Source organism: Lolium perenne, chromosome 5, assembly GCF_019359855.2.
Source record: "Lolium perenne isolate Kyuss_39 chromosome 5, Kyuss_2.0, whole genome shotgun sequence".
Taxonomy (NCBI): domain Eukaryota; kingdom Viridiplantae; phylum Streptophyta; class Magnoliopsida; order Poales; family Poaceae; genus Lolium; species Lolium perenne.
Window position 1 is genome coordinate 204,198,954 of NC_067248.2, and position 72,089 is coordinate 204,271,042.

The following is a 72,089-nucleotide window of genomic DNA, read 5'->3' on the forward strand; positions in this document are numbered from 1 at the left end:
TGAAGTAGGTTTTTGCGGATTGCCACTAGAGCAGTTAACTAGTACCTGATCCGTCAGATGAACTAGCCCCAAATACCATTATCCGTGTACAATATACAATAGTGTATCTAAAGATATGTGATGAATTTGGCAAATATATTGAATGATTAAAGTTGGAGATTTTCCATGACTCTGCAATTCAAGTAAAATCTCGGGGGCTACTGACATAGGCATCCCCAATGGGCCTGCCGAAGATGGTACCCGGGGTTTACTAAAGGCCCACGACCCGAAGAATAAGAAGATTCGGAAGCCCAAGATGCTGTTAAGGAAAGCTAGAGTTGTATTAGGAAACGATACTTGTAATCTTGCGGGACGGGTCAGAAACTCTCCCGGACTCTGTAAACTTGTGTATTACGAAACCCTCGGCTCCACCTCCTATATAAGGGGGAGTCGAGGGACAAAGAAAGGATCGAATTTACTGTCAACACAACCCTAGTTTCATATTCGTCGAGTACTTTTCGGCTGAAACCTTCGAGATCTACTTGTCCTCTACATCTAACTAAACCCTAGTCTACAATCCGTAGGCATTGATAAGTTAATACCTTGTCATCGTTGGCCTTTTGTCTTTAATGCAATTATTGAACATTTAAACTTGCATGAGATTGCTTTATCGGGGAGACAGTTGGGCGAGTCGTCGTGAAGAACCAACTTATGAGAAGTTAGATAGAGTTCTAGCTTCCATCTCGTGGGAACAAAAATTTCCCTTAGTCACTGTTCGTGCATTGACAAGGGCATATTTTGATCATATACCGATTCTTATTGATTCAGGGGTGAAAGCAAACTTGGGTAATAAGCCAAAATTCTCTTTTGAATTGCATTGGTTGCGACAAGAAGGTTTTTTTTATATGACTTAAAAAGAGTGGAAGTCGGTTTTGGTAGGTTTGAATCCGATGGATATTTGGTTAAATAAGCTAAGACACATACGAAGATTTCACAAAGGATGGGCAAAAAATCAAAGCGGAAAGTATAAAAAAGAAAAAGAGAGACTACTAGGTATTACTAGGTATTATTGATCATTTCGATGTGAAAGCGGAAACAAATATTTTGACTTTGGTAGAAAAAGAAGTCTTAAAAATGCAAATGATAATCTAAATAAATTAAGAAGAGAAGAGAAGTCTAAATGGGCTCAAAGAGCAAAAGTTAAACATATTCAATAAGAGGGGAACAATACGAGATATTTCCACTTGATTGCAAATGGGAAGCATCGAAAAAAGAAAATTCCTAGCTCGAACAACAAGAGGATACCATTGTTGGGGAAGATAATCTGAAGATCTATATTACTGAATTTTATAAGAAACTCTTTGGGGCACCGGCGCCAAGTAATGTTTCTTTACTAGAGGAGGATGTGCATGCTATCCCTCAGATCCCAGCTGTTGAAAATGAGATTTTGACAGCTCCCTTTTCTGAGGAAGAGGTATTTAAGGCAATCTCACATATGGAACATAATAAAGCTCCTGGGCTTGATGGTTTTCCAGCGAAGTTTTATCAAAAAAATTTGGATGGTAATAAAGGATGACTTGATGGCGCTTTTTTAATTAGTTCACTAGTGGGGATTTGCCTCTTTATAAACTGAATTTTGGCGTAATCACTTTATTACCCAAGAAAGAGGATGCGGTTCAAATACAACAATATAGACCAATTTTTTACTTAATGTGTGTTTCAAAATCTTTACTAAAGTGGGTACAAATCGTATAACGGGGATTGCCCCAAGAGTTATAAAACCAACACGTACATTCGGCTTTTATGCCAGATAGGAATATTCTAGAAGGGGTGGTCATTCTTAATGAAACCATTCATGAGTTGCAAACTAAGAGAATGGATGGGGTTTTATTTAAAATTGATTTTGAAAAGGCATACGATAAAGTAAAATGGTCTTTCTACAACAGACTTTAAGAATGGAGGGCTTTGCTCCGGAATGGTGTAGAGTAGTTAAACAATTTGTTGAAGGGGGTAGAGTCGGTGTAAAGTTAAATGATGATATTGGTCATTATTTTCAGACAAAAAAGGTTTGAGACAAGAGATCCCATGTCTCCTATGCTTTTTAATCTTGTTGATGAGGACTGTTTTCCCGATCTTTCACGATGCACCTTGATGATCCATAGGACCGATAGATCTTGAACTCCCTTAACAGATTCAAGGATACTCAAGCACATATGATTACTCTTAACAGACTCAAGAACTCTCACACCTTTATTGGATAACCGGACGAACGTCCGAGACGCCGTCACACACGCCGACCCCGTAGGGACGGAGATAACTTGAATTCAAGGTTCTACAAGATCTAAATCAAAACTAGACTAGCCCTAACCCTAGCCGTACCATCTCCTTATATGAGGGAGAGGTGGCCGGCCGGCCCCCTATTGGGCCTAACCTAGTTTGACTTGGACAGGCCCAAGTAAAACAGACACAACTTTAAAACCCTAGATGGCCCACCACATGACCTGGCTACATTATTTCCTAATAATAAGACTATGATAAAATACGGGTACAACCTTAGACTTAATCATCATATCAATGGATGTCCTAGTGTACCAGGCCTGGATATCCATATCATCATCCCCTTCTTCAAGAAGCGTTGTCCCCAACGTGTGAGGATCTGCTAGAAAAAGGGTGGCGTCAGATAAGAACATCTCCGAACTTCATCCTCAAGCCTCGCCAGTCTTCCACACCACATCCTCCCTCTCGACTAGCTTGACTTGTCATTGGCGCCATTTGGTCTTCGACGCCATCAACCTGATTAAGAACACAAGTATCCTTCCAAATGCAACTGAAGTGCACCATACATACCACCCAAAACAAAACAGAACAAATTCCTGTCCGCCTTGGATCCAAATAAGTTGACAACACCTTAGTATACATCCTTCCGACACACCAATGTCTACCTCCTTGAAGAGCAAAATTTCTTCCACTACACGACGAACAAACAGCAGCAGCACAAGTGGCACTGCAGGTCTGGACACCGATACTGCCGGAATGCACGCCTGGAACGGTCGGCCTGGGGCCCGGTCCAACCGTCCTGAGCACCGGTCCAACCGGCCAGGTACCCGGTCTGACCAGCCTGGGTGCCGGTACAACCGGCCTGGAACTCGGTCTGCCGTCCTGTTGGCCGGGTGAGCCTCCGCTGCTCCCTGGACCCACCCAGGTGGGCACCAGTGTTGGACCCGGTTTGTGCCGGCCAGCCCGGCCTGGTAGCCGGTCCAACCGGACAAAGCGCCGGAACCGCCGGTCTGGGGGCCGGTCTGCCGGCCGTGTGGCCGGACCGGTCCGGCTGTAGAGCCGGTCAACCAGTTCTGGTGCCGGCCGCCGGATGGAAACAACCTGTTCCTCGCGATTTTTCCTGCCGCGGCACAGAATTCCGAGGAAAACCTGTCGTGGCAGAGCTTCAGCAGCACTATTCCTTCCTCTCTCTTGCCGCCACCACCTCCGCATGAACGAAGGCCTCTTGAACTTGACTCTGCCGCCCACTTCCTCCTCCTTGATCTTCACCAACAGCATGTCGGCGACATACCCAATGGTAGCCACAACAATCGAGCAGAAACAACTAAGCAACAAACCAATCTGCACCGTGATCAACCTAGCAATCTGATACCACATGATGAGGAAACCGTTTTCCCGATCTTTCACGATGCACCTTGATGATCCATAGGACCGATAGATCTTGAACTCCCTTAACAGATTCAAGGATACTGTTGACGTCAGAAACCCACCGGCGGGCAGCGACGGGCAACACCGTAGAGCCGGGAACAACCTAGAGCTGCGGCTGGCTGAGGTCCCTCCGAGCGACGGCCCGCAAAGCCTTCTGGTCACATGTCCGATGCTGATGCAAGGGCGTGCCACCTGACCTATACCTGGTCAGGAAGGTGATGGAGATGCCTCGCTTAGTTTCCTGCATGGCATACACGTAAACATTAAATACGAGCCTCGATCGGCTCTCAGGTTATCCTGTGAATCGGCTCAGGGAGCCGATCCACCCATGATTCGTACGAGGTGCACGAATATATGGTGGTCCTGCTTGATCAAGATAAAGCTAATGAGATCTACAACGATTTAGGGTTTTCACCGCATAATCGGATCATCCTACTCAGGATTGGGCCTCGCGGCCACGCACGGTGATCGTAAGTTTCCATCCTAGACAAGGCCTAAAAACCAACACGAGGTTGATCCCCGGAACATCCTGTCTAGGACTAGCAAACGACACCCTACGTGCCGCTGGATCCTCCAGCCCCTTGTAAGGCCTAACTATTGCAGATATTAAACTAATCCTTGATGAACAAGGAGCAACCGTAACGGATCAGATCTACTAAATAATGATCAAGCGGGGTGCCGCCCCCACACCTAAGATAGGTGTGAGGGCGGCTAGACATGCAAGGGTTGCACTACGATAGCATGTTACGCGAAGAACTATGCTAACCCTAACACATCTATGATAACTACGTTGCTCGCCATCAAAAAGGCTTCAGTACGAGCAACGCATGAACAACGTGGAGCTTGTGCTGCCTAGATCGCAAGATGCGATCTAGGCAGCATGTTGCTTACCGGTAGAAACCCTCGAGACGAAGGAGTTGGCGATGCGCCGAGATTGATTTGTTGGTTGAACGTTGGTTGTTGTTTATTCCATAAACCCTAGATACATATTTATAGTCCGGGGGACTTTCTAACGTGGGAATAATCCCCACCGTGCACGAGACGAATTCTAACTTCTAATCTAAGATGCGATCTACTATAATACAGATACATGGGCAAAGTAGCCCAACTTTGCATATAAGGCCGATCCACGTATTTCTTCCGTATATAATCTTCAAGCCCATCTTGATCGTGGCCCACCTCTGACTTGGTCAAATTCTGGTGATAACACATGCCCCCCTGGTTTTGGAATTGGTAATTCCAAAATCACTCCGTTTTTTCCCCGTCGGGTCATGTCATGGCAGAGCAGAACCGTCGCAGCAGTCTTCATCATGATGCCCTGTCGTCTCAACTATTCCGCGTGATTTGACCGTTGTCTTTGGGCACCGCCTCCTCGGAAACTGCTGTGGCATTAAATTTTTTTACCATAGCCCCTTTATTTAACCGCTCTGAGCAGTTTGCCACTTCATCATCCTGCTCTGTTCTGGCCATCGGCACCCAAAAAACCCCCAATCTCCCATAGCCATGTCTTCCTCTTCCTCCTCTTCCTCGTCGGTCTTTTATGACTCCTCCCCCTCCCGCGAGCCGACGCCGGAGTGGGGCTCGTTGGCGGCGCACGACATTCTCTCCCCGACGACGTGGGACAAGGAGGAACACGATTCCTCCATCTGGTCTGAGGATGACAAATCCCTGACCGACGGAGAGGACGACCTTCAATTCCTCGTCGAAGGGGAAGAAGAGGCGGAGAGCGAGGACGACCGCTTCTCCTGGGACGATTTCACCTCTTCCGAGGAAGAGGCGGAGGAGGAGGAGGACGACGACGACTCCCTTGAAGGCTACCCACCAGCGAAGCGCCTCCGCACCTGGTGGGACGACGACAGCGAGGACGACGATGAGGAAGATGAAGCCCCCGTAGAAGGCTACGGAAGCTCCGATGAGGAGCCTCTCAGCAGCTGCGCCGGAGGCAGCGACGACGAAGGTAGCAACGGCCCCTAGATTAGGGATCAGTAGTAGTAGTTGGCTTTTGCCCTCTTCTCCCTTGAGCAATCGGCTCTTTCTTTGTAAGGAATCCCCCTATTAATGAAGAAAAATCCCTTAATTAATTTCGCTTCCTTGTCAACCTTGCCGATTGTCGAATGGGGCTGCCGTACAGGGAGCCGATAGCAGAACATCGGCTCACATTGCAATCCGAGGCCAAGCTGTTGCCTAAACACGCAGTCCAACAGGCCTCAACAGGCCTAATTCTCGTCCAAACCATCAGAATGAACTCCTCAGCAACCCCTAAGAGATTCGTCTCACACATCATGATTTCTGGTCTGAACCGATTCTGTTAATTTGCTAGTTTGGGCTTATTCCTCTAGAGTCGATATCAGCGTATCGGCTTTGTTATTCTGAAGTCGATGCCTGCGCATCGGCTGTGATTTTTTTTTTTTTTTACTGGCCGATTTTAAATCGGCCCTCACATCTTACTGCCCGTCATCCCACATGCTTGGGAAATATTTCTTGAGGTGTTGACCATTGACAGCTACTGGGAACTTTTCGCCGTCCAACTCTTCCAACATGTATGCATTACCCTTCAAGGCCTGGACAACTTTGTACGGACCATGCCAATTAGGAGACCATTTGCCATATGCCTTGTCCCTGGTTCCTAACGGCAACACAGCTTCCCATACTAGATCACCAACTTGAAACTCCTTTGGTCTAACCTTTTTATTGTAGGCACGAGCCACCCGGGCTTTGTTCTCCTTAATCTTCTCCAACGACCAAAGCCTAAGCTCTGTAGCGTCCTCAATAGTGTCACTCATCAAGGCTGCATATTCTTCCGCTGTCAGATCATTCTGAAACGTGACGCGTCTTGATCCAGCCGTAATTTCCCAAGGCAATACGGCTTCCTGTCCATAGACAAGCTGGTACGGCGAAGTCTTTATAGCTCCATGGCACGACATGCGGTAGGCCCATAATGCTTCTGACAACTTCTCATGCCAATCCCTAGGGTTCTCGTCAACTTTCCTCTTGATCAGCTTGATCAGACTCTGATTGGACGCCTCAGCCTGCCCATTAGCTTGAGCGTAGTACGGGGATGATCGGATCAGTTTAATCCCCATGTCATCGCAGAACTTCCTGAATTCTTTAGAAATAAAGACCGAACCTCCATCGGTCGTGATAGTTTGGGGAATCCCGAACCTATGAATGACGTGTTCTTTCACAAACTTGATCACATCTTCTGATTTCACCTTTTTCATAGGGACGGCTTCCACCCACTTGGTGAAGTAATCTGTGATAACCAAAATCCATTCATGTTTTTTGCTCGACGCCGGATGGATTTTGCCGATCATATCCATGCCCCACCCCCGAAACGGCCAAGGTTTAATGATAGGGTTCATCGCTGATGCTGGTACCATCTGAATCTTCCCGAACATCTGGCACGCTTGGCACCCCTTGTAATAATTGAAGCAATCTTCAAGCATGGTGGGCCAATAAAACCACGATCGCCCGATTAACCACTTCGTCTTATGAGCCGATTGATGAGTTCCACAGCGCCTTCATGCACCTCATGTAAGAGCCGATTAGACTCAGTTGGCCCCAGGCACTTAAGTAGTAACCCTTCCAACGTCCTGTAGAACATATCGTCTCCTATGAGAACATACTTCATGGCTTTGTACCTTATCCGTTTAGGTGCCCCCCGAGCCGAATCTTTTAAATAATTGAAGATTTCGGCTCTCCAATAATCCTGTTCCAGAATTGTACTCGAACCTACGATCCGTCAGATATATCTATATAGCCTGACGCCATTTGTGCGAGATTGTTGGCCTCGGTATTTTGGGATCTTGGGACCCAATTAAAGTTGATGTATCGAAACTGTGTCATCAACTCACGGCATTCCACCCAATATGGGAAAAGCGATTCACTTTCGCACTTATATTCATCCGTGAGCTGGTTAATCACCAACTTTGAGTCTCCAAAAAGCTCTACTGCTTCAGCTCCGGCTTCCAGTAGCAACTCCATTCCCTTACGTATTGCCTCATATTCTGCTACGTTGTTGGTGCAAGGGGTAGATAATCTGATGGAGAAGGAGTATTCTGCCCCCCGAGGCGACACGAGCAGAATGCCGATGCCACAACCATCGTCACAAACCGATCCATCGAAGAACATAGCCCATGCACGTATAGATAGTGCTGCTATATTGGTATTGATCCGTTCAGCGATAAGATCGGCCAACGCTTGTCCCTTGACTGCTTTCGCCGGATGATACCGGAGATCGAATTCTGACAACGCAAACATCCACTTACCAAGTCGGCCTTTCAAAACAGGGGCCGACAACATGTGCTTGACAACATCTGACTTGCATATGACGATGATCTCTGCCGTCAAAAGGATGTGATGAAGCTTGGTGCAGGTAAAGAACAGGCAGAGGCAAAGTTTCTCGACCTCAGGATATCTTGTCTCCGCGTCCAGCATCCTTCTGCTGAGGTAGAAAACGACCTTCTCAACGCCATCGTAGAGTTGCACCACTACCGAAGCGATGGACGTGTCAGCTACTGACAAGTAGATGTAGAACGGCCTGTCTTGCTGGGGCGGAACTAGCACAGGCGGCGTCGTCAGATACCGCTTAATCTCATCAAACGCCTGTTGCTGTTCTGCCCCCCAGTGGAACTCGTCGTCAGTTTTAGTTTTTACCAGCGCCATGAACGGCTCGATTCGTCCTGACAGATTAGAAATGAATCGTCGGACGAAGTAGATTTTGCCGATGAGACGTTGGAGCTCCTTCTTCGTGGTTGGCGGCTGCATGGTACGCACCGCCTCCTGACTTTTCAGGCCGATCTCAATTCCCCGTTCGTGAACCAGAAAACCTAGGAATTGACCAGCCGTCACGCCAAAAGCACACTTCTTCGGATTCATTCTCAGCCCGAATTTCCTAGTTCGGTCTAGGACGCGCCGTAGATCATCCAAGTGTCCCTCCATGGAGACAGATTTGACTACCACGTCGTCGATATAGATCTCCACCAACTTGCCGATCAGATCATGAAATATATAATTCATGGCTCGTTGGTACGTTGCACCAGCATTCTTCAGCCCAAAGGTCATGACCACATACTCAAACAAGCCTTCACCGCTTCGGTACTCTGAATGCGGTCTTGTGTATATCTTCCGGAGCCATGAAGATCTGGTTATAACCGGCGTTACCATCCATGAAGCTCAACACCTTGTGGCCAGCAGCGGCATTTATCAATGTTTCTGCCACAGGCATCGGATACTCGTCCTTTGGAGTGGCTCTATTAAGATCTCGGAAATCGATGGCCACACGCCATCGGCCGTCCTTCTTCTCTACAGGGACGATGCTGGAGATCCACTCAGCGTACCTGCATGGCCTGATGAACCCAGCGGCCAACATTTTCTCGATCTCTTTCTTGACTTCTTCCAGAATTTCGGCCCTCATCTGACGTGCTCGTTGTTGGAACGGCCGAAATCCTTTCTTCAGGGGGAGCCGATGCTCGATGATGCTCCTGTCCAACCCAGGCATCTCCGTGTAATCCCATGCAAAGCAATCTGGGTATTCCTTCAACAGAGCTATCATCTGTCCCCTGAGCTGTGGATCTAACTTCTTGCTGATAAAAGTCGGTCGCGGCTTATCCCCAGGACCAATGTCGACTTCTTCTAGCTCATCAGCCGATGTAAACCCATACCCTAGCTTTCCGTCACCTGTGAGGTCGACGCCACATACTGGGAGAGCAGGTGATACGGATACTACGGGCCGATTGCTAGCATCGGCTTCCACCTTGATCATCACCAGGATATTTTGGCGGTGTCGGGACCGATCGCATGGAGCAGCCTCCTCCTCATCTCTGCTATGAGAGCAGCTGCCCTCGTCTATACCCTCGTCAGGGTGGTGCCCCAGTTCCACCATGTTGATGTTGAACGAGTTTCTTGGCTGGCACCTCCCAGGGTAAGCGTCTTCAACCGTGTCAGCGGTGCATGACGGTGAATTAGGAACTTCTGGTGCCGCCAATGTGAATGACGACGGTGGACGGGATTGAAGTGGCACTTTTCCTTGGTAGGTCTCGAGAGCTGGTTCTGATAGGGAGTGCTGATGCTTCATGACCTCCTTGATCATCCGAACGGCGACATGCTCCAAAGTATTCACCAGGCTCTCAGAATGGCGATGTAACGAGTGGGTCACCATGCCGCTAATCTCCTGGCGCACGGCCCGGGTTCGTCCTTCTGACGGGACGGATAGGTCCACTCCATCGAGCGCGCCCTCCGGTGAAAACCCCTTCCACCTGATGCCATGTGAACGGGTTCTGTGGAAAGAGCCGATGAGGTCGGCTTCGAGGATGACTTTGATCTCGTCATACTTCTTCTTGAGCTCGTCCGTCAGATCCTCGTACGTGACTGGCGTGCCGTCCGCCATCTCAGATGTAGATGGCGATGTGGTTGATGTAGAAGTTTGTCCCACCGGGCGTGCCAGAATGTGTTGACGTCAGAAACCCACCGGCGGGCAGCGACGGGCAACACCGTAGAGCCGGGAACAACCTAGAGCTGCGGCTGGCTGAGGTCCCTCCGAGCGACGGCCCGCAAAGCCTTCTGGTCACACGTCCGATGCTGATGCAAGGGCGTGCCACCTGACCTATACCTGGTCAGGAAGGTGATGGAGATGCCTCGCTTAGTTTCCTGCATGGCATACACGTAAACATTAAATACGAGCCTCGATCGGCTCTTAGGTTATCCTGTGAATCGGCTCAGGGAGCCGATCCACCCATGATTCGTACGAGGTGCACGAATATATGGTGGTCCTGCTTGATCAAGATAAAGCTAATGAGATCTACAACGATTTAGGGTTTTCACCGCATAATCGGATCATCCTACTCAGGATTGGGCCTCGCGGCCACGCACGGTGATCGTAAGCCGATCCTAGACAAGGCCTAAAAACCAACACGAGGTTGATCCCCGGAACATCCTGTCTAGGACTAGCAAACGACACCCTACGTGCCGCTGGATCCTCCAGCCCCTTGTAAGGCCTAACTATTGCAGATATTAAACTAATCCTTGATGAACAAGGAGCAACCGTAACGGATCAGATCTACTAAATAATGATCAAGCGGGGTGCCGCCCCCACACCTAAGATAGGTGTGAGGGCGGCTAGACATGCAAGGGTTGCACTACGATAGCATGTTACGCGAAGAACTATGCTAACCCTAACACATCTATGATAACTACGTTGCTCGCCATCAAAAAGGCTTCAAAGACGAAACGCATGAACAACGTGGAGCTTGTGCTGCCTAGATCGCAAGATGCGATCTAGGCAGCATGTTGCTTACCGGTAGAAACCCTCGAGACGAAGGAGTTGGCGATGCGCCGAGATTGATTTGTTGGTTGAACGTTGGTTGTTGTTTATTCCATAAACCCTAGATACATATTTATAGTCCGGGGGACTTTCTAACGTGGGAATAATCCCCACCGTGCACGAGACGAATTCTAACTTCTAATCTAAGATGCGATCTACTATAATACAGATACAAGGGCAAACTAGCCCAACTTTGCATATAAGGCCGATCCACGTATTTCTTCCGTATATAATCTTCAAGCCCATCTTGATCGTGGCCCACCTCTGACTTGGTCAAATTCTGGTGATAACAGATACTCAAGCACATATGATTACTCTTGACAGACTCAAGAACTCTCACACCTTTATTGGATAACCGGACGGACGTCCGAGACGCCGTCACACATGCCGATCCCATAGGGACGGAGATAACTTGAACTCAAGGTTCTACATGATCTGAATCAAAACTAGACTAGCCCTAACCCTAGCCGTGCCATCTCCTTATATGAGGGAGAGGTGGCCGGCCGGCCCCCTATTGGGCCTAACCTAGTTTCACTTGGATATGCCCAAGTCAAATAGACACAACTTAAAAACCCTAGATAGCCCACCACATGACCTAGCTACATTATTTCCTAATAACAAGACTATGATAAAATACTGGTACAACCTTAGACTTAATCATCATATCAATGACTGTCCTAGTGTACCAGGCCTGGATATCCATATCATCCTCCCCTTCTTCAAGAAGCATTGTCCCCAACGCGTGAGGGTCTGCTAGAAAAAGGGTGGCATCAGATAAGAACATCGCCAAACTTCATCTTCAAGCCTCGCCAGTTTTCCACACCACATCCTCCCTCTCGACTAGCTTGACTTTTCATTGGCGCCATTTGGTCTTCGACGCCATCAACCTGATTGAGAACACAAGTATCCTTCCAAATGCAACTGAAGTGCACCATACATACCACCAAAAACAAAACAGAACAAAAACTGTTTGCCTTGGATCCAAATAAGTTGACAACACCTTAGTATGCATCCTTCCAACACACCAATGTCTACCTCCTTGAAGAGCAAAATTTCTTCCACTACACGACGAACAAACAACAGCAGCACAAGTGGCGCTGCAAGTCTAGACACCGATACTGCCGGACTGCACGCCTGGAACGGTCGGCCTGGGGCCCGGTCCAACCATCCTGAGCACCGGTCCAACCGGCCTGGTGCCCGGTCTGACCGGCCTGGGTGCCGGTACAACCAGCTTGGAACTCGGTCTGCCGGCCTCTTGGCTGGGTGAGCCTCCGCTGCTCCCTGGACACGCCCCGGTGGGCACCAGTGTTGGACCCTGTTTGTGCCGGCCAGCCCGGCCTGGTAGCCGGTCCAACCGGACAGAGCGCCGAAACCGCCGGTCTGGGGGCCGGTCTGCCGGCCGTGTGGCCGGACCGGTCCGGCTGTAGATCCGGTCAACCGTTTCTGGTGCTGGCCGCCGGACGGAAACAACATGTTCCTCGCGATTTTTCCTGCCGCGGCACAGAATTCCGACGAAAACCTATCGTGGCAGAGCTTCAGCAGCACTATTCCTTCCTCTCTCTTGCCGCCACCACCTCCGCATGAACGAAGGCCTCTTGAACTTGACTCTGCCGCCCACTTCCTCCTCCTTGATCTTCACCAACAGCATGGCGGCGACATACCCAATGGTAGCCACAACAATCGAGCAGAAACAACTGAGCAACAAACCAATTTGCACCGTGATCAACCTAGCAATCTGATACCACATGACGAGGAAACCGTTTTCCCGACCTTTCACGATGCACCTTGATGATCCATAGGACCGATAGATCTTGAACTCCCTTAACAAATTCAAGGATACTCAAGCACATATGATTACTCTTGACAGACTCAAGAACTCTCACACCTTTATTGGATAACCGGACGAACGTCGGAGACGTCGTCACACACGCCGATCCCATAAGGACGGAGATAACTTGAACTCAAGGTTCTACATGATCTGAATCAAAACTAGACTAGCCCTAACCCTAGCCGTGCCATCTCCTTATATGAGGGAGTGGTGGCCGGCCGGCCCCCTATTGGGCCTAAGCTAGTTTGACTTGGACAGGCCCAAGTCAAACAGACACAACTTAAAAAACCCTAGATGGCCCACAACATGACCTGGCTACATTATTTCCTAATAACAATACTATGATAAAATACTGGTACAACCTTAGACTTAATCATCATATCAATGGCTGTCCTAGTGTACCAAGCCTGGATATCCATATCACTTGTGGTTGATATGCTAGCCATCATAATTGAACGAGCAAAAGATGATGGTCAAGTTGGGGGGCCTTATTCCTCATCTTGCTGAGCGTGGCATCTCTATATTACAATATACCGATGATACAATCTTATTTTCGGAGCATGACCTAGTCAAAGCTGTTAATATGAAGTTAATTCTGTGTTTGTTTGAAGAGCTCTTAGGACTTAAAATTAATTTCCACAAAAGCGAGATTTTTTGTTTTGGTAAGGCAAAGGATGAGGTTGATCAGTATAAGAAGATATTTGGATGTGACGTTGGTTCCTTACCCTTTAGGTACTTAGGTATTCCTATCCATTTCAGAAAACTCAGAAATTCTGATTGGTATGCAGTGGAGACCTGGTTTGAAAGTAAATTGGGATGTTGGAAAGAAAAATTACTATCCTATGGGGATAGACTTGTCCTTATCAATTCGTTTTTAATAAACTTACCTATGTTTATGTTGTCGTTTCTAGAGATACCTGTTGGGGTAAGAAAAAGACTGGATTTCTATAGGTCTAGATTTTTTTGGCAGTCCGATGAAAACAAGAGAAAATATAGACTTACAAAATAGAATATTGTTTGCCGATCCAAGGATCAAGGGGGCTTAGGTATTGAGGTTCTCGAACTCAAAAATAGATGTTTACTGAGTAAGTGGCTTTATAAACTTCTTAATGAGGACGGGGTGTGACAAGAATTGCTACATAATAAATATCTAAGACACAAGACCTTGTCTAGGTGAAAGCTAAGCCTACGGATTCTCCCTTTTTGAAGGGATTGATGGAGGTTAAGGACGATTTCTTTTCTAGAGGTTTTCTCAAAATTGGTAATGGAGCGACTACTCGTTTTTTGGAAGATACTTGGTTAGGAAGATTACCGTTAGCCCACCAATATCCATCGTTATATAATATTGTGCATCACAAGAATGTAACGGTATCTCACGTGTTAGCCCAAACACCTCTGAATATCAGTTTCAGACGGCTGTTAGTGGGTAACAAATGGACTTTGTGGTTAGAGTTATGCCAAAAACTTATGATGGTTAATTTAAATGGAGAAAAAGATCGTTTTGTATGAAATTTAACAACCAATGGTTTGTTTACGGTGAAATCTATGTATGAGAATCTTATGAATAACCACACACCTTTTTTGAGAAAGTATCTATGGAAAGTTAAAGTTCCTCTTAAGATTAAAATATTTATGTGGTTTCTCAGTAATAAGGTTTTGCTTACCAAGGAAAATTTAGCTAAACGATGATGGAATGGGTGTACGGAATGTGTTTTTTGTGAAGAGCAGGAGACTGTTGAACACCTCTTCATAAATTTCCCTTTAGCTAAACTTCTTTGGCGCACGGTTAATTTCACGTATAATCTCCCACCTCCAATCAATATTATGAATATGTTTGGTAATTGGTTAAATGGAGTTGATAGACAATCTAAGGCTTTTATCCGTATTGGGGTCTCTGCCTTATGTTGGTCCATATGGAAGGTGAGGAATGATATTATTTTTAACAAAATACAATCTTTTCACTTTTTGCAGGTTATCCATATGGTGTCACATTGGGTTCAGCTGTGGGCTCTACTGTCACCGGAGGAGCAGCGGGATGTTATGGCTTCTGGATGCACATGGCTCCAAACGGTCGCTCGGGATATCTTGTGCCAGGCTGGCTGGCGGTATAATAGGCGGCTACGTTGATGTGTAGTCATACTTTGTTTTCTGTGTTTCGCTGGTTGATTTTTGTATCAATTCTGGGCGATGTGTGAGATGATTTGAACTATATATATATATATATACTCGTAACTTATTAATAAAAGGCCGTGTACATCATCATGATGCAGAAGCTGGGGTCTTAATCCCCATTTCAAAAAAAAAACTAGTTTAAAAATGGATGGCTTCTAGTAGTAGATCACTGGCTCCATGGGGCTAAAAATAAGTCTCCCGTGATGTAATACCTAGCGTTTACAACTTCATGATGTTTCAACAATATTAACACCCGAATGCTACCATGTTCTGACTTGGTTTCACTAATCAACCCAATGGCACATGAAGGTGACCCCTATTTGTCTGTATTTTGTTTTAACGAAGACAGGTAGATATAATGATAGGGCGACGTCTTCTCGACAGGCATAGGAAAACAAATGACATCACATGAAACTTCGATAGTTGACTGTTCTTCCCAGCGCAAGATTTAGACATGCCCCATTTTCTTTGCTCGGGAAAATGCTGAACCTAAGCACCGTGTGATTTAACATGTATACCTTTCTTGTCGCACCATTGTTTGGTAAACAACTAATCGTCACAACAAGAAATGACAGTAGCGGAGATGGCGAAATACGAGCTTTCATAGGTAGAAAACAATGTTTAAATAGCATGCTAGAAAACGAACATTGGCGTCCGACGAGGCAACAAAATATGATAAATTAATTATTAATAATCATCAGCATTAGCGAAGTCATCTTACAATTTTGAAGAGAAATCAGCAGATTGCAGTAGATCACGATGATAAACACGAAGCAACTTCTTCTTTCTAATAGAAAAACTTGGGCATTTGGGTCAATATGCTGGAAAAAATAGCACGCTAAGATTACGATATTTTCATGATACAGCATGTTATTTCGCAAACCGTGTCATAGTGAGAAACAAATACTAAAATTAAACACGTCCTCTCTAGATGTGCTATGGTACGTTGTTCTTTTTCCACGGTACGAATCGAAAATCATAGCAAAAAATACTCCAACATACTATTCACAACCGAGAAACCATCTTGGCTTCTAAGAAGAAAATTCCTCGGCAAAGTGAACACAACTAACCAAAATGCTGAACAAATTTACAAAATAAACTCTGCACCGGACTAATTCACCGGTCTAACCATTTTGAATAGCGCCCAAGTCATTTGACCGTACATCCTTCCGTCCTCATCAAAGGTGCATGCCCACTTCCTCCTAATTCAATGTGCCTATTGAGAGTGAGCAATCTGATGTGCAAGTATGCGAAGCCGGCGTTTGGAGAAAGAGAGACACCAATCTTGAAGATCGTCAGACAACTCCTTGCTCCCACATACCCTATAGAAGTTTGCACAAAAATGCCTCATGCACCATCGATGGTGCAAGCGAGCATGTCAAGGAATGTCAATCTCCACTAGGTTGAGAATTCCTTGATGACGATACGAGATGACACAAACTTCTCTCAAAGGCGCTATAACCTTGGTTCTCACTAGACTGAAGGATCACTTCTAGCTATCGTTGTTCTCAACCTTAACCAAAGCAAAATTGAAAGGTATTAAAGGTTGTTGGCATCATTTCCTTTTTGTGGAAACCAAGAGTATGCCCTTGAATTTTCCAGTCGAGAAGGTGCCATCACAATGTTCGAAAGCCCTCACACACTGCTCGAACGATCAAAATGCACGACAAAATAATTGGGTAATTGCAACGTTGTAAATTCTTGTTTTTTTTTTGACCGAAACACTCCTCCACATAAACCATGCCCGGGGTAGTAGCGGCCATCATTCGCAACAACCTAGGGAGTCGGTTGTATGCTTCCTTCCACTTAACGTACACCATCTCGAATGCGTCTTGTTTGGCCTTCCATGCTTTCCCATACTTGACCTAGTAGTGAAATTGGGCTTTCACAAGATGCATTACACTGTTAATGCTCATGGTTGGAAAGCTTGTAAGATATGAAATCGGAGGTAAGTTGTCGGTGGCCGTACTTCACATCCGTCCGATCAAGCTTTGTGCCTCAGCACATGTGAGTGGCTACAGCTAGATATGTGCGAAGCGTGCCTTCCGTTCAAAGGTCTTGGACGAGCACGATCCATGGACAACCATCATCTTCACATTTTGTTGTGTAACGCTTCTTAGCGCCCGAGTGAACCACTGTGTATGGGCAATATCTTAAATTCAAACAGCGCTTCCGAATTTCTATCCCGACGAAATCCCATTGTCCTTGGGATCCACGTCCCGGTGAGAAATAAGCCTAGCTCCAAGAACTATACCCTTGACCATCAACCACAGCTTCGTTCGGGAGACAAAGATCACGAGACAATGGTATCCGATGATTTTGACCCACCAGATTTTTGAACATTTTGGTTTCCCTGGCCAGTGGCCATGCCACGCTGGTAGACATTGTTGCGCATGTGTCTTCGACGCTACACCACCGTGCATAGCGCCTATCTATTGGGCGCTACCCAAAGGGGTTGATTCCAATGAAATAGTTTCGTCAAGAGTATATTTCGTAACCTTGGTACAACTTTGGAGCTTAGTTCTGTCCATTTTACCGAAAACTATTGGTAGATTCAAACCAATGGTCTCCCAGTTCTCCTAGTAGCTTAACCATCGGGACAGTCACTAGCCGTAGTTGTCTGGTGCACTTCATTTTACTCGTTTGGAAGCACCTGAGTTGCTTCCGAGGCGATCGATCTGGTGACGCGAGGTCTGCTTGGAGGCTAGAACATGTGGATGCAGGAGATGGGATGTCACAGGGCTGCCTTGCAATCATGCTTGCAGTGCTATAATCAAGGCCAGTCAAAAACCTGAGGATTATGTTAGCCATTCTTTCAAGAAACCAATGTATGTTGAAGCATACAAGCCTATAATATATCCAGTGCCTGAGCAACATGATTGGACAAAGACTGACACTCCAGACATTGTACCTCCTTTCTTAAAGATCAACAAAGGAAGAAAGCAAGAGAAGAGAAGAAAGGGCAAGTTTGAGGCGCCAAATCCCAAAAGTACTTCAAGGATGGGGACAATTACCTGCTCCAACTGTAAACTACAGGGACATAAGAACACAAGCTGCACCCAGCAGCTGAGGCCATACCTTCTTATCAGAAAGAATAAACATGTGGTAAGTACATTGTCAATTCCATTGTTGACTGAAATTTTCCCTCTTTATTTAGTAACCTGCATTTTGTGTAACAACAACCTAACAGAGGTGAGGATGCTCCTCCAAACTCTTCTACTGCTCCAAGTGCTCCTCCAAGCTCTTCTACTGCTCCAAGTGCTCCTCCAAGTGGTCCTACTGCCACAAGGGCTCCTACAAGGGCTCCTACTGCTAAAAGGGCTCCTCTAAGTGCTGCAAGCCGGGCATCATATGCTGCACCAAGGTCTGCTACTGCTGCTCCTACACCAAGTCCAAGAACTGCTTTTGTTCCTGCAAAAACTGCTGCTGCACCTGGTAGAAGACAGGTTATCCAACATACAAGAAGACAAAGACATGGTCCTATCTCAAGTGTGGTTACTCTGCTATAGAGGATGAGCAGGAAGGAGGTCCTTCCAACTGATTAGTTTGTGACTCCTGGTTTCTTTTGTCCATCTAGATGTACTGTAATGGATATGTAGTATGCTTCTGGACATGTAGTAAGGTTATGGTTGTTGAACATGTACTGGTGGTGCTTTTGGATTATGATATGTCATGTATTATGTAGTAACTGATACAAATATTATTATGACTATGTTTGCTGCTAACAGTTTGTGCATTTCCTTCTATAGTTGTTGTTAAAACTTTGTGCATTTTCCTTATCTATTTGTTGTGAAAACTATGTTCAATTTGCTGTCAAAAATATGTCCAATTTGTTGTCGAGACCATGTCAAATATACTGTCAAAACCATTTCCATTTATTATCAAAACTTACTGTCAAAACCATGTCCATTTACTATCAAAACCATGTCCATTTTACCATGACCATAAATGGGCGGCGCCGCCATCTAGGACCTGCCTCCGGCGACCATAAATGGGCGGCGCCACCGTGCTTATTCAGTTAACAAAACTGCCTAGACTTATCATATACAACAAATACAGAAAAATTATGTCATACAAACACATAATATAGATCACAGACATCAATTTTGATACATTACTTAATATAGATCCATTACATAATATAGATCCATACATACTAGTAATTATAGTTTAGTGACATAGGAATAATATGGATCCATTACATAGAGGCAACACAAAGGCTACTACAATACATATAGATCCATTACATAGATAACATTTCATTTTTCTTCACAAAGCTCAGCAATCTTCTTCAACTTGGCTCTATGGTTATGGGTAAGCTTCAGAAGATCTGCCACGTAGTACTCTACCTTCCTCTTTTCGTCCTTCACAGTGGCAACAGAGGCTTCCAGCATCTTATTTTCTCCATTCAATCATGCAACATGGCACTCCAAATTCTTCTTTTCTTCAAGTAAAGTAGCAATAGAGCACTCCATTTTTTCCTTTCTTCATTCATACTTGCAACTTCCTGCTTTGCCTTCTGCCTCCTTGCAGTTTCAAGCTCCAAGTCATTAGTGGTTACCTCCACAACATACTCCAAAACATTGCCCAGCTGCTTATGCAGCTCCAAGTCCCTCTTCTCTAAATCCCTCTTTGCCAAAACCAACCGGTAATTCTTAGTTGAATCCAATTCAACTGGCCATGGACCATCTACCCAATGAATCTTGTCACACATTGCATCATCCTAAACATTGATACAAAATATTTAAAGAAGTAGCTAAATATGTACCACTAATACCACTAAGCAAAGGCATTGTGATAGAGCAATGGCAAGTACCAGTAGGCAGCTATAGATCAATTAACATACCTTGCATCCACATCCCAGAAATTTTCTCCCAGTGTTCTCTCCTTCATAGCAAACATATTTGTATATGGGCATGCCATGTTTGCACCTAAAATCGGAGTCAAAGTTTGGCTCTAGGATGGTTGCTGGGATCTAAACAAAGGCATAGGAAGCAAAACGTTGCAAACCATCAACGAATTGAAGCTCCTCCGAACAAAAAACGCAAATCGGACAACTGAAACCCTAACCCTAACCCTGCACTTACCGACGGATGAGGACGGAGGTCGTGGCCATCAGCGAACTCGGACAGCAAGCTGTCGTCGCTGCTCTCTCCATCATCCCAGGATGGCATGGTGACGCGGCGGCGCGGAGATGCAGCGACGCGGCGGCGCGAGAGCGATAGACCAGAGCGACCGAGAGAGGGGAGTAACTGAACGACTGGTTCCGACCGGTCGCATGGCTAGGTATACACCCTAACGCGCGTTGACGGCTCGAGACGGCCGTCTGTCCTAGTCAGCACCTGACAGTGAGCCCTCTAGCGTTAAAACGTTATCAGAGGACTATCTGCGCTATCTGTAACGAGCAGTCCCACGAGTAGTATTTATGTGGGAAAAACTACCAGTGTCGGTGCTAGTCTGTGAAATGCGCCCCAAACGTGGTAGTTTTATGTAATTTACTCCAAATGTTCATTGTTGAAAAAGTAATTCTAAAAAATAAATGGAGTCATCGATTCAAATCAACATTTCCCCCTGTTCTCCTGCCAGCCTAGCCCCACGCGACGGTCGACTCGACGGTGGTCACCAGCCGCAGCCGTCTACCGCACTTCATGTTCACTCATTTGGAATCATCCGAGGCGAGGCGATCGATCCGGTGAGCAGAGGTCTACCCTGTACGCGGTCCGCCCACGCGACGCGGGTTGCCGCCGCACCGAGCAGAGCAGAGCACCAACAACCCTGCTGCTGAACCCGTGGCGCCCCAAGCTCGTTTCTGGGGCGACGAGCACCGCAGCAACGGCCGGATGCAAGACGCAAAAAAAGGCTTCATTTTGTACGTATATAAACCAGGATAAAGCGGAACGCAACAAGCGAGCACCGCGCCCGCCCGCGAGAGGCCACAGCCAAAGCGCGAGCTGGGAGAAGGGTAGAAACAGTAGGAGGAGAGGTGATCACCGGCGAGCAGGCGTGCGTACGACAAGCGGAGCCAGCCAGCCCACGGGAAGGGAAGGGACGGGTACGGGCGGACGGGGAGGGATAGCAAGCAAAGCCATTGCGTATCATATACAGGAAGGAGGACGCAACCACCATTGCTGCCCCCACCCAAAGCTACATACTTTTTCCCCACTCGGCTCCTTCTTCCTCCTCTGGCGCCTGTGCGCGGGGCGCGGCCATGTGGACGCCGTCGCGCGGGAGCAACGCGCGGCGGGCCGGCCACCGCCGCATCGCGGACTTCCTCGCCGACGACCAGACCACCAACACCGACACCTCCGACAACGAGTCCTACACCACCGCCTACGGCGACGAGTTCTTCGCCGCCGCCGCCGCCGCCGCAGGCGGCGGCGGCATGCTGCCGGCATTCCTCGCCGACCAGGGCGACCTGGTGGAGGTCATGCTGGAGCTGGACGAGGAGTCCATGGTGGTGCGCAGCGTCACGCCCACCACCGCCTCGCTCTACGGCGCCACCTCCGCCGCCTTCCCGCCGCGCACCCCCGAGCCGCCGAGCGGAGCGCTCGGCGCCGCGCTCAGCCGCTGCTCCTCCACGTCGTCCCGGATACGGAAGAAGTTCGCGTGGCTGCGGTCCCCGTCCCCCGCCCCCTCCCCCTCGCCCCGCGCGCCCACGCCCGCCGAGCTGCAGCGCGAGGCCGCCATGGCTGCCCGCGAGCGGCGCCGCATCCAGGCCCGCGTCAACCGGTCCCGCGCCGGCGCCAAGCGCGCGCTCAAGGGGCTCCGCTTCATCAGCCGCACCACGGGCTCCGTCGAGGCCGCCGAGCTCTGGCGCCGCGTCGAGGACCGCTTCAACGAGCTCGCCCGCGACGGGCTCCTCTCCCGCGACGACTTCGGCGACTGCATCGGTATCTACCTATCTACCCATTGCTGCTGCAACTAGCCACTCTGTACTCTGTTTCCTGGCTGCAATCGAATTCAGTATTATCCTCCTATCGACAATTAATCGCGACCTTCTTGGCCGCGCGTGTCTCAAACGATCAATCATCAGGAATGGTGGACTCCAAGGAGTTCGCGGAGGGCATCTTCGACGCGCTGGCGCGGCGGCGGCGCCAGAGCCTGGAGCGGATCACCAAGGAGGAGCTCTACGACTTCTGGCTGCAGATCTCAGACCAGAGCTTCGACGCGCGCCTGCAGATCTTCTTCGACATGTACGCGCTCTCAAACTGAATCCTATCCATCCTCTGTTGATTTTCTTTCACCGCCGATCACCAATGCGAATTCCCCCTGATTGCTGATGCGCTTCTTCTTCTTGTCCTTTTGGCCCCGAATTCAGGGTGGACACCAACGTGGACGGGAGGATCACGAGGGAGGAAGTACAGGAGGTGACATGTTCGCTTGCTTAAACACTTCATTTGCTACAACTAAAGTTTCCACACTCCTCCATTAACGTTAGTAGAAGCTTCCTGTGGGCGCACAGTCCAGACTACCGTTACTTCTTGGGAGTTGTAGTAGTAACAAATAATCACGGCTAGTGCTAGCTGTTACTTTCAGTTTCACGTGGTCTACTGCAGCAGCTGCTTCTGCTTCACTCCAAGTTAGTAAAAAAGGAAAATTACTGAGTGATGAATCTTTTCGATGGATGATGCAGCTGATCGTGCTGAGCGCGTCTGCGAACAAGCTCGCGAAGCTCAAGGAGCAGGCGGAGGAGTACGCGTCGCTGATCATGGAGGAGCTGGACCCGGAGAACCTCGGCTACATTGAGGTGCGTATTATCTTTTAATTAGAGTCTATACGTATACTGCTAGTAGCTAGTATTACTCTGTGTGGATGGTGACACGTGTGGCTGTCTTCTTGCCTCGGTGGAACGCCAGCTGTGGCAGCTGGAGACGCTCCTCCTCCAGCGCGACACGTACATGAACTACAGCCGGCCGCTGAGCACGGCGAGCGGCGCGCAGTGGAGCCAGAACCTCGGCGCCGGCGTAAGCAGCGGCGCCCTCCCGGCCGCCCGAGGAGGAGCAGAAGACGACGTCGAAAACGGAGAGACGACGACGTGGGGCGGCGGGATGCGCGCGCGGCGGCTCGGCCTTGGCCGCGGCGTGCGGAGGGCGGCGTCGCACGTGCGCGTGGCGGCGGAGGAGAACTGGCGGCGCGCGTGGGTGCTGGCGCTGTGGTTCGCGGCGATGGCGGCGCTGTTCGTGTGGAAGTTCGTGCAGTACCGGCGCACGGCGGGGTTCGAGGTGATGGGGTACTGCCTGCCCACGGCCAAGGGCGCCGCCGAGACGCTGAAGCTCAACATGGCGCTCGTGCTGCTCCCCGTCTGCCGCAACACGCTCACCTGGCTCCGGTCCTCGTGGGCGAGGTTCTTCGTGCCGTTCGACGACAACATCACCTTCCACAAGGTACGTCGCTTGCCGTCCGTCGTGGCAACGCGCTTATATGTTTGTTCCGTTCTGGTATGGCGCGAGTTACCGTGGTCAGTCAGAGTTGGTGGTTTGGCGGTCGCCGTCGGCGACGCGGCGCGGTGGTATATGGTGTGTCGTGTACCGCCGGCGGCGGAGCGTGGCGGGCAATGATTGGGCGTAATGTGGAGCACCGTCGCAGCTGGATGGATCATGTGTGCCATGGACACTCACCCATGTGGTAGCTCGACCCCTTCCATCACTCTACCCTGTGCCATGTAATCCTACTGGAGAGTGGACAGTGTGAGTAGAGGAAACGTGCTACGCACTTCGTCAGACAGTCAGTCCAAGCCGCGCGCAGTCAATCATTTTCCTCCAGGAAGAGGAAAATTCCAAAGCTGCAAAGCTGAAGCCCCACCAGCAGTAAACCCGGAGTCCTCCAAGAGAAAAGTCCACGGGCCGACAGACGCTCACTGTCACAGGCTCACAGTGCCTGCGCCACCTGCTTCACTCTCGTTGTACGAAAATAACGTTCCGTTTGCGTTTCTTGTATGTTGCAGATGATCGCGACGGCGATCGTGGTGGGCATCACGCTGCACGCGGGCAACCATCTGGCGTGCGACTTCCCGCGGGTGATCGCGTCAGGACCCGAAGAATACCGGCTCGTCGCCGGCGCGTTCGGCGCCGAGAAGCCCTCCTACGCGGGTCTCGTCTCCGGCGTGGAGGGGATGACGGGGATCGCGATGCTGCTGCTCATGACCGTCTCCTTCACCCTCGCCACCCACCCCTTCCGGAAGGGCGAGAAGGCGGCGTCCTCGGCGCCGTCGCGGCTGCCGGCGCCGCTCAACCGGCTGGCCGGGTTCAACGCCTTCTGGTACTCGCACCACCTGCTGGGCATCGTGTACGCGCTCCTCCTCGTCCACGGCTACTTCCTCTTCCTCGTCACCCGATGGTACGAGAAAACGGTACGTGTCTGCCTCGGTAACTTTTCTTGCTTGAGGTTCTTGATGGTAAGTTTTGTTGCTTGATGTGATCGATCGGGCCGTGTGGCGATCGCGATCGCGATCGAGGTCGACGGTTTTCCGGTTTGCCTGGCATGTCGACCGACGACGCGAATGGCGATGGGTGCTCGCGCTCTCGCCGCTGGTTGTGCCCGTGCGCGATCGCTTTATTTAGGGAAGGCCGTTTTCGAGGGGTTTGGTTGCTTCTCTGCCGCTGCTTTAAGTTGCCATCCAGGGGTGTCACGCTCCCTCATCTCACGCGAGCGCTCTCGCGCACACCCACATGAAAAGATCTCGTGCCGTTACTCCTGACAGTAACCGCGCGCCGGAAAAAAAGAAGAATGTTCAGAGAGCGTGGTGTTGAAATGAAAGGAGAAAATAGGGATCTTTTTTCACGGAGAGCCGAAGAATCCTGCATCCTGGTCCGTGTTTGCTGCAGCATGTGGCGGTGGCGGTAGCTGTACTAGACGGGAGTTATTGATCGATGTCGGTGGCGAGCCGTGCCCGTGCGTGACGACCCTGCCCTGCTGCCTCTGCTCTGTAGCTTCTTGGAATCTTGCCCGATCGGCATGGGTCAACATGTCCGGCTCGCCTCATAAATATAGGCCGCGTTCATCAAAGACTTTTGTAGGTAGGCAGAGGAAGATCGGGACCGTGCGTAGCGGCAGTGAAGGATGTCACGGACCACGTGGACGCGTACGCACTGACATGCGTCGGTACCAGTCTGACCTCTGACGCTCTCGAGGTGGCCGATCCACGACGAGTGGATCCAGCTGCGCTGCTCACCGCTGACTGCCGATGCCGAGCCATCCCCGGCCTGTCTGTGCCTCCCTGTACGAGTACTAGGCCGTGCGTTGCCAGCCCTGCCAATGTTGACGTCGCCGGGCATATTCCATCATCTTGCCGTACCAAGAGTCTTCGGGGTAGTCTGCGAAAATATCCCATACTACTACTATATGCACGCCTAAGATGGTACTGGTACTATTTGCAAGCATGTGTACCATTATGATGAACAAAGTCATTAGAAAACCCGATGAGATGGGGTTCTGTTGCTGATCATGGTCCTACGTTTGCTGGTGGATCTAGAGCTACGGTCGCTTTACAGCAGGGCGGTCTTCATTTGGAATCGGTGTGTCCAAACAGGCGACCCTAGCTGCATACACCTAAGACTGATCATCAGCATAGAGTGTTAGTGCCATGAATAGCCGCAAATTGCTTTACAGAAGGCAGCACTGTGGTCTGTACTACTACTCCCGCACAAAATAAAACTCCCATACGATATCCATTCATCACTGAATGGCATGGGCGGTAGAGACCCATCTCTAATAAATGGACAGGCAGACACCATCCTAAACCCCACCGACTTTACCCCGGTTTGCACGAGGGGGAGCGGTGGCAACCTCACAATCCAATGATCCTAGTCGTAATTACCATCGCCTCACATTATGATCCATCGGCGAGTGATCGATCATGAACTAGTATGCCTTAGCCTTTAAGCTTACGGCGACGAATTCCCCATGAAACCTCCCCTGCTCTCCGAAGCAAAGCACCAGCATACTATACAGTTTACACGTACTACCACGGCTGCCTTTATTTTTAAGGTTCTCCCTATCTGGAGTGCCGCATTGTCAAAGGCGCCATTACCTTTGACCCCAGATCACATGGCCTCCGGAGATAGTATATTGTTGCTCACCTACTGCCTTGGCTGCCGCTCGCGACGTGACGAACCGACCGGCCGGCCGCTGGGCGGTGCCGCTTTCCTCCGTCACACATTCGCCACGAACTCCTCACTCCCGTCCATGAACATGTGGATTCCTTCGACCTTTCTCCCATTGCCCATATGCCACTAATGTCGGCTGGGCTAGTGCACATTACCATCTCCTACCGAACTCTGAATTGACAAGGAGCACTGCTAATTCTGGAGCACTAGCAATGCTTACGGATTGTGCAGTTACTTTGCTTTGCAAATGGGGTCATGTGTGTTTTGTGATCAGTGACCCCCACTCGATCGAGAGCAATGTGAAGCCAAGAAACTGTGTCTCGTGTCCCTTTGTCAGTCACATGCCGTGCGGTTGCACAAATTATTGCCGTGCTAGCAGGGCCAAACCAATCGGGGGCTGAGTTGTAAAGGAGTGACGATGGTCATGGGGTGCTGGTGGTGGCAATGGCATCTAGGGATCGGATCCGATTGCTGAAAGGCAAAAGAGGACAGGAGAGAGAGGCCCTGCCTCGAATCGCGTGACAGTGAGACTTCCCGTGCAATCCATCCATCCATCCATCCGAGTGTGCGCGGCACGGAATTTCACTGCTCTTTTCGTTGGGCATTTCCTAGTGGGATTCTGCTGAGATGGGCGTTCAGAAGGAATGGGCGTTTTCTCATACATTTAGCTGTGATCTGCAGCTGCTTTTCGAAGATGTGCTTTTCTGAATTTTGATTCTTCTGCGAATAAATGTGCCAGTGGCAAGTTAGTCTAACTCTAAGGGGCAGGTAGGACTTCACTGTAGGTAAATACCATTTGCACGCTAGGAAGGTTCAGGTGTCAGAAACCACTGCTCGTTGCTGCATCAGCATAAGCTCCTCTATTATATTGGCGGGGATAAAACTGTTCTAGCATTAAAAACTCGCCTGTCACCCCGTTCCATACGCACCAAGGAATCTGACAGCTGCAAGCTCGAGTGGTTTCATTTCTTCTCAAGTATTCTGGTAAACACTGTCTATGCTAGTGTCTCGTTTGGAGCATTGCCATGTGCAAATTCCTTCTCAAAACAGTGTCATGTGGAAAACAGCGGTGCTGTATGTATGTAATCCGCCATGACTTCTGCACTACGCTCAATCATTGCAACGGCTGGCTCTTGTCTGGGCCGTTCAACTTGGAGTCGATTAACGTTTGTAGCCCGCTAACGTTGTGATCTCCTGGTCATTTCAGACGTGGATGTACATTTCTGTCCCGCTGGTGCTCTACGTCGGCGAGCGGATGCTGCGGGCCTTGCGGTCGAATGCCCATCCTGTCAAGATCCTAAAGGTAAGTAGGTAACATAGCTCATTTCCTGCTGTTTGTAGGGGCACAATTTTCTTAGATGCATCACTTTCAGACAAATATTAAATCAGAAGAAAGATGTAGCACTATACTAAAATTCACATAACTGTACCTGGTCTTTGGGTACCAAGTGCCCTCACACACTTAGCACTAGTATTAATGGATTGGTTGGTGTGGTAGGGCTAAAACAGTGCCATCAACAACTGAAAACAATTCTGAATTACTGATCCATTACGAGTTCCAAGTTCTCGGATCAATCATGTTGACTTGTACAGATCACATGGCCGAGTAACTTAGAGGATCATATATGTGGACAAGAGAAATGGTCAATGTCGTGTGGCCTTCTGGGATGCAAATGGCATTGCCACTACCAAAACATCTGCAGTAGAATATAGCCTCTACTCGAGCATCTCTGTCCCTCGGAAATTGCATGTCCCTTTCTAGTGACTTCCTTATTTTAGAAGTCCATGATTTGGGGTTGATTGTTGATTAGTTTATTCTCTGGGTGCTTCTCTACCCGTTTTAACATCATTACTTTTCTGTTAAAATCTATAGGTTTAATCATTGTTACTACTTACTAGCATGAATAATAACACGGTGATTCTTTATTGTCTTAGATGACCTGCTTCATTATTTTTTTCTATATCGTCTTTAGGAATATAAGTGAAGTTGTGAAATGTATATAGGACATTATGAGCACACAGTATTTACCCATTTACCAGCATATGTTTACAGGCATGAAACTAGATAATCAAGTGCATATTCTTATATAAATTTGATTCACTCAGGTGTGTCTTCTACCTGGAAGTGTACTGACAATAACAATGTCAAAGCCCTACGGATTTCGATATAGGAGTGGACAATATATCTTCCTCCAGTGTCCGATGATCTCTCCATTTGAATGGTGTGTGTAGCTGTCTTTGCTTCTCCTCTATTTACTCTAGTTTCAGTTTCTAGTTCCTACTCTGTTTCTGCCTCTGCTCTGTTTTTTTTTTTTTGATGGAGTAGCAGTGAATTCACCTTCTTCTGCTCTGTTTTCTTCCTCAGGCATCCTTTCTCCATCACTTCAGCTCCTGGAGATGACTACCTTACTGTTCACATCCGCACCATGGGAGACTGGACGCAAGAACTAAAGCGTACATTTGTTGAGAACTACTTCTCACCGCATGTTAACAGAAGAGCTTCGTTTGGCGAGTTAGGTGCGGCAGAACCAAGAAGGTCAACCAATCTCCCCCTTTCCACGGATGCTTTTTTTTTCGATAAAAAAAAATTGCTTTTCACTGATGCTTTTATATACATGATAGACATAAAACTGATTTTGCTTTTCATCATGTGCTTCACAGCTTACCAAAATTGCTCGTAGATGGTCCATACGGTGCCCCTGCACAGGATTTCAGAAACTACGATGTTCTGCTGCTTGTTGGCCTTGGAATCGGAGCAACACCGTTCATAAGCATTCTGAGGGATCTACTTAACAATATTAAGCTAGCTGATGAGTTGATGGTATTGCTTCGACATATGTTGTTCCCAGTTTGACAGTTTCCTGAGATGCTTCTTCCTCCTACAGCTCACATGATTTTCTCTATATATTAGGACTTGGCAATGGAGACTACTCAAACAAGTAGGTCAGAGGACAGCGCCAACAGCTTCAGCGTCTCAACAGCTAGTAGCAACAGGAAGAGAGCATACAGAACAAGCCGTGCACATTTTTACTGGGTTACTCGTGAGCCATTGTCATTTGAATGGTTCAAAGGAGTGATGAATGAGGTTGCTGAAATGGACAAGAAGGTAGGGGTTTATGGTGCCATAGTGCCATCCTTACATGCCTTCTTTTTAGTGATAGCCCAGCAATCTTTTGTACTTTAATGATGAAATACTCGTCATGCAATTTTAACCAGGGTGTCATCGAGTTACACAATTATCTGACGAGCGTGTACGAGGAGCGCGATGCGCGGACAACTCTGTTATCGATGGTGCAAGCTCTGAACCATGCTAAACATGGTGTCGATATCGTCTCGGGCACCAGGGTAAGCAAACTTATTTTCTTTCAGTTGATGGATCACAATAACCAGCATCTAGGAACTTCTTTATTAGTAAATCAAAGGTTTATTTTGCTCTTGGAAAGAACCAATACACAAATTGCCTGACAGTTAATTTGGGTTTTCATGTCTGCTTTCCTGTAAACTGAACATCTGATGTGCACTTCACAGGTGAGGACACACTTTGCCAGACCAAACTGGAGGGAAGTGTTCACCAAAATTGCTGCTAAGCACCCGAGCGCAACAGTTGGTATGATCTTCACTCAGGCAGTATATTCATTTACATCAGTTGATGTCAGCAATATTCCTGAAACCAAGTGATGTCCATTAATCAACACTACGTAACCACTTTGCTCACCAAGAACGGTTCTGATTCATGCAGGAGTATTCTATTGTGGAGCACCGACGCTGGCCAAAGAACTGAAGAACCTATCGCACGAGATGAGCCATAAGACGACGACTCGCTTCCATTTCCATAAGGAGTACTTCTGATAGAAAGAACACTAAACCTTCTAATCTGCATAGCCTTAGGTAACGGTAAACAAGAAGGAATTTTTTGCACAGAAGCAAAGCAAACTGACCTCTCTCTTCCTGATCTGGAACTGTACATAGTATAAAGAAGAACAGCCTGCTAGGAAACTTAGTTAGCAGTAGTACCATTTATATATTAACAAAAAAAAAGTAAAGGAGGGCTACATCCAAGAAAGAGGGAAAGAGGCAGGGTAAACAGTTGGTAAATCCCAGATACTGATATACTTGTACACAGTATAGTTTAGGTAGTTTAAGTATGAAATGCTAAAGCATGTATACATGGGCCGGAGGCTGCCATTCTGAATGTAAATCGTTCAGGCATTCCATTCTGCTTATCGGCTGTTAATAAACTCCAGTGTGGCGGTATACTGATACTTCCTTCTATACGAATGCGCTCTACTGCTGTATGGTGAAGTATGACAAAATTAAAAGAAATGAAGGAGCAGTAAATTTGGGAGAAATTACACAACCTTGTGAATCAGTGCTTCTTCATTGTGCCCTGCAGTTATTGGTGCGCCCGCTGTGCTTGCCGCACCATCTTGCGGTTGCGGTGGTGGCGTAGACAGCGCGCGATCACAATGAAGACTCCCCATGTTCGCCGTGTTGGTAGCGGCGGCGCCTAGCCGGACCGGCTTGATGCACGGGCGTGTTTTTGTTCTTTTTTTAGGGGCATGCTTCGATGCGTGGCCGTGGTGATGGGAAAACCTATACACTGACTAGGTCGGTGGCTACCGGCCACCGCACACCCCCTGGTCGGGTATGGGCCAGGCATAGTTCGCTGTTTTCTGTTTCTTTTTTTCGTTTTTTATTTTCTTCCTTTTTCTTTTCTGTTTTCTTTCTTATTTTGTTTTTCTTTCTTCTTTTTGTTCAAACTAAAAAAAATCAAATTTCAAAAATATTCAAATTCGAAAATTGTTCAAATTTGAAATTTGTGCAAATTCGTAAATCGTTCAATTTTAAAATTTGTTCAAATTCGAAAAATCGTTCAATTTTCGAAATTTGTTCAAATTCGAAAAATCGTTCAATTTTCGAAATTTGTTCAAATTTGTAAATCGTTCAATTTCAAAATTTGTTCAAATTCGAAAAATCGTTCAATTTTTGAAATTTGTTCAAATTCGAAAATCGTTTAATTCGAATTTTGTTCAAATTTGAAACTGTTCAGATTTAAAACAGAGAAAAAATGAGAAAAGAAAAAAAGAAAAACAAACTTGGGCCGGCCCGTCCGCACCGAATCCACAGCAAACAGTCTCGGCAAATCGTGGGTTGGCCCAACAAAGATCTGGGGGTGGTCGGTGGCTGCTATACACCGACCTGGTCGGTGTAAAGCCGCTCCCCGTGGTGATGACTGATGAGATTTGTTTGCCCAATTTTTTTTCGTGTGTGTTGGCCCACGCGGTAGAGGTATATTGGGCTCTCCTAAACTGACACGTTGGCCACCTTTTGGGCTACAATTTTGCTATAAAAAAATGTCTCTCCGGTCGTCTCGCCCAGGTGTGCTCCTTTGCACCTGGCTAGGCTCGCTTACAGGACGCTCATACGACACCGTGTGTCAACCTGTTGGATATGTGGTTTAGAGGAGAATAAAGAAAAACGTTGTATTGTCGTATATGTAATGTTCATAATAAGTTTTATGCCATGCTATAAGTGTATTAAGCAGAAACATTAGTACAAGTGTGGTATATAACAAAACCTCGTCACTAGTAAAATAGTCTATTGATTAATAGATGATCAAGGTTTCTTGATCATGGACAACAACATCAGTTAATAATGGAGTCATGTCGTTGGATGAACAACGTGATGGACTCACACCCATGTAAAGTATTGCAGTGTGATCCAGTCACAAAGTCCAGCATTACGATACTAGGAAGAATATTGTAACCTAATCCTTAGACCGTGAGGTCATATCTAATCACCATCATCGGCAACTGCTTTGACAACATCAACCGCCACACAGTAACAGGGTGTCCATAAAGGTGTTGCTCAGGTATTCCAAAGGGATGGGTTGATGCGTATGTGTCAAGAGGAGGATTTGTCCACCCGCATGACGGATAGATACTCTGGGACCACTTGCTGATATTATATCTACAAAAATTGCAAGCGTGTGACTAGATCACGAGGATATGATATCTACAAGAACAAGTTAAAGTGTTTGTTGGTAACGAGACCGAACTAGGTATAGAGGATACCAAAGATCAAGTCATAGACAAACTAGGTATCGTATGACAAAGGAAATAGGACTCGACATTGAGGTTCAAGCGATAAAGATAATTCGTGGAAAGTGTAGGGACCGTTAGATAATCTAGGCCCACTCAGTGATATTGTATCTACGAAACTTGCAAGCGTGTGACTAGATCACGAGGATCTGATATCACAAGAACAAGTTAATGTGTTTGTCTATAATGAGATCGAACTAGGTATAGATAATACCAAAGATAAAATATCGGACAAACAAGGTATCGTATGACAAAAGGAATAGGACTCGACGTTGAGGTTCAAGCCTTTCTACTTTCTTAATCAATGAGCCATCCATTCTTCGTAGACCCAACTGAGTGACTTATGTAACCCTGCGCTCTTGCAGTGCTTTGGTTACTCGGGCGAGCTTACAATTTAGAGTTTCTTGTATTATCTAGACTTGTTATCATTGTCAGCCCGAATAAGAAGATCCATATATGTTCTATACCACAAAAAAATTATAATGTTTTTTTTGTCTTGCAACTTGATGTGTATATTTTTGTATTGAGAAGCTAGCCTCTTGTATTTGAAGTAGCATGCGACAGAACGTGTGAGTGTTGGGGATGTTGAGGACATGCACACTCCATCCACAACATGGAGCTCCTCCGCGACTATGATCTAGGTGTGACTAGCATCCATTTGATGTGCTGTGCATTATCATAAATAGCAGGATTCAGTTTATCCTTGGATGTGAACTTTATAATATCAAGAAAGATATACCTTTATGGTCATGCTTTGAAGTATATGGTCATCTTATCTAAATGTTGCATTTCATGTATTTAGTATTTTTGCAGAATACATTTTTACGGGTTTAAACAAAAAATGCCTACAATCTGGGTAAAAGATAGTTTGAATGAATACAATAATTAATTCCATATATATTATTTTGGGAACGAGTCAAATCCGTATATGATGTATTGTTGCTATCTCATTTTTAAATTATTAGCTGCTTATAACTGATAGTAATTCTCAGTTCTGTGCTGATCGAAATATCAATCATAAAGTTTTCTTATTCATTCAATGAGGTTACTAATGGTCACAAAAACTACATCCATTGTGGAGATGACATCCATTTGGGCTGGTCCGTACAGAATCTGAATTTCGTTATGTCAGTTTGCAGGTATTCTACTTAAATGATATCTTTCTTAACCACAAATGCCAATGAGGCAATTTAACCGGTTCTAATCTTGGTGATTGAGTCCCAGATAATAAGGAGAATGATCCGTTAATTGTTGCCACATAAGCTATCGCAAGATTTACTTATCCTTCTTAATTTAAGTATAAGAAGCTATTATTATTTTACTCACAGTTTCTACTTTGAGCATAATTCTTTACTGCCGGATCCTTTTCAGATTACATGATGCTGACCTTTGAAGGATCATCTTTGGTGAACTTTGAAACAAATCATCTTACACCATAGCCATCACTGGTTCTTAGCCTTCAGAGTTTTCTGAAAATTGGTAACCCTGATAACCTGCAAAGAATATAAATTTCAGTTTTTATTTACGACATTGAAGCAACTCCTATTGCAGTAAGGCATACCAAATTAATTGTTTGAATATTGCACATGCAAAGATGCATTTGCAAAGCTATGTGAGTCATTGGCATGGCCATCCGATGATGCTTGCCTGGATTTCTAATTACTGAACTGTTGCATTTTCTCAAAACAAGGTCTAAAGCATATGTTTGTTGAAACTATTGTAAAGTTAGGAACATTTTTGCCATTGATTTTACTTTACCCGATGAACTTTACTACCTCCGCATCCTTCTCTATCCCTGACCTGTTTTCTTTTGATGTATGCCCAAGAGTATGAAATCTAAGACCCAACATAATCATCTGTATCCACTGCAAACTTCAGGGGCAACAACTTCTTCTCGGAGGGAGAACACAGAATCACAGTCATCCACTCCGAGAGTAACAACTCACTGGACCCCATCAATGACCAACACGCGATACAGTTACCTTGTCCTAGAGGAAGAGGAAAGGATGGACAATCATATGCATCGAGTTGCAATATAATCCACAATTAACAGCTTATGTGTGGTCAATGAGAAATTTGAAATTTGTATTATGTTATCTCAAATTATACTACCGTAGTAGTATAAGGAGGTACTGTAAAGTTTTGGCAACATAACATTTTTGTTGTAAAGATATGTTTGTACTCGATTAAATTATCCACCTATTTGTTGGTGACGTAAGTTGTTTCATTATATGTCTACTAGGAAAATAATTCTTAGGTATGTGAACATGGCGCATTTGCTTTTTTCGTTTTATGATCACTTGCATAAGTGTTTCAGTGAATGATCGAACATGCTACTAGCATAAGTTCCTTAGATATTTCCACCAATTTTACGTCAAAATGGACAAGCACCTACAAATGATTTAAAAATCTCTTTTACTATTGGCCTACACATGGGGATTATCTAAATTTATTTTTTCATGTTTCATACATCTATATTTTGGTGGGAATCATACAAGCTATCATTATATTGTGGTAATGGATGGGCGCAACAACGTGCGCTATCATGATCAAGTATATTTATATACAAAGTAAACTTCTCTAATCCATTCAAGCTTTTGCTATTCAAGTCATAAATTATAAGTACGCGGATCATAGGTAGTGATCCTTGACGAAAATTTCTATAGTAGTCCTTGTTTATTATTGTTCGTTTTCTAGTATGATTACTCCTTGTTAATTAGTTGAATTCTACAATATGAAGAACATTCTGTTTAGAGGATTGATGAAATTGTAGTAGGCCTTTATGTAGTTAACAATAGGTATCTGATTATAGAGTAATGTTGATCCTTATTATTTTTATTAGATGGACAACAAGTGCGAGGTGTGAGGGAACCGCGATGGACCATGTGGAAAAAGGAAGACCAAGAGGAACTCTTTGTTCATCTGTTTGTGTAACAACTTCAAAGAGAACTTGGTAAATTTGTTTTCTTACAATCATGTCAATCACACTTTCATTGTTCAATTTTAAAGGAGTATTGATATTATCTTTTCCTGATTTTCTTAACCTTTTTACATAGAATGTGCCTTGTTTCGCAAGGGACAAGTTTCATGCAAAAAACAGAGAATAAGCATGTTATGTTTGCGGTAACTGAAGAAAGGGAGTTGTATGTGTTGAATGTGAACCATAGAAACTACAAGACACGGATATTTCGGAGCTACCTAAAACACAATCTTGATTGACTACAATATGAAGCATGGAGACAAAATTAAGTTGACCTTGAACACAAAAGACCAATATATCTATCTGCATCTGGTTAATAGTAAAGGCTTTCCATAAAATGAGAGTTGATAGTACATTAATCGATTTGTTTTTGTTATTTTTCCTCATTTAATTTGGATTACTCTTCACTATTTTTCTCAATTTTCACATTATTTTTTCCTATAACTTGTTCAAAACATTTTATGAACATAGCTCCGTCATTTTTTTACACCAAATTAGGTCTGGTGCTAACCAACAACCAGATTTGTAACATTAATCGCCATGTTCTGCATCAGGGAATTGGGCTAGGTGTAGTTTTCATTCACTACATGACTAAATCAGATGTTGAACAAAAGAGCATGGTATTTATTTACTTTTCCTTTTTAAGAAGATTCCTTTAGTTGAGGCCTTCCATCTTATTAATTTTGCCGAGCACTAAATAAATTTTGGATCTTAGTTTTATTCCTTGTTGTATGGATTGGTCTTTCTATCTATTATTTGCTGAGTCAACTGCTCTAGTCAATACCCAATAAAAAAATTCTTACACACTGATACGTCTCAAACGTGTCTATAATTTTTCATGCTCCATGCTTGTTTTACACCAATTCATATATATTTTTCTCATATTTCGTTGCACTTTTATACATTTTCCAGCACTAACCTATTAACAAGATGCCACGGTGCCAGTTCCCTATTTTCTGTTGTTTTTGTATTTCTGAAAAGTTGTATAGGAAATATTCTCGAAATTGGACGAAACAAAAGCCGAAGTCAATATTTTACCGTAATGAAGACGAAGTCCGAAAGGGAGACGAAGAGGAGCCACATGGGTCCAAATCACCCCTTGGTGCAGCCAGGCCTGGGCTCGCGCCAAGGCATGGTGTGGCCCACCCATGTGGCCACCGACATTGCCCCTCCGCCTATTTAATCACGATCTCGAGAAAACCCTGAATACCTGAGCCTCCATCCACGAAAAGTTCTGTCGAGGCCGCCATTGCAGAACCCATCTTGGGGGGTTCTGAAGCTCTTCCCGGCACCCTGCCGGAGTGGGCAATCATCACTGGAGGCATCTATATCGCCATCCACGCCTCCGAAGTGATGCGTGAGTAGTTCATCCCTGGACTATGGGTTCATAGCAGTAGCTGGATGGTTGTCTTCTCCAATTTGTATCTCATGTATAGATCTTGTGGGCTGCCCTACATGATCAAGATCATCTTTATGCAATCCTACATGTTGTGTTTGCTGGGATCCGATGCATATTGTATACTATGTTGAGATTGATTATATATTCATGTCATATGTTATTTGTGATCTTGCATGCTCTCCATTGCTAGTAGATACTCTGGCCAAGTAGATGTTTGTGACTCCAAGAGGAGGTATTTATGTTCGATAGTTAGGTTCATGCCTCTAGTAATCTGGGAGAGTGACAACAACTTCTAAGATTGTAGATGTGTTGTTGCTACTAGGGAGAAAGCAGCAATATTTTATTGAAGGGTAATTCTATTATTCACTTTACACACATTGCTTAATGCGATAATATGTTGCTTGCAACTTAATACTGGAAGGGGTTCGGACAATAACCGGAAGGTGGATTATTAGTCATAGACGCAGTTGGATTACGGTCTATGTATTATGTTGTAATGCCCAAACGAATCTCATAGTAATCATCTTGTCAAGTATGGTTGATATTCTGTCAATTGCCCAGCTGTAATTTGTTCAGCCAACATACTATTTATCTTTATGGAGAGACACCTCTAGTGAACTGTGGACGCCGGACCTTTCCTTTACACTGATAAATTCAACCACTGCAATCATGTTCTTTTACTTACTACAATGCTTTGTTCTCTTTAAGTACTGCAAACATCTCTTTCCACTCGATATGTCTAATCCTTTATGTTCAACAAACCGGTGAAATTGACAACCTCAATGTAAGTTGGGGCAAAGTGCTTTGGTTGTGTTGTGTGCAGGTTCCACGTTGTTGCTGACGCCGGTAGTGCATCCTGCCACTAGTCAGCTAGCAACACCTTCAGAAGTCACGCCTTTATTCTACTGGTCGATTAAACCTTGGTTTCGTACTGAGGGAAAACTTGTTGATGTGCTCATCACACCTTCCTCTTGGAGTTTCCCAACCGCTTCCACAATAACCGGCACCAAGATTGTCTGGCGTCATCACCGGAGCACCATCAAGATTTCCTGGCGCCGTTGCCGGGGAGAAAGAAGATTTCTGCAAGGGGAGTCTCTCATCTCCAATCTCTTTACTTTGTTATTGTTTTTCTTGGGTTACTTTTTTTTTGTTTGCTTTATCATATCAAAAACATAAAAATAGTTTCGTTTATAGTTGTCTTTATATCAAAAACACAAAAAAATTAGTTTCTTACATAGTTGTTATTTTGTTTCTAGTTTATTATGTTATTCCCTAAGTACGATCGGAAGGACCTATCTTTAGGTAGTGATTCTATAATTGGGAACGATGACATTGACATTTTTCCAATCATGTTAGTAAGCATAAAGATATTTGATACGTCCAAAACGTATCTACTTTCCCGAACACTTTTGCTATTGTTTTGCCTCTAATTTGTGTATTTTGGATGCAACTAACACGGACTAACGCTGTTTTCAGCAGAACTGCTCTGGTGTCTCGTTTTTGTGCAGAAATCCAACTTTCGGGAAAATCCTCGGAATTTATGCAGAAGGCCCTATTTTCCCAGGAAACTAACGGAGCCAGAAGGACAATTGAGGTGGAGGCCCGAGGGCCCCACACCATAGGGCGGCGCGGCCCAGGGGGGCCCGCGCGGCCCTGTGGTGTGGCCCCCTCGGCCGGCCTCCGACGCCCTCCTTCGGACTACTTATTCGCCTCGACCTAAAAACACCCGAGAAGAAGTCGAAGTCGCCGGGGAAACCCTCCGGAACGCCGCCACATCGCGAAACTCCGTCGCGGGAGCCGAAGTCTCCGTTACGGCACTCCGCCGGGACGGGGAATTGGAGGAGATCATCACCGCCATCACCGCCAACGCCTCTACATCAACCAGCCATGTTTCCCCCATCCATGTGTGAGTAATTCCCCCGCTGTAGGCCGAAGGGGATGGTAGGGATTGGATGAGATTGGTCATGTAATAGCATAAGATTGTTAGGGCATAGTGCCTAGTGTCCGTTATTGGTACTTTGATGATATTGTTGCAACTTGTTATGCTTAATGCTTGTCACTAGGGCCCGAGTGCCATGATCTCAGATCTGAACATGTTATTGTTTCATGAAGATAATCATTGTTTATGGTCTTACCTATAAGTTGTATACACATGTCCGTCCGGAACCAATGGCCCCGAAGTGACAAGAATTGGGACAACCGGAGGGGATGGTAGCGATGTGAGGATCACATGTGTTCACGGAGTGTTAATGCTTTGCTCCGGTACTTTATTAAAAGGAGTACCTTAATATCCAGTAGTTTCCCTTGAGGCCCGGCTGCCACCGGCTGGTAGGACAAAAGATGTTGTGCAAGTTTCTCATTGCGAGCACGCACGACTATATATGGAACACATGCCTATTGATTGCTTTGTACTTGGACACCGTTTTATTATTATCTGCAAATGCCCTGTTATGATTGTTACATGAGTTTCTCTCATCCATGCAACGCCCGTCATCCGTCCCCGTGCCTACAGTATTTTAATCCTGCTGTTTACTAAAATCACTACTGCTGTCTCTGTTACTCGTCGTTGTTATTTCACTATCAGCTATCGCTATAAAATCATTACTGATAAACTCTTGCGAGCAAGTCTGTTTCCAGGTGCAACTGAATTGACAACTCCGTTGTTAAGGCTTCCAAGTGTTCTTTGTCTCCCCTTGTGTCGAATCAATAAATTGGGTTTTACTTCCCTCGAAGACTGTTGCGATCCCCTATACTTGTGGGTCATCAAGACTATTTTTACGGCGCCGTTGCCGGGGAGCATAGCTTTATTTGGAAGTTCACTTGGATTAATATTGTTCGCTGCAAATTCTCCATCATGGGTAAACCTCGCGATACTAAGATCGCCATATTACCATCCACTACAAGAAAAGGTACAATTTTGAATACCTCTGCTGCTCTTGATTCACCATCTGTGATTGATAAACTTGTTTCACCGTCACATGCTTCGCATGTGGGTACATCTGCTGAATCTGAACACTCTCATAATATTGATAATGTTTCTGCTGTGCTTGATGATAGTGGTTCATTGGGATCCTTTCTAGATGCTACAATTGCTAGGTCTAGACAAATTGAAAATCTTGAAACTCCTAATGCTACTACACCTGTTAGTTCACACTGAACTTGGTTATTTTAGTGATGATCTGAGGAAGATTATGTGGAGCTTAATGATGATTTTATTGAAAAATGCAATGCTACTATTGATGCAAGAAAAATTAAAAAGTTGCTTAAAGAACATGCTGTTAGATATAAACTGTCTCCTGATCCTAAATTTGCCACATCTCCTATAAACATTAGGGATAAAGATTATGATTTTTCTCTTGATCTATCTCATATAGCTATTGTTGAGAAAACACCCTTTTGTGGTACTGAAAAAGAAAGTGCTGTTGAACACATGACTGAGCTATCTACTCTTAGTAGCTTGTTTTCTGATGATGTTAAGATGCGTACTTACTTTGTTGCTAAAATATTTCCATTCTCATTAAAGGATGACGCTAAAACTTGGTATAATAATTTGCCACCTAATTCTATTAAAAGTCCGAAAGAATTGCTTGATGTTTTCTTCCGCAAATACTTTCCTGCTAGTGCTCAACATATTGCTTTGCAGAGAATTTATAATTTTAATCAGGAAGATGAAGAGAAATTGCACGAGGCTTGGTCGAGATTCTGCTCTCTTATTAGAGCTCGGCTTTGAGCATGATCTGGAAAAGCATGATTTACTTGATATATTTTATAGTGGACTAACCATTGAGTCTAGGGCATACCTGGATAGTTGTGCTGGTTGTGTTTTCAGGAAAAGAACTCCGGATGACGCTGAAGAATTATTGGCTAAAATAAGCCGGAATCATGATGAATGGACTACGCTGAACCAACTCCAACTCCAATATTGAAGAAGAGGGGTTTAATTAAATTGAATGATGAAGATATGAGGGAAGCCAAGAAGTCTCTCAAGGAGAAAGGTATTAAATCTGAAGATGTGAAGAATTTACCTCCTATAGAAGATATATGTGAGATAATTCCCCCTTCATCCATGATTGAGGTAAACTCCCTTCAACGCTTTACTAGGGAAGATATTCCGTATTCGAAACCTCCTGCACAATGCTTAGATGAATTTGATAATTATATTGTTAAGCAAGAAAATTTTAATATGAGAGTAGAGAATCATTTAATGGAAAATTCTCAAGCTATTAGTGAATTGCATGATATTGTGGAGAGAACCTCCAATGATGTTAAGATGCTTGTTAAACATTTTCAAATGATTCAAACTCAAATTGATCAACTCACTAAAGTGCAAAATGACTTGTTAGGGAATAATTCTAAAGAGAAACATGCTTATGAAGTAACAACTAGAGGCGGTGTCTCTACCCAGGATCCTCTATATCCTGAAGGGCATCCCAAAAGAATTGAACAAGATTCTCAACGCATTGAACCTAGTGCTCATTCTAGGAAGAAAAAGAAGAAGAAACATAAAAATGTTGTAGAATCCTCTGAACCTGCTAATGATCCTAATAGTATTTCTATTTCTGATGCTGAAACCGAAAGTGGTAATGAACATGATAATGATAATGATAATGATAAGAATAATACTCCGATAAAGAAGAGGTTGAAGAAGAACCTGAAAAGCATGCTAAAAATAAAAAGTATACTAAAGAAGATTTTATTGCTGAGAAACATGGTAATGAAAGAGAACCTTGGGTGCAAAAGCAAATGCCTTTTCCTGCTAAGAAACTAAAATCAAAGGAAGAAGAACACTATAATAAATTTTGCGATTGGATGAAACCTTTATTCTTGCAAATCCCTTTGACTGATGCGATTAAATTGCCTCCTTATTCAAAGTATATGAAAGATATTGTTACTAACAAAAGGAAAATCCCCAATGAGGAAATTTCCACTATGCTTGCTAATTACTCTTTCAATGGCAAAATTCCAAAGAAGTTGGGCGACCTGGTATACCTACTATTCCTTGTTCTATCAAGAATAATTATGTTAAAACTGCTCTATGTGACTTGGGAGCCGGTGTTAGTGTTATGCCTTTTTCTCTTTATAAGAGACTTTACTTAGATAAGTTAATACCTACTGATATATCTTTGCAAATGGCTGATAAATCTACTGCTATTCCTGTTGGTATATGTGAGAATGTTCCTGTTCAAGTTACTACTAACTGCTTGATATTAACTGATTTTGTTGTGTTGGAAATGCCGGAAGATGATAATATGTCTATTATTCTTGGGAGACCTTTTCTTAACACCGCAGGGGCTGTTATTGATTGCAATAAAGGAAAGGTTACTTTCAATGTTGATGATAGGGAGCATACCGTTTATTTTCCCAAGAGGATTGAGAAAGCGTGTGGAGTTAATACTATTTCTAATGTGAGAACTATCAAAGTGGGAACTATTGATTGTCCTATATATGAGCCTAAGGAAGAATATCAAACTCTCGTGATTGGATCCATATCAATACAATTCAAGGTAACATGATTGATTTGAGGTTTATTTCTTCTTATGCTATGTAAAATTTAGTTGGTGACAAGACTTGATCAACCTTGCTAACGAATACCTTTTATATGCATAGGGGAGGTAAACAACATATCTTTCTTCCTCCACTTGCTCTAGTTGCTGTAGCACTTTTAATTTGCAAAGTTCTTGAGTTATTCGAAGATTTCAAAAAAATTTCCTGGCCAGTAATAATAAACTAAATACCCAGAAATGTGCGTTTTTCAAAGTTTTCAAAAATTCACAAAAATTATACCGTTGGTCCTATTTTTCCACGAGACACCTGGGAGCACCGAGAGGATGACCTGTGGGGCACCGAGAGGCGCTGCAGACCACAGGCCGGCGCGGCCAAGGAGGTGGCCGCGCCACCATGTGGTGTGGGTCCCCCTCTGCCCCACTTTGCCATCTCTTCCTCCCAGACTCTTCTCTCTCCCAAAAAAATCGACACCAAGTTCCTCTCACTCGCGTTTTTGCTCCAGAGCTCCAGATTTTTCGATCTCTTTGCTCAGCCCAGATTTCTGTCTGAAATTTAGCACATTTGCTCTTCGGTATGTGACTCCTCCACCCATCCAAGTAGAATTTCGTTTGGTTGAGTACATCTTGAATACTTTGCTGCTGTAGGTAACATGTTTAGTGAGCTTGCATGCTTGTTCTAAGTGGTAGAAACTAGTTTTGATGCATGATTAGTACTCTAGCAAGTTCCTATGGTAGTTTCCCTCAATTATATGTCACCAAACCAAATTTTTATGTCATTTGTTGAAAATTTCAGAGAAGCTATGAAGAAGTTTAGCTTTGGGGAGTTGTTCAAGAAGGGGACAACCAGCACCGGGAGGCCTTCTAGGGCCGCCACCCGGATTAGGCAATCATACAATGAAGACATCCTCGCGCCTAGTTTCGCGCCTGAAGAGGACAACGGTCCCCCTAATGCTTCTACTTTTCCATGTTATGATTTTCTAAGGAATGCAGGGATACTGGAGGATTTCTTAACCCTTGTCAACAGGGCAGGGTTAACCACTTATATGGGCGATGAAAGGGAGCAATACTACTTGCTCACCAAAATCTTCGTCGAGAGTTTCCAGTTCAACAACAAACACTATGAGCCAACAGTTGCGTTCAGGATTTATGGTAATACTGTGACTATGCCATTGAAGGATTTTTGTTGTGCCCTGGATATTGCCCTGTAGGTACAGCAAGTAGGATTGATGACAACCCCGGGACTTGCTGGAGCTCTACCGTGGAATCACCGATGATGATTGTCGCACCATTCAGCGGGGCAAGATAAGAAACATTCAACTCCCCGCCATTAAATATTTTGCATACTACATTGCTACTAGCATTCTTGGTAGGGAGAACACTAGTAATATCTCTAGCTACCATCTTGCTTTCCTGAATATTGCACTTACTGGTCATACATCTTATCACCTTGGTGCTCTTATTGCTCGCCGCCTGACTACCAGGGGGCCTATTTTTGGAGGAACTATTGCGCTGCGTGTTTTAACTTTTCTTAATCTTCCTATTGATCCTAATGATGTGCCATTGGCCCCTAGGAGACTTGATATTACTGCTATGAAGAGTCATCATTTTGTTACTACTGACTCTACTTTAGATAGTATGGTGTATAGAATGTTGTTTTCTGACGGGGAGGAGAAGGAAATCCCTCTTCCCCAACCTGGTTTGTTGAGTATTGACAGGCAGTCATGGTCGTGCACTAAGGAGGAGGTGGATGAACATTTGAAGATAAAAGACTTCCACCAGCAACATGACTCCGAGGACGTCGGGACCTCCTACGACCACACCGTCACATATCCGGGTGCTTCTTCTAGCACATACCCGGAATACGACCCATCTTCATATTACGGAGACACTACCTCATGGGATCGATGGGATTAAACTCCACTTAGGCCAAAAGCCTAAGCTTGGGGGGAGGTATACCGGCATCACTAATTCTTTGCATATTATGGTTGCTGGATACTTGCACATACTTGTTTTGTTCGTTTGAGTGGTTTTCTAATGAGAGGAAGATGATATTTGGGGAAATGCTGCCTGAAAACAGATTCTGGAACGTTACTGTAAAAATCGTCAAAAATAGCCAGAGCGTCATTTTGAGCTGCCAATTTTTGTGCAGGTTCCCCAGGTTGTTATCTAACTTTCATTAGTTGAACACTTTTCGATCTGAGCAACGTAAGATTTTTGTTAAAATCGATTTCTGTACTGCTGTCAGGTTTTGGCAGATTTCTGCCATCTCGCTTTTCTGTGTTTCTTTTAGTTTGCTATTTCTTGTTTTTGTTTTGTTTCCTTCCCAAAACACAAAAAGACCAAAAATATTTCTGTTATTTCTCTTCACCATTTGTTTGCTTTAGTTTCTTGCATTTGTTTCACTTTATTTGCTATTGCTAGTTTGCTATAAGAAAACCCAAAAAGATTTTGCTTTGTTTGTTTGTTTCCTCTTGTTTTTATTTGCAATTTGAAAACACCAAAAATATTTGCTGTTCTTCTCTGGTTTGTAAAGTTCTTTATGAGTTCAATGGTCTTCGGTGGCTGGAGCGTGGTTTTCATTTCATATTATCCAAGCTGCACAAGTGAAAAGGCAATAATGACGATCTACGACAACCTGATTGTGGTGAGAGGCTGGTATGAACTCTATTTGTTTTCATTTTTGTACATATACTCATCCATGTGAGCATTCTTAGTTGGTTCATGTGAGGTATATGTTATTTGAGAAAGTCTAGTAGTTTATGATCTCTCATGTTTAGCTCCAATTTATTAATATGAGTAGCATGTCATGGATGTTTGTTTGCATTGTTTTATTCATAAGTAAGTATGGCATTGTGGTATCCTCCTTTGAATAATTCATTTATATCGACTTGGCACATGCTCACGCATGCATATGACTGAACAAAAAGTCAATTAAGCATCGATGATTTATATTGCTTCAGAGTTCTTGTATCACTTTTATGCCTCCGTTAATTTATTTTGCCGCAAGCATGATTATGACGATTCGCTCTCTTGATTTGTCGCTCCCTAGTCTTTTGCTAGCCTTCACTTGTACTGAGCGGGAACGCTGCTCGTGCTTCCAAACACATGAAAACCAAGTTATTCCAAAGTGTCCACCATAAATACCTATGCATGGCATTTCAAACCATTCCAAGTAAATTCTCGTGCGCTACCTTTAAAACCTTCAAAATGCTTCTCAATTTGTGTTTATGTTTCATAGCTCATGAGGAAGTATGTGGTGTTTTGCTTTCAACCTTGTCATTTACTTTTGACGGACTCTCATATGGACTAGTGGCACATCCGCTTATCCAATAACTTTGCAAAAAGAGCTGGCAATGGGATTCCCAGTCTCAAATTAATTAACTTAAATAGACACTCCTCCATGGTTTGTGATTGTTGGACGGCACCCGAAGGATTCGGTTAGCCATGGCTTGTGTAAGCAAAGGTTAGGGGGAGTGTCATCATCATAATAAAAATAAAATAAAAAGGCACTCCTTCATGGTATGAGATTGTTGGCAGGCACCCGAGGATTCGGTTAGCCATGGTTTGTGAAAGAAAGGGTGGAAGGAGTGCCAAATAAATATGAAATAATTCATGGGAGCCACTCTTGAAAGTCCGGTTGGCGAGGTAGTTAGTGTACCCATTACCATTCGTTGACAACAACAAACACCTCTCAAAATAATTTTACTCCTGTCTTTATAAAAATGAAAAGCTCTAGCGCATGTTAATCACTGCTTCCCTCTGCGAAGGGTCAATCTTTTACTTTTATGTTGTGTCTCCATTATTTCTTTGAGCACTATCTTGAGAGCACAACTGTCATTCTTAGTATAATATGCTTGTCTCAAAATATGATTGATTGTGGTATAACTTTGATGCATTTATCTTTTGACAATCACTACTTCTAGTCTTTCTATGAACTCCAGAGGTGCCCGGGCATTTATGTTTTGCCAATCAAATACAGGCAAGCGAGATACCACTTTATCATACTCTCTTATGAACATTGCAATCTTGCTTATATACATGATTCATGATGCTTCTTATTAATTGTTGGTACCTCTCCATGATTGACATAGCTGTTAGATGATCTTATTTGCATGTATCTCATTATGAACTGCTTAAGTATTAGCTATTGCATGAGAATATATACATCATATGAGCAAATGTGTTCGTGAAAGTTCTTTTATCGCTCAGTTGTTAACTGAATTGCTTGAGGACAAGCAATAAGCTAAGCTTGGGGGAGTTGATACGTCCAAAACGTATCTACTTTCCCGAACACTTTTGCTATTGTTTTGCCTCTAATTTGTGTATTTTGGATGCAACTAACACGGACTAACGCTGTTTTCAAGAATCGCTCTGGTGTCTCGTTTTTGTGCAGAAATCCAACTTTCGGGAAAATCCTCGGAATTTATGCAGAAGGCCCTATTTTCCCAGGAAACTAACGGAGCCGAAGGACAATTGAGGTGGAGGCCCGAGGGCCCCACACCATAGGCGGCGCGGCCCGGGGGGGCCTGCGCGGCCCCGTGGTGTGGCCCCTCGGCCGGCCTCCGACGCCCTCCTTCGGACTACTTATTCGCCTCGACCTAAAAACACCAGAAAAGAAGTCGAAGTCGCCAGAAACCCTCCAGAACGCCGCCACATCGCGAAACTCCGTCGCGGGAGCCAGAAGTCTCCGTTCTGGCACTCCGCCGGGACGGGGAATTGGAGGAGATCATCACCGCCATCACCGCCAACGCCTCTACATCAACCAGCCATGTTTCCATCCATGTGTGAGTAATTCCCCCGCTGTAGGCCGAAGGGGATGGTAGGGATTGGATGAGATTGGTCATGTAATAGCATAAGATTGTTAGGGCATAGTGCCTAGTGTCCGTTATTGGTACTTTGATGATATTGTTGCAACTTGTTATGCTTAATGCTTGTCACTAGGGCCCGAGTGCCATGATCTCAGATCTGAACATGTTATTGTTTCATGAAGATAATCATTGTTTATGGTCTTACCTATAAGTTGTATACACATGTCGCTGTCCGGAACCAATGGCCCCGAAGTGACAAGAATTGGGACAACCGGAGGGGATGGTAGCGATGTGAGGATCACATGTGTTCACGGAGTGTTAATGCTTTGCTCTGGTACTTTATTAAAAGGAGTACCTTAATATCCAGTAGTTTCCCTTGAGGCCCGGCTGCCACCGGCTGGTAGGACAAAAGATGTTGTGCAAGTTTCTCATTGCGAGCACGCACGACTATATATGGAACACATGCCTATTGATTGCTTTGTACTTGGACACCGTTTTATTATTATCTGCAAATGCCCTGTTATGATTGTTACATGAGTTTCTCTCATCCATGCAACGCCCGTCATCCGTCCCCGTGCCTACAGTATTTTAATCCTGCTGTTTACTAAAATCACTACTGCTGTCTCGTTACTTTCTTTGTTATTTCACTATCTATCGCTATAAAACTGTTACTACTGATAAACTCTTGCGAGCAAGTCTGTTTCCAGGTGCAACTGAATTGACAACTCCGTTGTTAAGGCTTCCAAGTGTTCTTTGTCTCCCCTTGTGTCGAATCAATAAATTGGGTTTTACTTCCCTCGAAGACTGTTGCGATCCCCTATACTTGTGGGTCATCAATATTAAGGATAAATCCCTGGTAGAACTTGCTCCTAATTATGAAACTCCTACAACTTGTTTAGTTCAAATGTTAAAGGCTAGATTTGTTAGCCTTAATCCTATAATGTAGAAAATGTTTCTTAAACCCCATGAAATTGATGATGATGAAAAGAAATACTTTATCATATAAACTTTGCTTAAAGAATTTAAAGATGTTGTGACAGAAGCTAGGAAAGTCTTCGATCGGTTTCAGATTCTTGGCTCATGTGTAGGTATCTATGGTACACTTGAAAAAATAGACAAAACTAATAATATGAGAGAAAATGAGATACCAATACCTTTCAAACTATTAGCAATGCATTAAGTTTGGGAAAATAATTTTGATTGAATTGTTCCTGAAAATCCATTTGATGAAAGTAGTGAACCTAAAAGTGTAGAGAAATGGTCTTCTAAGAATCATATTGATAAAATATAAATACTTGTTGAAAAGACTTCTCGCATTAATCTTAATGCTTCTTCACTTGATAATACTTGATGCTCGCTCTTTTCCTGCCTAGGTGAAAGGCGTTAAAGAAAAGCACTCTTGGGAGATAACCCATGTTTTATTTACTGTATTTTTTCTTCTTATGTTGAGTCTTGGAAGTTATTACCTCTGTAATGGCCTCTTCTTATCATTTTTATTTCGTTTTAGTGCCAAGAATAACCTCTAATAGGAAGAAATTAAGATTTGGGGAAGTTGCTGTCCTCAAAACAGATTTTGTGTTGTTACCATAAAAATTCGTAAAAATAGCCAGATCGGAATTTTGAGCTGTCATTTTTTACATATTCCCCAGGTTATTATATAACTTTCATTAGTTGACCACTTTTCGAGATGAGCAACAGAAGATAATCGATCTTTACCGGCTGTTCTATTTTGACAGATTTCTACACTATTTGCATTCGCCTCTTAAATCTCTTTATGTTTTGAGTTCTTTTGATCAAAGAGCTTTTTGAAGAGTTTCTATAGTAGCTAATTCTTTAATAGATATTTGATATATGTTAGAACTGAAACCAAGTGAATTTGTTTATTTTGATTATACTAATGCCGCTAATAAAGAATTGTGTGAAGTTTTGTATGAAGAAAGTTTTCAAGTGTAGGGAGAGAAGAATAATGTGATGAGATGAAGAATGGAAAAAAGCTCAAGCTTGGGATGCCCCTGAACCCCAAGAAATATACAAGAGGTACAAGCGTCAAAGCTTGGGGATGCCCAATGCATCTCCTCTTCATCAACAAAGCAACATGTTATCTTTCTATGTGCTATATTTTTATTGCTTCATTCGCTATGTGTTGTTCTTGGAGCGTTTTTTTGTTTTGTTTTGTTTGTTGTAGCATATGTTGGATCGTGACACATTTGTTTTGGAGAAAGACCCGCTCCGTTTTAATTGCATAGAACGCTCTAGTTTTTGCTGTTATTGTTCTGTGAGTGTTCTAGTTTTCTAGTAGTGCGTTTAGCTCTTGTTCTTTCACTTGAATTTTGTTCAGAGCTCGTTAGTGATACGCGTACAGCACGCGTCCGTTGGGAACCCCAAGAGGAAGGTGTGATGCGTACAGCGGCAAGTTTTCCCTCAGTAAGAAACCAAGGTTTATCGAACCAGTAGGAGCCAAGAAGCACGTTGAAGGTTGATGGCGGCGGAGTGTAGTGCGGCGCAACACCAGGGATTCCGGCGCCAACGTGGAACCTGCACAACACAACCAAATTACTTTGCCCCAACGTGACAGTGAGGTTGTCAATCTCACTGGCTTGCTGTAACAAAGGATTAGATGTATAGTGTGGATGATGATTTTTTGCAGAAAACAGTAGAACAAGTATTGTAGTAGATTGTATTTGATGTAAAAAAATGGACCAGGGTCCACAGTTCACTAGAGGCGTCTCTCCGATAAGAATAAGCATGTTGGGTGAACAAATTACAGTTGGGCAATTGACAAATAAAGAGGGCATGACCATGCACATACATGATATGATGAGTAGTGTGAGATTTAATTGGGCATTACGACAAAGTACATAGACCGCTATCCAGCATGCATCTATGCCTAAAAAGTCCACCTTCAGGTTATCATCCGAACCCCTTCCAGTATTAAGTTGCAAACAACAGACAATTGCATTAAGTATGGTGCGTAATGTAATCAACAACTACATCCTTAGACATAGCATCGATGTTTTATCCCTAGTGGCAACAGCACATCCACAACCTTAGAACTTTCTGTCACTGTCCCATATTCAATGGAGACATGAACCCACTATCGAGCATAAATACTCCCTCTTGGAGTTACAAGCAAAAACTTGGCCAGAGCCTCTACTAGTAACGGAGAGCATGCAAGATCATAAACAACACATAGATAATAGATTGATAATCAACATAGCATAGTATTCTCTATTCATCGGATCCCAACAAACACAACATATAGCATTACAGATAGATGATCTTGATCATGTTAGGTAGCTCACAAGATCCAACAATGAAGCACAATTAGGAGAAGACGACCATCTAGCTACTGCTATGGACCCATAGTCCAGGGTGAACTACTCACTCATCACTCCGGAGGCGACCATGGCGGTGAAGAGTCCTCCGGGAGATGATTCCCCTCTCCGGCAGGGTGCCGGAGGCGATCTCCTGAATCCCCCGAGATGGGATTGGCGGCGGCGGCGTCTCTGGAAGGTTTTCCGTATCGTGGCTCTCGGTACTGGAGTTATTATCGACGAAGGCTTCTTATAGTCGGAGAGGTAGGTTTAGGGGCGACGCGAGGGGCCCACACACTAGGCCGGCGCGGCCAGGGCCTAGGCCGCGCCGCCCTAGCATCTGGCCGCCTCGTCGTCCCACTTCGTATCTCCCCCGGTGTTCTGGAAGCTTCGTGGAAAAATAAGATCCTGGGCGTTGATTTCGTCCAATTCCGAGAATATTTCCTTACTAGGATTTCTGAAACCAAAAACATCAGAAAACATCAACTGGCTCTTCGGCATCTTGTTAATAGGTTAGTGCCGGAAAATGCATAAATATGACATAAAGTATGCATAAAACATGTAGGTATCATCAATAAAGTGGCATGGAACATAAGAAATTATCGATACGTTGGAGACGTATCAGCATCCCCAAGCTTAGTTCCTGCTCGTCCCGAGTAGGTAAACGACAACAAAGATAATTTCTGGAGTGACATGCCATCATAATCTTGATCAATACTATTGTAAGCACATGTAATGAATGCAGCGATCAAAGCAATGGTAAATGACATGAGTAAACAAATGAATCATATAGCAAAGACTTTTCATGAATAGTACTTTCAAGACAAGCATCAATAAGTCTTGCATAAGAGTTAACTCATAAAGCAATAATTCAAAGTAAAGGCATTGAAGCAACACAAAGGAAGATTAAGTTTCAGCGGTTGCTTTCAACTTATAACATGTATATCTCATGGATGTCAATGTAAAGTAATATAACAAGTGCAATATGCAAGTATGTAGGAATCAATGCACAGTTCACACAAGTGTTTGTTTCTTGAGATGGGAGAGAAATAGGTGAACTGACTCAACATAAAAGTAAAAGAAAGGCCCTTCGCAGAGGGAAGCATTGATTGCTATATTTGTGCTAGAGCTTTGATTTTGAAAACATATAGAGAGCATAAAAGTAAAATTTTGAGAGGTGTTTGTTGTTGTCAACGAATGGTAGTGGGCACTCTAACCCCCTTGCCAGACAAACCTTCAAAGAGCGGCTCCCATTTTATTTTATTTTTGGGTGGCACTCCTTCCAACCTTTTCTTTCACAAACCATGGCTAACTGAATCCTCGGGTGCCTGCCAACAATCTCATACCATGAAGGAGTGCCTTTTTATTTTAGTTTTATTTAGATGACACTCCTCCCCACCTTTGCTTTCTCAAGCCATGGCTAACCGAATCCTTCGGGTGCCGTCCAACAATCACATACCATGGAGGAGTATCTTTTTTTTGTAACATTATGAAGGTTAATTAATTTGGGACTGGGAATCCCATTGCCAGCTCTTTTTGCGAAATTATTGGATAAGCGGATGAAGCCACTAGTCCATTGGTGAAAGTTGCCCAACAAGATTGAAAGATAAACACCACATACTTCCTCATGAGCTATAAAACATTGACACAAATCATAGGTAATAATTTTTGAATTTTTTAAAGATAGCACTCAAGCAATTTACTTTGGAATGGCGGAGAAATACCATGTAGTAGGTAGGTATGGTGGACACAAGTGGCATAGTGGTTGGCTCAAGGATTTTGGATGCATGAGAAGTATTCCCTCTCGATACAAGGTTTAGGCTAGCAAGGCTATTTGAAACAAACACAAGTATGAAGCGGTACAGCAAAACTTACATAAAAGACATATTGTAAACATTATAAGACTCTACACCGTCTTCCTTGTTGTTCGACCCTTACTAGAAATTATCTAGACCTTAGAGAGACCAATTATGCAAACCAAATTTTAGCAAGCTCTATGTATTTCTTCATTAATGGGTGCAAAGTATATGATGCAAGAGTTTAAACATGAGCACAACAATTTCCAAGTATCACATTATCCAAGACATTCTACCAATTACTACATGTAGCATTTCCCGTTTCCAACCATATAACAAATTAACGAAGAAGATTCAACCTTCGCCATGAATATTATGAGTAAAGCCTAAAGACATATTTGTCCATATGCAACAGAGGAGCGTGTTTCTCTCCCACACAATGAATGCTAGGATCCATTTTATTCAAACAAAACAAAAACAAAAACAAACCGACGCTCCAAGCAAAGTACATAAGATGTGATGGAATAAAAATATAGTTTCACTAGAGGAACCTGATAATGTTGTCGATGAAGAAAGGGATGCCTTGGGCATCCCCAAGCTTAGACGCTTGAGTCTTCTTGAAATATGCAGGGGTGAACCACCGGGGCATCCCCAAGCTTAGAGCTTTCACTCTCCTTGATCATATTGTATCATCTCCCTCTCTTGATCCTTGAAAACTTCCTCCACACCAAACTCAAAACAACTCATTAGAGGGTTAGTGCACAATCAAAATTCACATGTTCAGAGGTGACATAATCATTCTTAACACTTCTGGACATTGCACAAAGCTACTGAAAGTTAATGGAATCGAAAAATCCATCAAGCATAGCAAAACAGGCAATGCGAAATAAAAGGCAAAATCTGTCAAAACAGAACAGTCCGTAAAGACGAATTTCTAAGAGGCACCAGACTTGATCAAATGAAAATGCTCAAATTTAATGAAAGTTGCATACATATCTGGGGATCACTCACGTAAATTGGCATAATTTTATGAGTTACCTACAGAGAATTAGGCCCAGATTCGTGACAGCATGAAATCTGTTTCTGCGCAGTAATCCAAATCTAGTATGAACCTTACTATCAAAGACTTTACTTGGCACAACAATGCAACAAAACTAAGATAAGGAGAGGTTTATACAGTAGTAACAACTTCCAAGACTCAAATATAAAATAAAGGTGCAGTAGTAAAATCATGGGTTGTCTCCCATAAGCGCTTTTCTTTAACGCCTTTCAGCTAGGTGCAGAAAGTGTGTATCAAGTATTATCAAGAGATGATGCATCTACAGCGGGGTTTGGAGTTTTCTCAACTATAAATTGTATATTATCTATGTAAGTTTCAGAGGCTCCCTTTTCATTACCCTTAGGCTTGGTACTCTCATCAAACAAATTTTCAGGAACAATCCAATCAAAATTCTTTTCTAGTGCCTCGCACATTCCCAAGAGCTTGCAAGGTATTGATGTTTTAATATCCCCCTCATAATTAACTTTATTAGTGTACTTTTGTCTATCTTTTTCCATCTTTTCAAGGGTGCTAGCAAAGTTTGTATAAGAGCCAAGCATATTATATTTAGTAAAGACCTTTCTAACTTCTTTTGCTACATCACCAAATTCTTTAAGAAGGGTTTCTAGGACAAAATCTTTCTTCTCTCCTTCTTCCATATCACTTAGTGTAAGGAACATATGCTGCATTACGGGGTTGATGTTAACAAATCTAGCTTCTAACATGTGTACTAAAGAAGCAGCAGCAATTTCATAAGTAGGAGCAAGTTCTACCAGGTGTCTATCTTCAAAATCTTCAACCGTACTAATATGAGTGAAAAAATCTTCTATATTATCTTTCCCGAGGATAGACCCTCGGCCTACCGGTACATCCTTAAGAATAAACTTAGGAGGAAACATGATGAAATAAGTAAAGCAAATGCAAGTAACTAATTTTTTGTGTGTGTTTTTAGTATAGCAAACAAGATAGCAAATAAAGTAAAGCTAGCAACTAATTTTTTTGTGTTTTGATTTAGTGCAGCAAACAAATTACTACATAAAAGTAAAACAAGATAAAAACTGAAGGATAACGTTGCATAGAAAACAAAAAATTTCCTACCGCGAACACGCAATCCAAGCCAAGATGCAATCTAGAAGACGGTAGCAACGAGGGATTTATCGAGTCTCACCCTTGAAGAGATTCCAAAGCCTACAAGAGGAGGCTCTTGTTGCTGCGGTAGACGTTCACTTGCCGCTTGCAAAAGCGTGTAGAAGATCTTGATCACGATCCCTCCGGCGCCACGAACGGGCCGCACCTCCGTACTCGGTCACACGTTCGGTTGTTGATGACGACGTCCTTCTCCCCGTTCCAGCGGGCAGCGGAAGTAGTAGATCCTCCTCGGAATCCCGATAGCACGACGGCGTGGTGACGGTGGTGGTGGAGAACTCCGGCAGGGCTTCGCCTATGCGCTGCGGGAGTATTATGTGGAGGAGGAGAGGCTAGGGTTTGGGAAGAGGGGGAGGCTAGGGCGCCGGCCAAGGGCAGCCCTAGGTGGTGCGGCCAAGAGTGGGCAGCCCCCTCCCTCTCCTCCTCATTATATAGGTGGAAATCCCCAAGTGTTGGTATCCAAGTCTTCGAATAAGACCCCAACAATGAAACCTCCCATAGGTGGGAAACCTACTCAAGGGGGGAAATCCCACTCAAGGTGGGACTCCCACCCCTTCCTTGGGGGGTTGGCCGGCCACCCTTTGGGGAGTCCACCTTGGACTCCGCCCCTTTAGGGTTGGCTGGTCATGCAAGGTGGAGTTCCTCCGGGACTCCACTTTCCATGGTGATTTCTTTCGGACTTTTCTAGAACCTTCTAGAACCTGCCATAAATGCACCGGATCATTTCCAAACTTGGAATATGACTTCCTATATATGAATCTTATTCTCCGGACCATTCCGGACCTCCTCGTGATGTCCTGGATCCGATCTGAGACTCTGAACAAAACTTCGAACTCCATTCCAAATTCCATATCTACTTAAACGACATCAAACCTTAAGTGTGTCACCCTACGGTTCGTGAACTATGTAGACATGGTTGAGACTTCTCTCCGACCAATAACCAATAGCGGGATCTGGAGATCCATAATGGCTCCCACATATTCAACGATGACTTTAGTGATCGAATGAACCATTCACATACGATACCAATTCCCTTTGTCACGCGATATTTTACTTGTCCGAGGTTTGATCTTCGGTATCACTCTATACCTTGTTCAACCTCGTCTCCTGACAAGTACTCTTTACTCGTACTGTGGTATGTGGTCTCTTATGAACTTATTCATATGCTTGCAAGACATTAGACGACATTCCACCGAGAGGGCCCAGAGTATATCTATCCGTCATCGGGATGGACAAATCCCACTGTTGATCCATATGCCTCAACTCATACTTTCCGGATACTTAATCCCACCTTTATAACCACCCATTTACGCAGTGGCGTTTGGTGTAATCAAAGTATCTTTCCGGTATAATTGATTTACATGATCTCATGGTCATAAGGACTAGGTAACTATGTATCGAAAGCTTATAGCAAATAACTTAATGACGAGATCTTATGCTACGCTTAATTGGGTGTGTCCATTACATCATTCATACAATGATATAACCTTGTTATTAATAACATCCAATGTTCATGATTATGAAACTAATCATCCATTAATCAACAAGCTAGTTTAAGAGGCATACTAGGGACTCTTTGTTTGTCTATATATCACACATGTACTAATGTTTCGGTTAATACAATTATAGCATGATATATAAACATTTATCATAAACATAAAGATATAAATAATAACCACTTTATTATTGCCTCTAGGGCATATCTCCTTCAGTCTCCCACTTGCACTAGAGTCAATAATCTAGTTTACATTTGTAAAGATATAACACCTTGGCCTTCCGGTGTTTTATCATGTTTTGCTCACGGGAGAGGTTTTAGTCAACGGATCTGACAGGCTCAGAACCGTATGTATTTTGTAATTCATTTGCGTCTCAACGCATCACTCATTTCCAAATGAGTCGGCATTAAATATGTTTGGTCTTCTGGTGGAACCTTAATTCCGCGGTCTGAAAAATGTCACTAATATTGTCACACACAATATAGCTTCAAAGTTCTGACTCTGTCGGAACTACACCAAGCTCTCAAAGAACCTCTTGATTTAACATCCTTTGCCATTGTCAAAACAATGACATACTCTGCCTTCTTTTGTAGAATCCGTCACAATATTTTAGAACTCTTCTAAATCTAGCATAGACAACTTCTAGCTCATTGTGCTACCTTTCAAACAACACTTAGTCTAATTTGAGATTGAAATTTTATTTTCATATGTGACAAAACAAATATCGGTGCAACACCTTACAGCAATTTGTTTGTCATTTCTCCATACAAAACTATATATATATCCTTGGTTCTTCTTAAGTACTCAAGAATATTCTTACTGTTTTTCAATGATCATCACATGAATCATTTTGGTACATGCTCATAACACTTTTAAGAGCACAGGACATCTGATTGTGTACATATTATCCGTGATCTATAATCACTCATGTGTTTTTACTCATTGAGTGTCAGATACACTCAAGTCTTGTTAAAAACTTCACGTGACAAGAACATTTTCTTAATATTTCTATATTGAACTATTTCAATATCCATTCTATGTACTTTGACTTAAACTTATTTTGTGTTTCAATCTATCTTCATAGATTTTGACACTAGATATGTTTCAGTCCATATCCTTTCATTGAAGTTAATTTCTCAATGAAACCTTTTTAATCAAGTATACAATTACATCATTTATAACCAACTATATGTCATCTACATAAAGTATTATAAATATGTCTCAGCGCTCCCACTTAATTTCTTGCAAATGCAAGTCTCTTCATCGTCTCTGATGAAATCAAAAACTCTTTGACTATTTCATCTGGTGAAGATTCCAACTCCATGATACTTACTTCATCCGATTGAAGTTTGTATACCTATCTAGTATTCTACGGTCTAGCAAAACTTTTGGTTGTATCTTGTATACACCTTTAATACACACTTCTTATAAGCAATGTATTTTGCCATCCTACTAGCATATCTCATAAAAGAAATATGTAGTGATTACTAGAATAATCCACATAGACTATAAGCATTGCTACGGAAGATCTAATCTTATCGTAGTCAACTCTTTGAACTTTGTCGTAAACAACTTTTCAACAAGTCAAGCTTTCATCAATTTTTATAGATCCATTTACTTTCAAAAAGTATTCATCTATCTTGGATTTCATGGCGTATAGCCATTTTAACGGAGTCAGGGCCCATCATAACTTCTTTGTTTGTAGTTGGTTTATCATTGTTCAAAATCAATCCTTTGTCCACAAATCATTTATTTGATCACGAAGTAAACCATACCTACAAGGTTCAATATGTACTTCGATCTTCATGGCTAAAACACTTTGCAGTCATGGGAGTCATGATTGTTGTAGCCGCTTCCGGAACCAATTTCCGATGCTGCGCTACTCTGATCATTATGCTCAGGTTCATAAACATTATCAAGTTCTATTGTCCTCCCACTCAAATACTTCGCTAGAAACAATTTCTTGGAAATAAGAAACATTGACAAACACTTTTGTCTTTGTCTCGTGGGAAGAATTCCGTATCAAATCTCTGGGATAACCAACAAAGACATTCATCCGATTTTGGTTGTAAACTCTTAGACCAAAATTTAAAGAAAGGACTATTAGGGTTTATACCCATGCCATAACTTGTATGGTGTCATTTCATCGGATCATGATGATGCTCTTATTCAGTGTAAAAGCGGTAGTCACTAAAGCATAATCCACAAAAATATAATGGCGTCATAAAATTTTATTTCATCATTAATCCAACAAGGTTTGGATACATCTCTCGGATACTATATCATCATTATGATACTCCAAGAAATGTGAGTTGTAGAACGATTTCATAACTCTCTTAGATGTTCGCTAATACTCGTAATTCAAATATTTCCACCATGATCCAATCATAGATATTTGACTTTTCTATTACGATGATTTCCACTTCATGCTGAATTTATTTGAATCTATTCAAATGTTTCAAACTTCTTCCTTATCGAATATATCCATATATATATATTCAATTCATTGTTTGAAGTTTTTATGAAGTAGAAGAATCTCCCGCACACAACTATGCCCAGTGAACCATATACATTATCATGTATGTTTCCACTAAGTTAGTTGCCCGTTCAAATCTTGCCCTATGAACGGTATTTCAGTCATTCCTTTTAGAAGAAATTTGCAAGCGCCAAATGATTCATAAATCAAATGACTCCAAAAATCCATTTGCATGGAGTTCCTTCATGCGTTCCTTTCTAACATGACCTAAATGGCGGTTCCACAAATAAGTGGAATTCAAATCATTTGCCTTATGGCATTTTAGCGTCAGTGTTATGTATGTGTGTTTCACCATTAAGATTTATAATAACTCATCCATTGTACATGGAGTAATGTCATAATTTGAACAACTCATTGTTTTCATTTGACCAGAGCAAAATAACAATTATTAAGTTCTTTATTATAAATTCTAAGGGCTAGATAAAATGCTAACGACGAACATAATAACACTTTATTTTGTTCCAGACGTGCATTCTTATCATATTCCTTGTCAGTCACTTAGGCCATTGTATTCTTGTATTGCGTTGTTTTGTATGATACTTCATACCAACCAATATAGTACTAATACCCAAGAATTTCATAGTGTGACTTAACTAGGAATACAACCATAACATGTATATCATTTATATACACCTGAGCTAGACTTTCTAGTCTTTTCTTTTCTTTTTGCCAAAATATCTTTTGCAGTTTCTCTGTTAGCTTTCCTCATTATTCAGAAAAACAATTCAACATCAATAACTTCTAGGTTTGTTGGTCAAATACCAATAACCTTGAGGTTCTTACTTTGAAGTTGATCATCATATGACAAGTGTTTCAGATTTCACTATTAGTAACTTTGTAATATGATGAACAATTTCACTCATAATTTTATCCATCATATCATGACGACTTTTCGAGACCATGTCTGTACATGCTAGGCTCGTAAAGTTTTAACCTTAGTATTTGCATGTGCAAATCTAACTTGCACCCGTTGTATGTACACGTAGAATCTATAACACCCGATCATCACGTGATGCTTCGAAACGACGAGTCATAGCAACGGTGCATACTAAGGACAATCACTTCATGGATATGCGAATATCGTTAGTGCCCCAATAGTTGGAGGATTGTGACGCCTAGCGTCTTCAACCTTCATACATTCTCATAATACTTATGAGTTTATGTAGTCTCACCAAATTTATATTCTATCATCTTGCAATAAGGTCTTAGATATCACATATATCTCATACCTTGATTATTTCTGAAAACTAAATTTTCAGCTCCTTACTTTTCAAACAGATTTGAACTTCAAGTTTCACGGAGACAAGATAACTTTAGGTACTAATTGAAACCACAACTCTTTGAATCAACAATGTGAGGTTTGCTAAAAGTTTGCAATAGGACTTAATCAATTCTTGATTCTTTAACAATACGGTACCAATCCGTAAAGTTTCTTGTCAGATTTTAACAGTATTTCTATCTCAATAACAATACTAGCGCATGGTAGAAAACGGATGCCAATACTACAAAATTAATTCAAAATACTACTCAGACTATGTTTATGATAATTAGTTCATGTTTTAATCTAATTACTAATGAACTCCCACTTAATACAACATCCCTCATAGTTGTTAAGTGGTACAGGATCCAAATCCACTACACCAAAACCGATCATCACGTGAGATGATGTAGCTTCAATGGTGAACATCAACATGTTGATCACATCATCCATATGACTCATGTTCAACCTTTCGGTTTCCGTTGTCCCGAGGCCATGTCTGGACATGCTAGGCTCGTCAAGCAAACCCAAGTATTCCGCGTGTGCAACATGGCTTACACCCGTTGTATGTTTGAGTTTATCACATCCGATCATCACGAGATGCTTCAAAACGTCAAACTATATCAACGGTGCATACGAGGGGAGAACACTTTATTATCTTGATATTAAAGTGAGGGATCATCTTATAATGCTACCGTCGCGTTCTAAGCAAAATAAGATGCATAAAGGATTAACATCACATGCAGTTCATATGTGATATGATATGGCCCTTTTGTCTTTGCGCCTTTGATCTTCATCTCCAAAGCACGGACATGATCTCCATCATCAACGGGGATGATCTCCATCATCGTCGGCGTAGCGTCAAGGTTCATGGCGCCGTCTTCATGGTTGTTCACCTCATGTAGCAACTATTACAACTACTTTGAAATACTACTCAACATGAAATTTAAATACAACCATAAGGCTCCTGCCGGTTGCCATAATACAATAATGATCATCTCATACATATTCATCATCACATTATGGCCATATCACATCACCAAACCCTGCAAAAACAAGTTAGACGTCTCTAATTTGGTTTGCATATTTTACGTGGTTTAGGGTTTTCGAGAGAGATCTAATCTACCTACGAACATGAACCACAACGGTGATACTAATGTTATCAATAGAAGAGTAAATCGAATCTTCACTATAGTAGGAGAGACAGACACCCGCAAAGCCTCTTATGCAATACAAGTTGCATGTCGAACGAGGAACAAGTCTCATGAACGCGGTCATGTAAAGTTAGTCCGGGCCGCTTCATCCCACTATGCCATAAAGATGCAAAGTACTCAAACTAAAGATAACAAAAGCATCAACGCCCACAAAACCATTGTGTTCTACTCGTGCAACCATCTATGCATAGACACGGCTCTGATACCACTGAAGGATAACGTTGCATAGAAAACAAAAAATTTCCTACCGCGAACACGCAATCCAAGCCAAGATGCAATCTAGAAGACGGTAGCAACGAGGAGTTTATCGAGTCTCACCCTTGAAGAGATTCCAAAGCCTACAAGAGGAGGCTCTTGTTGCTGTGGTAGACGTTCACTTGCCGCTTGCAAAAGCGCGTAGAAGATCTTGATCACGATCCCTCCGGCGCCACGAACGGGCAGCACCTCCGTACTCGGTCACACATTCGGTTGTTGATGACGACGTCCTTCTCCCCGTTCCAGTGGGCAGCGGAAGTAGTAGATCCTCCTCGGAATCCCGACAGCACGACGGCGTGGTGACGGTGGTGGTGGAGAACTCCGGCAGGGCTTCGCCTATGCGCTGCGGGAGTATTATGTGGAGGAGGAGAGGCTAGGGTTTGGGAAGAGGGGGAGGCTAGGGCGCCGGCCAAGGGCAGCCCTAGGTGGTGCGGCCAAGAGTGGGCAGCCCCCTCCCTCTCCTCCTCATTATATAGGTGGAAATCCCCAAGTGTTGGTATCCAAGTCTTCGAATAAGACCCCAACAGAAAAACCTCCCATAGGTGGGAAACCTACTCAAGGGGGGAAATCCCACTAAAGGTGGGACTCCCACCCCTTCCTTGGGGGGTTGGCCGGCCACCCTTTGGGAAGTCCACCTTGGACTCCTCCCCTTTAGGGTTGGCTGGTCATGCAAGGTGGAGTTCCTCCGGGACTCCACTTTCCATGGTGATTTCTTCCGGACTTTTCTAGAACCTTCTAGAACCTGCCATAAATGCACCGGATCATTTCCAAACTTGGAATATGACTTCCTATATATGAATCTTATTCTCCGGACCATTCCGGACCTCCTCGTGATGTCCTGGATCCCATCTGAGACTCTGAACAAAACTTCGAACTCCATTCCAAATTCCATATCTACTTAAACGACATCAAACCTTAAGTGTGTCACCCTACGGTTCGTGAACTATGTAGATATGGTTGAGACTTCTCTCCGACCAATAACCAATAGCGGGATCTGGAGATCCATAATGGCTCCCACATATTCAACGATGACTTTAGTGATCGAATGAACCATTCACATACGATACCAATTCCCTTTGTCACGCGATATTTTACTTGTCCGAGGTTTGATCTTCGGTATCACTCTATACCTTGTTCAACCTCGTCTCCTGACAAGTACTCTTTACTCGTACTGTGGTATGTGGTCTCTTATGAACTTATTCATATGCTTGCAAGACATTAGATGACATTCCACCGAGAGGGCCCAGAGTATATCTATCCGTCATCGGGATGGACAAATCCCACTGTTGATCCATATGCCTCAACTCATACTTTCCGGATACTTAATCCCACCTTTATAACCACCCATTTACGCAGTGGCGTTTGGTGTAATCAAAGTATCTTTCCGGTATAAGTGATTTACATGATCTCATGGTCATAAGGACTAGGTAACTATGTATCGAAAGCTTATAGCAAATAACTTAATGACGAGATCTTATGCTACGCTTAATTGGGTGTGTCCATTACATCATTCATACAATGATATAACCTTGTTATTAATAACATCCAATGTTCATGATTATGAAACTAATCATCCATTAATCAACAAGCTAGTTTAAGAGGCATACTAGGGACTCTTTGTTTGTCTATATATCACACATGTACTAATGTTTTGGTTAATACAATTATAGCATGATATATAAACATTTATCATAAACATAAAGATATAAATAATAACCACTTTATTATTGCCTCTAGGGCATATCTCCTTCAAAAACAAAGTAAAGAGATTGGAGGTGGAGACTCCCCTTGCAGCGTGTCTTGATCTCCCCGGCAACGGCGCCAGAAAAAGAGCTTGATACGCGTACAGCACGCGTCCGTTGGGAACCCCAAGAGGAAGGTGTGATGCGTACAGCGGCAAGTTTTCCCTCAGTAAGAAACCAAGGTTTATCGAACCAGTAGGAGCCAAGAAGCACGTTGAAGGTTGATGGCGGCGGAGTGTAGTGCGGCGCAACACCAGGGATTCCGGCGCCAACGTGGAACCTGCACAACACAACCAAATTACTTTGCCCCAACGTGACAGTGAGGTTGTCAATCTCACCGGCTTGCTGTAACAAAGGATTAGATGTATAGTGTGGATGATGATTGTTTGCAGAAAACAGTAGAACAAGTATTGCAGTAGATTGTATTCGATGTAAAAGAATGGACCAGGGTCCACAGTTCACTAGAGTCGTCTCTCCGATAAGAATAAGCATGTTGGGTGAACAAATTACAGTTGGGCAATTGACAAATAAAGAGGGCATGACCATGCACATACATGATATGATGAGTAGTGTGAGATTTAATTGGGCATTACGACAAAGTACATAGACCGCTATCCAGCATGCATCTATGCCTAAAAAGTCCACCTTCAGGTTATCATCCGAACCCCTTCCAGTATTAAGTTGCAAACAACAGACAATTGCATTAAGTATGGTGCGTAATGTAATCAACAACTACATCCTTAGACATAGCATCGATGTTTTATCCCTAGTGGCAACAGCACATCCACAACCTTAGAACTTTCACATCGTCCTGCATTTAATGGAGGCATGAACCCACTATCGAGCATAAATACTCCCTCTTGGAGTTACAAGCAAAAACTTGGCCAGAGCCTCTACTAGTAACGGAGAGCATGCAAGATCATAAACAACACATAGATAATAGATTGATAATCAACATAGCATAGTATTCTCTATTCATCGGATCCCAACAAACACAACATATAGCATTACAGATAGATGATCTTGATCATGTTAGGCAGCTCACAAGATCCAACAATGAAGCACAATTAGGAGAAGACGACCATCTAGCTACTGCTATGGACCCATAGTCCAGGGGTGAACTACTCACTCATCACTCCGGAGGCGACCATGGCGGTGAAGAGTCATCCGGGAGATGATTCCCCTCTCCGGCAGGGTGCCGGAGGCGATCTCCTGAATCCCCCGAGATGGGATTGGCGGCGGCGGCGTCTCTGGAAGGTTTTCCGTATCGTGGCTCTCGGTACTGGAGTTATTATCGACGAAGGCTTCTTATAGTCGGAGAGGTAGGTTTAGGGGCGATGTGAGGGGCCCACACACTAGGCCGGCGCGGCCAGGGCCTGGGCCGCGCCGCCCTAGCGTCTGGCCGCCTCGTCGCCCCACTTCGTATCTCCCCCGGTGTTCTGGAAGCTTCGTGGAAAAATAAGATTCTGGGCGTTGATTTTGTCCAATTCCGAGAATATTTCCTTACTAGGATTTCTGAAACCAAAAACAGCAGAAAACAGCAACTGGCTCTTCGGCATCTTGTTAATAGGTTAGTGCCGGAAAATGCATAAATATGACATAAAGTATGCATAAAACATGTAGGTATCATCAATAAAGTGGCATGGAACATAAGAAATTATCGATACGTTGGAGACGTATCAGTTAGTATTCTTAATTTGTGTATGATTAGCTCTCCGGTCCATAAAGTATTTCATCTCTGAGAGCTATTTCAAATAAGTTGATTGATGTTGGAGACGAGTAAAATGTTTCATGACTATAGTGATGCAAAAAGAAGCTTGTCTAGACTGTGGCATAGATTTTGGCATGTAATATTGGATGTTATTCTTGTCATATGCTTAGTATTTATTGGTGTAGCATGACTTGTCTCAAATGGTTGCGAGTTCATAATGTGTCATTGAAAAAATCATGTGTTGTTTCCATCATAAAAGCATAATATTGTGGTATTCTCCTTTGATGCTTTATTGGGTTGACTTGGCACATGCTTAGTATGACTATAACCAGTCAACTAAAGCATCTATGATCATTTAGTTTTTGACTTGTAATATCACTTTATGCTTTGATTTAAATTTTTTTGTCGCTATACATGATTATGGCCATTACCGCTCTCTTAGTTGGCCGCTCCCAGTCTTTTGCTAGCCTTCGCATGTACTGAGTATGAACTCTACTCGTGCATCCAACCACCATAAACCAAAGTTTTCCAATTGTGTCCACCATATCTACCAACTAGCATTATTGCTACTCCAAGTATGCTCATCATGTTTTTATTTATCTTCTAAATTAAATTTTGGCATGAGAAAATTAGTTAGTGAAGCTCTCACGAACTTGATGGCACATTTACTTTGTTGCATTTAATAAACTTGATCATTGTGACTATGTTATGAACTTTATATGTTTACAAATTGCAAGTTGGAGTTAGCATAACCATGCTTTCATGGGGAACGCTTTCAACATTGCACTTATTCATATTTAGTTGATGTCATGTTCTTTTGCTTATGGATGCCTAGCGGTGCAAAATAAAATGAAAACTTGTAAGTCCATGGAGTTTGTATATGAGTTAGAGAAACGCCTGAGCCGCTAATCTAAGCCATGCATCATTCATGGTGGAAATTTAGAGCGAACCATAGTGAGCATTCTATGAAGCATTTTCAATAAAAAGCTATACCAATAGTAAATAAAAAATTGGTGAGATTCTCATTGTCCGTTTGTCTTGTCATTTTGGTATGGGATTGCTCCTACAAGAGTACCTCCATATAATCGGACAAGAGGTACCCCGTTGACGGTTCTCAATGATACATGTATATTTACAATGACAAGAACTTATTTGGGACCTAAGTTGAGTAGCATGAGGTTTAGGTACTTGTATTCAAGGGGCATGGGATTTTCAACTTGTGATTTGCTATCATATAGCTCATATTTGATTCACATTAACTTTAACCATTCAAGATGCTTATGATAGGAGCAATGAGAGCTCAAAGCAAATAAGTACCATACCTTTTGGAAGGTTTATAAAACTTGTTTATCTTGCTTACTCTGCAAAGAATCTCTCTTTTACTTTTATGTTGAGTATTCATCTTCTACTTTATGCACCAATTCAGAGATCATAGTTGTCATGTTTAGTGCAATGTGCATAGTCCTAAAATTATTATTGATTGATTCATGATTGTGCTATTGCTTGTTCTTAAATTACTTGTATCTAGTCACCCTCTGAACTTTAAATGTGTCCTAACACTTATGTTTTGCTACTCAAAAAGGATAGGTTGAGTACCACTTTGTTATGTTTACTCTATGCTCATAAACAAACAATTGCTTTCAATGCACTATTATTTATAATCCTTTATTTGAGTTATTCTTCATGTTATAACATAGTTGCTAAGTTCTATTGAATTATATCTATCATGCCTATATGTTTAGAGTACTTTGATCCTAGCTCACAATGCTTTAAATGCTTGATCAAGATTGTGTTGGATGCATGTCACCTCAAAAATTATTTTGTTATCACTTACCTACTCGAGGACGAGTAGGAGTTAAGCTTGGGATGCTTGATACGTCTTAAACGTATCTATAATTTTTGATGCTCCATACTTATATTACACCAATTCATATATGTTTTGCTCATACTTCGTTTCAATTTTATACATTTTCTGGCACTAACCTATTAACAAGATGCCGCAGTGCCAGTTCCCAGTTTTCTGCTATTTTTGTATTTCAGAAAAGTTGTATATGAAATATTCTCGGAATTGGACCAAACAAAAGACAAAGTCAATATTTTACCGTAACGAAGACGAAGTCCGAAGGGGAGACGAAGAGGAGCCACAGGGGGGCTAAACCATCCCTTGGCGCGACCAGGCCTGTGCCCGCACCAAGGCATGGTGTGGCCACCGACATCTTTCCTCCGCCTATTTAATCACTCGGGAAAATCCTAAATACCTGAGCCTCCACCCACGAAAAGTTCCGTCGCGGCCGCCATTGCAGAACCCATCTCGGGGGTTCTTAAGCTCTTCCCGGCACCCTGTCGGAGGGGTAAATCATCACCGGAGGCATCTATATCGCCATGCCATCTCCGAAGTGATGCGTGAGTAGTTCATCCCTTGACTATGGGTCCATAGCAGTAGCTAGATGGTTGCCTTCTCCAATTTGTGTCTCATGCATAGATCTTTTGAGCTGCCCTACATGATCAAGATCATCTTTATGTAATCCTAAATGTTGTGTTTGATGGGATCCAATGAATATTGTATACTATGTTGAGATCGATTATATATTCATGTCATATGTTATTTGTGATCTTGCATGCTCTCCATTGCTAGTAGATACTCTGACCAAGTAGATGCTTGTGACTCCAAGAGGGGGTATTTATGCTCGATAGTAGGTTCATGCCTCTAGTAATCTGGGAGAGTGACAATAACTTCTAAGATTGTAGATATGTTGTTGCTACTAGGAAGAAAACAACAATGTTTTATCGAAGGGTAATTCTATTGTTTACTTTACACACATTGTTTAATGTGATAGTCTGTTGCTTGCAACTTAATACTGGAAGGGGTTCAGACGATAACCGGAAGGTGGATTATTAGTCATAGACGCAGTTGGATTACGGTCTATGTATTATGTTGTAATGCCCAAACGAATCTCATAGTAATCATCTTGCCATGTATGGTTAATATGCTGTCAATTGACCAGCTGTAATTTGCTCACCTAGCATGCTATTTATCTTTATGGAGAGACACCTCTAGTGAACTGTGGACCCCGGTCCTTTCCTTTACACTGATAAATTCAACCACTGAAATCATGTTTTTTTACTTAGTGCAAAGCTCTGTTCTCTTCAATTACTACAAACATCTCTTTCCACTCGATACGTCTAATCCTTTGTGTTCAGCAAACCGGTGAGATTGACAACCTCACTGTAAGTTGGGCCAAAGTACTTTGGTTGTGTTGTGTACATGTTTCACGTTATTGCTGACGCCGGTAGTGCACCCTGCCACTAGTCAGCTAGCAACACCTTCAGAAGTCAGGCCTTTCTCCTACTGTTCGATTAAGCCTTGGTTTCGTACTAAGGGAAAACTTACTGCTGTGCTCATCACATCTTCCTCTTGGAGTTTCCCAACCGCTTCCACAACAACCGTCACCAAGATTGTCTGGCGCCACCGGAGCACCATCACACACTAATATGATATAGTACAATTATGTGTCTTTGACTTTGTTATTCTTGTTATTTTAAAGTATGTTTTTATTATTACCATATGTTTTTATAATCTTGGTCCTCCCTTTGCACAACACATCCCCAAGTACATTCCGACAAGTCTGGAAATCCCTGCAGTGGAGATGCTACTTCGCAGATTGAAGCAGGTGATCATGATTGGAAAACTTCCTAGTACACCTCAAAAGATGGTAGGATCCGTTTCAGGGATGGCTGTGCAGATTTTACAGATGATAAAGCAGTGGTGATCGGTGAACTTGTTGTCATCATATGTTTGGCAAGATAAATGGCGAGGTCTACATCAACTTCCAGAATGTGTCTTAAACGACACAATGTTTACATGCGAGATATGTATCTAGTATCTAAAGCATGGAACTTCCTCACCCCCCTGCTTTGCTTTACATATATGCAAAGCTAGTTGCCTATCTAGTATCTAAATCATGTCACTACCTGCTGGTTTGCAATAAGTAGTTTGTAAAAGTTCTGTTTGTGCGCTACTTTTATGTAGACCTAGACATCTTAAGTTATCTACTTTAATTCTTCTTGTAATTATTTTTTGTATTTTTCATGATCAACACAACAATTACATGTGTGTTCCAATCAACTACATGTAAGAAAATCAAAGACTTGGTATTGAAAGTATTTTTTCTGTTATCACTAACCCGATCATTAATCCAGTTCTTACTAGTGGAAGCTGCTCCAAATTCTTGTTCCTGGTTTAAATGTTTCCCATTGGATCTTGGTAATGATCTTGATGGATGGAACTGCACACATGAAGAACAAAAATGTAAATGTACTTGTGAGCACCTACCTTTTCTAGTATCTAACTCCATGCATAAATTGTGTGCAAATTTGTTACCTGAGTACCTATAATGTGTCACCATCAATTTCAACACTTCAACAAACAAAGAGCAATAATTCAATTGAAATTTTTATTTTGGAAAAAAATGCAGCAGGGAGTAAATTTGGAACACTAACATCATTTTATTGTGTTTGCAGCTAAATCAATATGGTAATCTTTGTGGCTTACCACACGGATTTATTGAACACAAGCAGAAATAGCAAGAAAAATCAAACATTGTTCTCCACACGAAGTGATGGACATAGAAGATTTGAGAGGAGAAACAACAAACGAAATTGAGAGATGTAGCGGGGTCGTCCTTCCTACCTGGTCCTAGATCCATCTCTCCATGGTCATCCTTATCCTTTGCCTCCATCCAGATCTTCTTCAAGGTTTGTCTCGCACTGCTTGAGATCTCCTTTTTCTCGGTTGATCCTTTCCTTTCTTGTCGCTCAAGAGAGAAGAGCGATTTTTGGTTGTGGGTACGGTTAACGAGAGGAAAAGTGGAATCTATGATGGTACTGGTTAGTGGTATTTCTGTAACATGTGAACCACTTTTCCTGGGAAAAGGACTTTCTTTTGTAATTCTCTTATTTTTCGAGGTTATCTTTATTATCTATTAGAGTTACTGGGTAAAGGACTTGTTTGTAATTATCTTATTTTTCAAGGTTATCTTTATTATCTATCAGAGTTATGAATACGGCCCATTCAAAATTCTTGTGAACAAACAAACAAAAGAAAAGCCCATCTACAAGCCCACAAAATAACAAAATAACTCAACAAGTATCCTTGGGTTTATTCAAAAATCATACAAGATACTATTTTATTCTGTCCGCGGCTCTAAGAGTCACATATGACTGCCAAACTCTAGAGATATGCCACTTCGAACAAGATTAAGGGCATCTTGGTTCGATGCTCTACCCTCATGAACAATACGGACTAGGAAAAAAGCAGACTGTCTACTCTCTATCTCCATGAGAATAGTATTTTTATTTTTTTTTGCGTAAAAGGATCCTGGCATTAAGTTAGACTACCCATACTAGTATTATTGATTTACTTCTGCCGCATCAGAAGCGACTTGAAGACGTTGTAAATGAAGATCAGCCGCCAAGGCTAGAGCTTTCATTGCAGGCCGTCGCTTCCAAAGTCGCCGGGTCTGTAATAGTGTAATACCATCCACAACAATCACTGAAAAAACCCATATAGAGACCAAGAGCATCCCTACAGACAGCTGCTGCAGCACCCTAGCAAGCAAGGAGCAGAGCCACAAGACATGGGCGTCCATCCGGAATCCGGACGTACGCCATACCTGCCGCTGCCGCACGCCCGCACAAGTTCCTCAACTTGACGTCGTCCGCCGGTGCACTATCGTGGAGCCGAAAGCTACCCCGCGATGAAGCTCCGCCTCTCCTTTGCCGTTGCGCAGCCAAATGCTTGGGATACGGACAGAAGTGGAATTGATGTGTGCGCATGATCATCTTGCCTCGTTTGGAACGATATGTGGGGAGATGGTTCAGTTGAACTGACGTCCAAGTTTCCCAACTGCTACAATCCTATACTAAGGTACCTTATCATCGGTGGAGAGGTATCATGCTAAACTTTTCTATGCGACTTGCAAAACTTTCGGTCTCAGTCAGTTCAAGGATTGTACTTCTATCGACGTTGTTGTGGCATTTCGATGAAGAACTATGACAGTGTTGTATATGGTGTAAAGTATAAAGAAGGGATAGTCATGTGTGTCATGAGTGTGCAGTGTATCTGAATTTCCCTTGCGCGATGTAACTGTGTGACTTATATATTTTTGTTTGCACAAAGCATGCCTTCTGTGTGATGACTATTGGGTATCAGAGATGCTTGCACCTTCACTGGAATAAACCTGAGGGGCTGAGTAATCTGAGTTTGAACAATCATATGGGCATTAAACCACCTACCAAGTAGTATATGTCCAAGCATATTCCTGTGGTAGTATCACTCACACATAGTGCAGATCTATCAGTATGTGGGCATCTTAATTTATATTCTAGGCAAGGATTAACTCTGTCATAATTACGATCACATCATTTTCCCAGATTTATGATTACATACCACTCTATTATTATAGACTCATATCTATTGGAAAGCAACACATTGTTTTAGGGAGGAAAGCAACAGATGTTGTTTTCTCTTCCGCCACCCCAAAAGGTCCAAAACCATAAGACTTCCGTGGCTTGAGAAATAGTGGAAATAATTCAGAAGGAAAAGAAAAGTAGTGACAGTGATGTTGCTAAACCTACTGCAAAATTTGGCAAGAAACTGTGGCAGGAGATGAAAGGGAGAAAATCAAGGAATGATGCCTGCCACAGTGCCACTACCACAAGGATCGAGTATGATATTCAAAGGTGGTTCACTGAATTCCATTGACCAGAAAAGCAGAGAATCATTTAGCAACTTTACTAATTGTGCAACTAATAAACCGGGTTGGTCCATACATGATACGTCACCATGACTATATAGTATAATCTACAACCATGCTGTTTGGTCTCACTTAACAATATAGCCAAGGTGCGTACGTTGCAAACAAAGGTTCTTATCTGTCGAAGAAAATGTCTGGGTGTTATAAGTTGAAGATTACTACTCTAATGTGGGACAGAATTTTCGGATCCAGGCAGGCGCTTCTACACATCACCAAGTTTCCAATAATTGTGTTAAGAAACCATGGACATATATTAAACAAGGGTAAATACCCCGCGCGTTGCAGCGGATATCTCTTTAAGAAATCTAACAACACATAAAACTTGGTTTATAGAATATGCAATATTTATTTGTCCATAGGAGTTGAGACACTAAATTTAATAGCCATGAAATGGATAGGTATTTGAAAATTTAAAGATCATTATATTTCAGAGGTGTACGTGATTGATTTAGATAAGGTAAAGAACCAAATAATATTGATGGCTTGCATGAAAAATGCATCCACATTGCCACATGTTTTAAAAAAAACATCATATGTGGTTACATATAAGAGCACATAATTAACATTGAGTTTAATTCGTAAAGAGTTCTTTTTGTTGTCAAACTATTTCGGTGTTCAAGTTACACATGACTTAACTATATAATGATATAACAGGAGGGTGCGATATTTTCAATCGAGCTGAAAATAAAATCTGAAATTGCTAGTTTAATGGTTACAAATAGATAATATGAATATCTTGCATGTAGAGATAGATAATAAATAAGAATTATTAGTGAGATGAGGTAGAAAAATGATTGGCTAAGGGAATAGGTGATGTGGATAGTTTGCATGTTGAGATAGACAAATATTAATTGCACTTAGTAGG

The 72,089-nt window shown here is 43.2% G+C and overlaps 1 protein-coding gene across 1 annotated transcript; it reads left to right on the top strand.

The window, feature by feature from the left end:
- Window positions 1-21,073: 21,073 nt before the first annotated feature.
- LOC127301445 (respiratory burst oxidase homolog protein E) lies at window positions 21,074-30,382 on the top strand. The gene is made up of 14 exons (XM_051331690.2): window positions 21,074-21,895; window positions 22,039-22,198; window positions 22,324-22,372; window positions 22,639-22,752; window positions 22,862-23,389; window positions 23,950-24,354; window positions 27,318-27,413; window positions 28,217-28,332; window positions 28,476-28,646; window positions 28,772-28,931; window positions 29,022-29,216; window positions 29,327-29,455; window positions 29,639-29,717; window positions 29,850-30,382. Exons 1-14 carry the CDS (start codon window positions 21,214-21,216, stop codon window positions 29,957-29,959), a joined length of 2,994 nt encoding a protein of 997 aa, XP_051187650.1. The 5' UTR covers window positions 21,074-21,213; the 3' UTR covers window positions 29,960-30,382.
- Window positions 30,383-72,089: the final 41,707 nt, after the last annotated feature.

Coding starts and splice junctions, on each gene's coding strand:
- LOC127301445 (XM_051331690.2), top strand. CDS start 21,214: ATGTGGACGCCGTCGCGCGGGAGCAACGCGCGGCGGGCCGGCCACCGC. Junction 21,896..22,038: donor CGACTTCGGCGACTGCATCG/GTATCTACCTAT, acceptor ATCAATCATCAG/GAATGGTGGACTCCAAGGAG. Junction 28,647..28,771: donor GGTGCGGCAGAACCAAGAAG/GTCAACCAATCT, acceptor TGTGCTTCACAG/CTTACCAAAATTGCTCGTAG.